Below are 72,089 nucleotides of genomic sequence, written 5' to 3'. Positions count from 1 at the left end.
TATTAGCTCGAGAATAAAAATTGTCCCGTACATTAAAAAAAAATAAAATTGAAACGGTACCAAACGACACCTTACCTATTATAGCGAAAAAACAATTAAACAGATCGATATGCCGTACAAATATCTAATCTAGCAGCTGCTATAGCCTCTCCCTCTAGCAGATTTTTCTCTTTTTCATTCACATCACTCATCGCTATATATCATATATCATGGGAAATTGAATCTCACCGTTGACGCTTTACTTTTTAGGGTTTCTCTCTCTCTCTCTCTCTCAACATTCTTCTTCGTAGGGCTACCAACACTGACACACATCACAAATCTCATCATTCTCTCTGCTGTCCTCCAAGGTTTTTCATTCTCTCAATCTCTCTGTTTGGCTTTTTTAAATTCTGGGATTTATTTATTTTGGTTTGTTTGAATTTATATAAACATAGATGGCTGGGAGAGACGAGAATCGCATATTCGTAGGAGGGTTAGCGTGGGAGACCACTGAGAAACAGCTTGAAGATGCTTTTACTCGCTACGGCAAAATTCTTGAATCCTTGGTATGCTTATGCTTCTCAATCCTCATTATTATTTCTCTTTGGAATCTGGGTTTTTGTATAATCACTGTTTTACCTTTTTTGGAAGCTCAATTTGATACCTTTTTTTTTGTGGGTAATTTTTGTTTGTGGCGTATATGGTAGTGGTTGGTGATATTAGAGCTAGGTTTGGATTATAGTTAACTGAATTTAGGGGTTATGCTTTTTTTTTTCCCTATAAAAGGGTCCTTTTATTTTGTGTGTAAATTGTAATTCCAATTGTAAGATTATTTTGCTTCATGGGAACTTTTGAACTCTTATAAGACCTAATTTCAGGCACTTTTTATTGAGGGTGCTTGTTGTCACAAAGATTAATATGTTTATTCTTTGTTGCTTTCAACCTAGGAAGCAAGGACACTTCATTTGGGGTGAAGTACCCATGTCGTACCCACTGTGTCATGTTATATTTTTTCAGCTCATGTCGTACCCATACCCGTACCCGTATCTGTGTCTATGCTGCCTAGCTTTCTCAACAGATATAATTTTTATTAGGTTTAGCTAACTCATTCTCTTGTCAGAGAGTTAAACTGGCCATCTTAGAAACATTTGTATAATTTGCTTTTTTTTTTTTCATGGAATTGGAATAATGTTGCATTGTATTGCTGATCCGATCATATGTTGTTTTATGTTGGGTCCGCTAGAAAGTGTAAGAGTGCAAACTGTTGATTGTTTTGTTTGGCCAAGGATAGGAAAAAGGCAGAAACCATTTGGTTTGTTAACAGTCCACAATTCTTGCCTCATAGATACATGCCAGATAGCATATGTGATATGAGTAGTGTAATGAAGGCTTTTCTAGTAAGCGGCTTCTACATGTACTAATAGAGCCGACCCTCAAGTTGGTGTGACCATAGCTAGTATTACATGTTTGATTAATTAGTTCTTCAAAAGATCTATCAAACTATGATGGAGTCAATAATTTGATTAATAAACGTCCGATTCTTTATTTAGGTTGTCATTATTCTTTTGAGATAGGATTTCCGTACATATACCTATGTATCTAGGTTTATCCTTCATCCTTACTATAGTTTTCATTGAATTTAATAACATAATGAAGCCAACCCTGTTTGTTAGAGTAGCTTTCATTGAGTCTCTGTGATGTTTATCATCCAATACAAATAAAATCAGTTAGAAAAAGTTTTGAATTTTATATGTAATCACAAACACACTGTGTATTAGATGATTCATAGCCATGTATTGTAGAAATCTTAATGAATTAATGTATTGGTCTGTATTGTTTGGCACTGGATAAATATGTTTGTTATCATGGCCTGGTGAGCCGGGATTGGTGGTTTTTCATGGCATGGCCATGGACGGTGTTGATGGTAATAGCCAGGTCTTATTAGTCCTTTGGACAGAGGTTTCCCTAGTTCAGCATGAGGTAATGGCAGCCTAAGTGTTGATTAACGTTGATATGGTGTCCTCGCTCTAGCAATCTTCGTAGATGGGTAACAAGCAAACACTTGGAGTGAGAGCCTAATAAGTAATGATACCCTGGCAAAAGATTTTTAGGACCTTTGAAATCATCAGGGGCTCATTAATAATATGGTCAAACAACCTTATTGCCCTAGTTTGTGTTCTGTGGTGTGCTATGAGTCCTTAATCAAAATGTTCAACTACCTTGATTTTTACATTAGGCTAGATTGGATCTGTTTTTGTTGCCTGCATTGTTTGTTCATAGTGACATTTTATTGTTGTCATATTTTCATTTTTATAACAAAAAAAAGACATTGATTTTTATAGGTTATCTTTTTTGATAAATATTATTACATTAGTGATGACAAAATGATACTAATTGATTATGTCCTAAGTGTGTAATAAATATGTCTCTCAATGTGTATATTTATATATATTACTGATAAAAAAAGTGTATATTTATATATATTTTTAATATAAATTTTGTAAACTCTTCATGTATCTTGCAAACATGATATGATACACGATACTAGATAATCGATTCACAAGATGAATCTGTGTTTTGATAATATGGATGTGACCTCCAGCTGAGGCACTGTCATATTTTTACTAATAGAGCTAAGTCAGCTAACCCTTGTACTTATCAAAAAAAAAGTCAGCTAACCCTTGAGTTAGTGTGACTCTCTATCTAAAGCATTGTGACATTTTGTTTCACCACAAATACACCATTTTATAGTTAAAAGAAGGAAGAAAATGGAGAAACCATATTAACTTTTTTTTAATTAAAATTTTTTCAGATCCATAATGCCTGTTTACATTAAGTATTGATTTTATCCTTTTTTTTTTTTTTTTTTTGTTTGTTGGGGGGAGGGGGGGTGGGGAAGAGAGGGGGGGGGGAGCTTGAAGATTATGTTGTGATGTGAAGCATAGGCATGGCATGGGAGAGATTTTGCTTAGGGAGTTAGATAATATACGATTTCGATCTTTAGTGCATAGGGCGAACTTATTGCTGTATTGACTGTCATAGGTTCTAATACTGTGTTTATAGCTGATATTATCTGGTGGCAGTTGTAATAATAAACATTCTAGATTTGAAACTTTTGATACCTGGTTTGATTCTTGTGTCTTAATGGCATATTGTTGGTATATAATAATTGGTGAGCAATGAGCAGGTGATGCTGCATTTGTTATCAATATCAGTGATTCAGTATATATCAATCTAAATTCACCTTAAAGGAAGTTCTTGTTAAGGTTTTTTTTTTTTAATTTTTTAATTTTTAAAGTAGATAATCTTTTTGTCATTAATTGTGTATTTCTGGATGATTCTTGTGATTGAAATGCTGACAAAGTTTGTGCTGTGAAGAGTCTCAAGAATACTTAAACAACTCTCTTACGAACCATTTTGCTGTTGGACTGGACATTACTAGACACGGGGCGGACCTGTTCAAATGTCACAATTGGACTAATGTTTGGTGTCCATGTAGGTCATGGTGGACAGGGATACCGGTCGTCCTCGTGGATTTGGATTCATTACCTTTGCTGATCGTCGAGCTATGGATGAGGCTATTAGGGATATGGATGGCCGGGAGTTAGATGGTCAGGTCATCTCTGTTAACAAGGCTAAACCAAAATTGGGTGGCCAAGGTCCAGGTTATGACTATGATAGGGACCATATATCTGGTGGTAGGGACAGTTACAGGGGTGGAGACAGATCTGCAGGGCGTACTGACTGCTTCAAGTGTGGCCGTCCAGGACATTTTGCCCGTGAATGTCCTTCAGATGATGGTGGTAGAGGTGGTCGGGTCTCGTCACATTCAAGCTTTGGCGGAGCTGGTGGCCATGGAGATCGCTTTGGGGCAGACCGGTTTGATGACCGTTATGATGGGGGGCGCTATGGAGACAGGGACCGTATGGATAGCAGAGACGACAGGTACGGGAACCGTGATCGATATAGCCATGAAAGATACCCACCTGGTGGCGATCGCTTTGCAGGTGAGAGGTATATGGATCGGGCACCTCAAAATGGGTATGGCAAAGACAAAGGTTATGACAGGGATGGAGGCCTAAGAGGTGTTGGTGACAGGTATGGAAGTGGACGTCCAGGCCGTTTTGACAGGGGAAGCTATAGGGACAGGCTTGGTCCTTATGATCGCCCTAGAGGGAGTGGTCGTCCAGCTTACAATCGGTACTGAGACAGGTTCTGTTTTTAATTACCAGTGATTTTCTGTTTACACCAGCTACTCAGGTTTTCTGATTCGAATGCATTTGATGGGGGCAGTTTGTAGTTGTGAGATTGATGGATGCTACCTTAAATAGTTCTCTTGCTTGCTTCTTGCTTTTAAGTAATTTCAGGATATGAGATTTTAATGAATGTATGGAAGTCATCATCTATGGCTATTATCAGGTTCGGCTCTTCTCATGTCTTCTACACTTCATTAGTCTCCATTTCAAGGCCCTTAACTAATTTGAAGTGAAAATTGATCTATCTCCACTTCCTACAAACTAGAGATGGAATATGAATTCCAAACTCTCAGTTACACAATGAGTTGGAGACTAATTGAAAGGTCAGGATCCATGACTGAATTGAATTAAGATGCAAAGGAATGGAAGGAATTATAGAGGTACGGTAGTGAGCTAATTTACAATTTGGCAGATGAAATTTGAAAAGAGACTATTGCTTTTGAGTGGCAGCATCAACAGGACAGTAGTGGCAGTAACAGTGTTTTCCAACTTCATTTCTGCGGTGATACCACTTCAATTGATGTCATCTAACTGCCAGTTTCTTTTGCTTCCTTTCTGAATTTCTTGTAGATATCACCTTTGTAAAATTTTCTCGTCCGAAGCACCAAAGCAAATGAGACAAGACACCCTAACAATGTTGCTACAATGATTATTATAAAAGCCAATCTATAACACTTCATTGCAATTCACCTCTTGCCCTGCTCTTCTTGTGAGACCCAGAGCATCCATCTGCTTCAAAGCTTCTTTGTCATATAAATGGCCCGCCACTTTCACATTAAATATGTAGGACCCAACTGGGTTCGAAATGGACCCAATATGGTACAAAGTAGTGTAGTGTTTAAGGCCGAATATTTCTGAAATGATTGCACTCGATAGTGGTAATTGCGCTCCAAGGCAGAATCCAATAATCACTGAAGCAAAGTAGAGAGAATTGGGGACAGCAAGGCGATGAGAACATGGCCAACACAGGAGAAAAGAATTATCATAGTGAGCATTAGAGGACGAGGGAACTTGTACTTTGCCCACAAGATTTCAGAAACATAGCCCGCAACAACTCGTCCAAGGTAATTCCATATGCTCACAAGTGAGATAAAGGTTAGGATGCTATGAGTTGGATAGCCTAATGACTTTCCAATCTGACCTAAATTGTCGATGACCGTTAACGCTCCTCCGATGCCACAAGTCGTCGCAACGAGTAGAATTAACATGTCAATGCTGAAAATTGCTTGTAGTATGGTAAAGTCTTTGCCTCTGTTCGGTGGCTTGAATATATTGTTCATGCTAGAAACCACATCCCTCTCTGAAGTTGCTGGTGCATCTCCAATAACCATTTCCAATTGGGAAGGATTATTAAGGCTCTGATCTTTTATTTTCCAGAGCTTTAGCTCTTCCTTTATGACAATCACAAGTGGAAGGAAAAGCAATATCAAAACGATAGAAGCACTTCCAGCATACTCAATTCTTATAAAACTGAACTTATTCTGTAAAATAATTCTAACCAAAAGAGATCCAGCAAGACCAAGTGAAATGTATAGGAAATTATAGAAAATTTTGACCTCACTTGGTTGTTGAACAATTTTCATGACCCGGATTGTTGGAAGAAAAACCAAGCCAATGATGGGTGGAAGCCAAGCAATTAGCAAGATGATAGCCTTCGAGTTGTCTCCATAAAAAGCATGGTAGAGCTGTGTGATAATAGCACCACTTAGACCAATAAACCCTTTGAGGAGGCCTAAGACGCCGCCACGGCTTTCAGGGAAGTTGTTAACACAGGTGATTAATGCTCCAGTATTATGAAATGACTGGGAATTAGCACCAATAAACGTATAAAGACACATTTGCCATACATGGGGTTTGGCAATGCGACTAGTGACTGTGAGCCATATAATGAAATAGCTTTAGAAATTCGTGACTGCGCCAATGGAGAGACACCCATGGTGGAACAACCTCGTAGATTAGCCCCGACAATATCCCAAGATTGCCACCCAAATCCTTGAAGAAACCAAGCAAATTGAGGGTGGTTTGATCATAGCCCAAGGTTGATTTAATGTCGTTTGAGTATAAACCAAACATGTATGATGTTCCTGCCACACACATGATCAAGAGTGATGCAAGAACCATGAACCATCGGCCTAAAAGCACTTGCAAGATGAAGCCCCTTATGTCTTTCCAACCACCACCATTACAAGTCCTACTACAGAACCCACCCTCCATTTTTTCTTTCTTTCTTCAAGTTCTAACTCTTTCACAAACTTTAGAGGGACTCAGAGGCTGTTTGGATGGCCCTCTATTTTTTTCTATCTTTCTTCAAGTTCTAACTCTTTTACAAACTTTAGGGAGACTCAGAGGCTATTTGGATGGCCTGTTTCTATAACTCAATTCTCTATTTTTATAACTCATAACTCAAAAATGGTGGGATCCATAACGAGAAGTTCATTTGGAAGCATCATAGCTCTGTTTTCATCACTCAATTCTCTAATTTTTGAGTTATGAGTTATGGAAACTGAAAACAGTTTCAAAAGTTTTCAGTTTCCATAACTCATAACTCAATGACATTTTTGTAATTAAACACACATAGGGGACCTACTAGTCATAACTCAACAGCACCTTTTGACGAATCTACTTTTTTTTTTCCTGGGTTTAGTCTCCCTAGTGTTCTTCCTTTTTTTTTTTTTTCCAGGGTTCGGTCTCGAGTGTTCTTCCTACATTTTTTTTTTTTTTTTTTTTTTTCACTGGGTTTGGGTTTCTAGGTATTGGGGGGGGGGGGGAGGAGGAAGCTGCACCAAGTGACAAGTATGGGGCCTACAAACAGTGTGAAAATTATTGAATGATGGTAAGTGAGTGATGGTGCCTAACGAGTGTAGTATTTTAAAGTGATAAGTGATGAGTGATGAAAATTAAGTGATGAAAAAAAACCATCCAAACATCCCCTTAACCACGCTATAAATACGTATGGAGCTAGTTTGTATTGTTGTCAAGGGCTAGACTTACTTGTCCTATCTCGTTGGAGAGGAATCAAGCTCTTGTTATTTATAGTTTGAGGTTATTGTAATGCACAAACTATTTATTGCATTACAAAATAAAAATGTCAGGCGTCGGTACCGAACATGGACACTAATAATATAGTTTCCATTTGATGCATATGACCTTGATAGTGATACATTTTTGAACAGTTCAACTTGTTGACAGTAAAGAAGGGCAATCAACGTGCGTCAGAATGTTTGTCATATTGGTTTAGCACAGTCTGATTAGCCTCTACAGAAAAATTAAAGTTTTGGAGTTCATCAGAAAATCAGAAATTCATATTGTTGATAGATAAGATATACACTAAAATTTAAGAAATGAAATATGGAAATGAAATAATTTTTTATGAAATAATTATTACAACATTTTTTATATTTATATTATTTTGGAAAGAAATTCATTTTTTATAGAGTTTGTAGTGTATTTTTGTGTTAGAAATAAATATTATTAATTTTGAATAGAGCTTGTAGTGTATCTTTGTTTTAGAACCCAATTCTCTCACTAGTACCTTCTAAAAAAAATTGTCAATTAGAATGGTCAACTAATGTCATTTTATTTCTAACACAAAGTTATGACTACTCATAAAAATACAATATAAAAGACTAATCTGGATATTCATCAATCATCAGTGTCATTCTCTTTTATAATGAGGATTTTTATTATTATCGAATATGCCAGAACATTGGCTGTCTTGACCCATTTTTCCTTAACATGAATAGTACAAAACATAGTCATGTGTCACCTTTCATTCTAATATTGACATTATCTTATTGCTTCAATTATTAGCCGTGAAATTAATGATGTGGCTTCTTTTTATTATTAGGCGTGAACATAGGATCAAGCTTTAAGGGAATTTTTAATTTGGGAGCTAGTTTTTAGATATTTGTTGCCGGTAAATGTTTTTTGTTTGTTTGTTTTATAAGAGAGCCACAGGCTCACATAAGCCTGTACATGGTGTGGTGTGGCCGGTTATGAGAGTGTTTTTTGCACCACATCTATAGGATGCGGTTTTTCCTCGTATTTGACCGCACCTCACTAGTGGAGGGGTAAAACCGGTCTACATGTGTGCACTGGTTTGGTGTGGTTAGTTCAGTGAATTCCTCAATTTTCTCAGAATCCAAATATAACATAATCACGAAAGAAAACAAACATGAAAGAACCCAAATATTCCAAAGAAAAAACAAACACGAAAAAAAAAAATAAAATACAAACAAATTCACAATCTCTCTAAAAAATATCCCACTTCACATCACACACACACACACACACACACACACACACACACACACAAAACAACAACAACAACAACAATAACAACTAAACTAAACTAACCTGAGTCATAAAAGATGAAACAAAACTATCGAAAACAAAATAAACAAACCGGGCAGAAAGTATTGCAAGGAGGAGCAATAAAAGTCGAAACCTTCTCTAAATAGCTAGGACAAAAAAAGGGAGGGGAGAGGGTGAAACTCCAAGAACAATGGCATCAAGCGGTAGAGTATAGCGACAACAAGTGGTGGAGGGCTACACAGAGAGAGAGAGAGAGAGAGAGAGAGAGAGAGAGAGAGAGAGAGAGATGCTTGAGTGAGGAAAACTAACAAGAGAGAGAGAGAGAGAGGTGGGGAACTGAACTCAACTAGGGATGGGGACTAATATATTTAGGATTTGAATTGAAACGACATCATTTCAAGTTTTTATTTTATTTTTTTTTATTTTTTTTTATAATATGATACCAAAACGACGCCATTTAAAGTTAATAACAGGTTCGAATGAGATCATTTTTCTATTTTGTAGTTAAAATTCTCAAACCCTACGTTTCCTATTACGCTCTCTTCTTTCTCTCCAATCTCTAACGCCGTTTCTCCTTCTTCCTCCTTTTCCTTCTTCCTTCCTTGCCTCTCTCAAACTCTCACCTTCACACATTCTATATATTGAATCCTATAGTAACTATACATATAAATTATAGCATATAAATATTAATACATACTGGAACGGTGCGATTTCTCGTTGAAGTGCAAAATGGCTGCCGATCGCTGCACCAACCACCTTTGGTATGCCCAGATCACTGCTAACTATCTCTCCGAACACCTGTAGTGGAGCTTTGTATCGGTCGGATCGGTTCGGCGTCGGCTAGTTTTGTCGATGCTGGTAGAATCTTGAACAAGCCCGGGCCCACATGTATGGGTCAACAGGCCATTCTGTTCAAGTTTATATCTTTCTATTAAAAAAAAAAAAAACTAATGAAAAAATTTAGCTACAAAATTGGTTGTAACTTAAGATTACAACCTTACTCAATAAGACAAACATTAATACATATTTTAAAAATCTAACTGTTGAATTTCATGTTCTTTACACTCTTAATACAAATGTTAAATTTTATGTCAATTGGATATTATTTTACTTATGATTTATAAATTTATATTTTATGCATAATTTTAAAATACAAAAACTTACAATTTAAACAATATTGAGTAAGGTTGTAGCCTTAAGTTACAATTAATTTTGTAGCTAAACTTTGTCCTAAATGATAACTCTTTGTCAAGAGTTTTATAGCTTAATTAGCACGTCTTGGTATTTCATATAGAAATATTCAATATTTAAATCTTAATTGGTAAAATCTCTGATAGTTGAATAAGAGATATGAGGTTTAATTCCCGCCTACACTAAAAATTAATTGATGTTTTAGTCTAATGATAAAGAGTTATCATCACCACCAAATGCAACTCTCTTAAAAAAAAAAAATTCAAATCTTTTTATCTTCAATTATCAAATTATTAAAAGAAAATGATATCTTTTAAATCTCTAAAAAGTAGACTTTCAATTGTGGATCAATAAAAACAAAGGGGAGGAGCATCATTTTCGGGAAACGCGGGGCTAAATTTTGTAATAAAAGTCATCTCACCATTATATTATTGGCTCTCACCAAATTATTTTAATTGCTCATTTGTTTTTTATCGTCAGATTCTTTTTTTTTTGGTTAACATATCGTCAGATTCTATACACAAAGAAAGAAAGAATTAGATTATTATATCATTTCTAGTCCCATCTCCCATGATGTTTTAAAATTTTAATTTGGCATATTAGGCCGGCTGGCAATTATTCTTGGCTTTATGGTTGAATAATTAATGGGCAACAAATTTGTGTTCGTAGCAGCATGAGAACTGGCCAAAGCTAACACTGCAAAGGATAAGGACACCAAAATTGTCAATTACAACGATGTTTGACAGAGTTGGATGACTTATTCTAGGAGAGTCACAAACATTGTCCTCATAAAGTATGGTATTTGCGTGGTTATTTTGAAGACTTTCTACTCTGCTAAACTTTTCCAGTCTTTGATTGAAGCCAAATTGAGGCCCTATAAAAGAGCATTGGAAGCAGCAAAACGTATCTAGCTAAATAAGCTATAATATAATAAATTATATAAAAAAATTAAACCTAACATGCTATCGTATATATATTAATAATAGGTCAGACAGCTTAGTTAAACAAAATAAAATAAATAAATCCTATCTTACATTCAAAACTTTCACATGCATAACTGATATTACAATTAGCTACTACTCCGATGAGTTAGAAATAAAAAATGTTCAGAAAATTCATGTGATTTGCATCGAGGGAATAAAGTATCAAAGACCTTATTCGATCTCATGATAAGACTAGGCGGTGAAATTGAAAACCCTCAATATTTGAAAGTGAAAAATTCAAAACTATTGTCTTAATTAGACATGTAAAAAATGTGACAACTTATGTTCTATCATTTCTTTTTTTAAGAAAAATCATCATGTACCGAAGTACCAAAAACAAAAAAATACAGGCCTTTATTTTTCTACGATATGTGTCAATAAATAAAAAAGACAATCAAATTTTGGTCCAAACTCAAAGTGAAAAGTGTCCTACAAACCACGCCAAAGTGATTTAAATTTTTGTTGAACAATTAATTTCAATGAAAAAAACTGTCAGACAATCAATAATATCTTTGATTTTCACAAACTTTACTCCATCCATTGATGTGTACGTACTTGAAGCACATGAGAAAGCAGGTTGTATACATTTGCAGGGTGGATCTGGTCTTGGTTATGTACTTAGCTTGCACATACCAGGGTCGTTGCACTGACAAGTTTTTGTATTGTTAATTTGTTAGACAAATAATATCTAACCTTATGGCTGTTGTAAAATAGCGGAGGTCCAAAATTATTATGATTGATTATGAAAATATTTTAGGCTTGTGAAAGATCTTCAAATTAATAATAGGAATGAAGAAAATTAATTCAAAAGAAAATAGACACAAAACACCAAGAATTACATGGTTCGGCAATAGTTTACATTCACGGGCGACGATGAACAAATTTCACTATAACAAATTTGAGATATACAAATTGGTGTAGAGGCACTCTCACAAATCCAAATCCTAATACACCCAAATAACTCTCTTACAAATACAAAACTAAATGTTCACAAATACCAAATACGAATATCAAATACCAAATACCAAATACGAATTGCGTACAAATCATAGAGAGAGCCACAAATCAAATCCAAAAGTTGCAATGCACCAAGAGAGAGCAAATCACCAAACCGCAGAACCAAAACCAAGTGGCAACAAACCTCTCTCACTATTCCATATTGTAACCCACAAATATCAAATAACCAAAACAAGAGAGAGCATTTTTCTCACACACACACACTCTTCTTCTTCTCTCTAATTTTTCATAGCAGCACTATACTTATATAGGAGACTTAAGTTGACTAGTATATCCAAAACCAAGAAGGACTAGACTTCTTTTCCACACATAAAAGGAGAATCACTCCTACTACAAAAAGAATTCCAAATCAAGTAGTAGACAAGACTTCTAATAGAGCTTGATAACTCCAAACAAAAATAACCCAAAAAGAATAAAATTCCTTGCTTATCCAAATCCAATAAGGACTCGAACTCCCAATTCAAGCCATAAACTACAAATCTCCACCTTGGCTTGAATTCCATCAAGCCTCACAAATGAATTTGCAGACCACCAAATATAAATCCTTCACAAGTCTCCACCTTAACAAGACATCTCCCAAACCACAAATGCAAAGCACTCAATCAAATCAGATCCTAACTAGAAAAAAGTGAAATTTATCCAAAACCACATCCAAATGCGCCAATGGACGCCAAATGCACCTAAAGATGGTGCCAAATCCAAATAAGAGTCCAAAACAAAGTGCATATCACCACAAACGAAACTTCTCCGTCGCCACCACCAAAGCTCCTACGGGCTAATTCAAATTGCAAATACCAAACAAGTCTAAGCAACACTTGAACTTGTGTAAAGGCTTAATCACCATGTCACCACCAAAAATAACATCCTTGACCAAATACAAACGAATAGTGCCACAAGCTTGTCTATTAATCTTTTCCTAATCCTTGTCTAACATCCCTTCAAGTTTGTCTTCCAAAGTAATATCCAACTCTGGTTGGATCAAGACATCCATAACTTCGCATTGCCACATGCCAAAGTTATTTGTTCCATCAAATTTCTCTACTTCAAATTTGGCATTAGAAAACATACTCCTAACCGCCAAAGGTTTTGCAGAAGACTCTGACAAAGCTTTTCCAAAAGAATCCACCAAGGATTTTGTAGAGGAATTGACATCTTTCTCCTAAGTAATCAGATGCACGAACCAATCACCAAAATCTCCAAAGAGAACAATCCAAATGCCTAGGTAGCGAACCTGGCTCTAATACTAGTTTGTTGTAAAATAGTAGAAGTTCAAAATTATCAAGATTGATTGTGAAAATATTTTAGGCTTGTGAAAGATCTTCAAACTAACTATAGGAACGAAGAAAATTAATCCAAAAGAAAATAGATACAAAACACTAAGAATTATGTGGTTCGGCAATAGCCTATATCCACAGATGACGACGAACAAATTTCACTATAACAAATTTAATTTAATACAAATTGGTGTAGAAGCACTCTCACAAATCCAAATCCTAATACACCCAAATAACTCTCTCTCACAAATACAAAACCAAAGGTTCACAAATACCAAGTACGAATATCAAATACAAATTGTGCACAAACCAAAGAGAAAGTCACAAATCAAATCCAAAAGTTGCAATGCACCAAGAGAGAGCAAATCACCAAACCGCAGAATGAAAACCAAGCAGCAACAAACCTCTCTCACTATTCCAAATTACAACCCACAAATATCAAATAACCAAAGCAAGAAAGAGCCTTTCTCTCTCTCTCTCTCTCTCTCTCTCACACACACACACACACACTCTTTTTCTCTCTAATTTTCCGTAGCAACACTATGCTTATATAGGAGACTCAAGTTGGCTAGTATATCCAAAACCAAGAAGGACTAGACTTCTTTTCCACACACAAAAGGAGAATCACTCCTATTCCAAAAAGAATTCCAAATCAAGTAGTAGATAAGACTTCTAACAGAGCTTGATAACTCCAAACAACAGTAATCCAAAAAGAATAAAATTCCTTCCTTATCCAAATCCAACAAGGACTCGAACTCCTAATTCAAGCCATATTCTACAATGGCCATGTCGATTTTGCATATATAGGAGTCTTCATTGAAGACAAGACTCACACACTCGTGCAATCTGTACTTAGTGTTGATATATATATATATATATATTTTGGGATGATCAGGAAACTATTGAGAGAAAAACCAAAGTACAGAGACTGGCTTGCCTAACCCCTCACAACAAAAACAAAAACAAAACAAAAGGGGCTATTGTCGACATAAAATGAACCAAAAAATTATAGTCTACAGACCATCTAAGTTCAACTTTCATTAAATATTTAATTACTTTTTTAATATACCTAAATTATATTGCAAACTTCCAAATTCATCCAATTGAATTCTTTAAGTATCAAAATAAATTAAAATAAACGACACAAAATAAGAATGATAATTTAGAACATGCGTGTTAAGAACATTTAGAACATGTAATTTCAGGGGGAAATTTTCAAAATATAAATTCATTAACAAGTTATTAGGTGGTGTAATATTGCTTAGAGTTACACTAAGTGTAACTTGAACCCAACTCATATATATATATATAAATATAATTTTTATATACTTATCTGATTAGTAACTATTTGAAAATTGGGTTTTCATAGACTTGATCAATTTTTTTGAGAATGTAGACTTGATCGTTTTGATTGCATTGGAAGGAATAAAAGACATTGATGTCAATAGTTTTGTTACTTTTGTAATTTAACTAATACATTCTAGTATTTCTAACAGAAACACCCAAGGTTTAAATATTAAAAAAACACACTCACTTTTGATGTTTTATAAAACAGGATTAAACAATTGAGGTAAGAGTTTTTTTTTTTTTTTTTTTTTTTTTGGAATTAAGCTTAACTCCCCGAGAGAAAGTTCATAAAACTAGCTTAATTAGATTTAATAAATAATTAGCAAGTGGTGATCACATGGAAAATGGAGCTAGGTCCGAGCCAAGACCGACAGTTCCAACCATTAGGCCTTTATTGGAGCACGTAAACACGGGTATCAGATTTAAATACCCCATGAACGTCCCACGTTATCCAGATTTAATAATCGTATACATACAAAACCTACTTATTTTACTCAACAGCATACTACTATGAGTTAGCCTAAAAAAATAGAGAGAAATCTTAGGAATTTGGGCTTTGATTTGTTTGATCAAGGAATGGAGTAGGCAATGCATGCCAACTGCCAACCATGCTTTCGCGTCAATGATGGGTCTTGTTTAGTAAATCTATTTACTTTAGAGTGGGTTTAGTTAATTCAATTTGTAGAGTTTTTTGCTGTAGAATAAAAAATTTGAAGTTTGATCCTGCTTGCACTAAAATTTAATTAGTATCTTGGTCCAACGAGGAAAAAAAAAAAAAAATCTCTATCTCTCAATATAGATTACTCTCAAAATTTTAGTTATTGTTTATTAAATCAGATTCTGTGGAAATTAACCCAGATTCATTGGTAAGCAACAAATTAATAAGAACTTAGCTCACCAAGAGCTCTGTAGTCTGAATACTTTAAAGCTACAACAATTTATTTTCAGGCAAAACATTAATGGCCTTGTGCATTGATTATTAAGAGCCCGACATTGTAACCTATATTAATCTTGGAGATAACGTGGTCCAAACGCACATGTGGATGGGCCTGTTTTATTTCTTTGACTTGGTCCAAACGCACATGTGGATGGCCTCTTTTATTTCTTTAACTTTTTTTTTTGCCTTCCGATTTTCTATGCTGATGAATTAATTATCATTAAAGGAAATTAATGGAAATCACTTAGTAGTGCCTGTCATTTTTTAGTACCTTACAACTGGATGTGTGTGAAAACATCTCACACGTAATATCATTTTCTAGTACTTAGTCTTAGAAACCGTCCACGCCTACATCCTAAAGGGACAGCTGTCACCTCATTCCTCATATTTGAAACTCAATTATTTGATATAGAAAAGAAAACCAAGTTAGGCTTGGGAACAGAGGACCACAATGATTTTTATGATATTTCTAAGATTTTACTAACAAAGATTACAATTCTTTTTAAGGGGATATTAACTATTTTCAAGAATAAGAGAGACAGAGATAGGACTTTAATTTTCCTCTTCTTCTCTATTCTAATTTGATTCTAGACCTCTCAAATTATAAAAAGGATAATAATCTCTCATGCAATCCATTTTTTTTTTTTTTTTTTTTTTTGTGTATATTCACTTTTCATGCTTTAAATGTATAAATATTATATTTTTGTATTTTAAAATGTGTATATCAAAGAGAGGTGCTCCATCTATAATATTTTTACAATATTTTCACAACAAATCATAGGTGGTTAATTGTTATTGGTTCAAATTTAAACCTAACACTAAAATTACTTTTTTTATTTCAATAATAACAACTAGTAACAACATACTACTTAAGATTTATTGTAAAAATGTAATAAAAATATTATGAATATACTATTTCTAACCAGTATAAAGAGGTACTGATATTTTACATTTGCCCACCCTGCACTAAAGGCCTTGAAAGAATATAAAATAAGATACACATTCCCATATAAATTGCAAGTACTTAACTCCCTCCTCAGAAGTAAGTCCATGCCTAGAGTGTGCTTATCTTAAACCTTAAAGATAAAAGAAAATGGTGGCTGCTGAGTTCGGAGGTGGTGGTGGGGGTTGGAGGGCCATGAAGAGCTTCGCCTTGCACGTGATCCTAGGTAGATGGTTCATGGTCTTTGCATCGTTGTTAATCATGTCTGTCTCAGGTTCAACATACATATTTGGTGTATACTCCAACGACATAAAATCATCCCTAGGCTATGACCAAACATCGCTCAATTTGATCAGCTTCTTCAAGGACACGGGTGGGAACCTTGGAATCTTATCTGGGCTTATCAACGAGATCTCACCCTCATGGGTTGTCCTCTTAATTGGGGCAATCTTGAACTTATTTGGGTACCTCATGATATGGCTTAGTGTCACAGGTCATACTGCCAAGCCTCACTTATGGCAAATGTGTCTATATATATTCATCGGTGCAAACTCTCAGTCATTTGCAAATACTGGAGCTTTAGTCACTTGTGTTATGACCTTCCCAGAAAGCCGAGGCAGTGTTATAGGCCTTCTGAAGGGTCTTGTTGGTCTAAGTGGTGCTATTATGACCCAACTCTACCATGCTCTCTATGGGGATAACTCAAAGGCTCTGATTTTGCTAATTGCTTGGGTTCCGGCAGCTGTGTCCTTGGTCTTTCTACGAATAGTTCGGATTATAAAGACAGCTCGGCAATCCAACGAGCTCAAAGTTTTCTACAAATTCCTCTATATTTCACTTGGCCTTGCAGGGTTTCTCATGACTTTGATTATCATACAAAACAGGCTCAGGTTTAATAGAATTGAATATGCTGGAAGTGCTTGTGTTGTTGTTATTTTACTATTTCTCCCACTTGTAATAGTTATGAAAGAAGAATCCAAACTTTGGAGGAGAAAGGAGCACCCCATAAATGATCCTGTACAAGTGAAAGTAGTAGCTGAAAAGCCACAGGTATTGGAGCAACCAGCACTGGCCCCAATTGAAGCAGAATCGAGTGAAAGAAAGCCAGATTCTTGCTTCAGCAACATATTCAGGCCCCCAGATAGAGGTGAAGACTACACGATATTACAAGCACTATTCAGCATCGACATGTTAATTTTGTTTGTAGCCACAACTTGTGGTGTTGGTGGGACTTTAACAGCCATTGACAACTTGGGTCAGATTGGTAAGTCACTAGGCTATCCAGCTCACAGCATCTCAACCTTTGTATCACTCGTGAGCATTTGGAATTATCTAGGACGAGCTTTGACTGGTTTTGCTTCTGAATTCTTCTTAGTCAAATACAAATTCCCTCGTCCCCTATTGCTTACATTTGTCCTCCTTTTCTCTTGTGTTGGCCATCTCTTAATCGCCTTTCCAGTCCCATACTCTCTTTACTTTGCTTCAGTGATTATTGGGTTCTGCTTTGGTGCACAATGGCCTTTAATATTCGCTATCATATCTGAGATCTTTGGCCTCAAATACTATTCCACTTTGTACAATTTTGGTGCTTTTGCAAGCCCAGTTGGGTCTTACATTCTCAATGTGAGAGTGGCCGGTAGTTTATATGATAAGGAGGCTTTGAAGCAAATGGAAGCTTTAGGTGTCAAAAGATTGGACGGGAAGGAATTGATATGCACGGGTGCTCACTGTTATAGAATGGCTTTCATTATAATCACCGCTGCAGCGTTGTTTGGGTTCCTCGTTTCTATTCTTTTGGTTCTAAGGACAACCAAGTTTTACAAAGGTGATATCTACAAGAAGTTCAGAGAGGAATCAGAGGCAGCAGCAAGTGAACTGGCTTCCAAGGGAAAAGACATAGTTCCGATGAGAGAAAGAGAAGGTGGAGCCAGTTTCGTTGCCTCAGCCAATGCTAGCTCTTTCAGTACAACCACCGACACCAACACCAACCATCATTAAATCACTGAGTTAGACTAAAGCTGCTTGATTATTTGTATGATGTAATATATTGCTAAGTTATTTCTTTCTCGCTTTTAGAGAGAGTGAAAAAAAAGGGAAGAAAGGAAGAAATAAAAGTCGAAAATACCATGTGGGTTCTTGAATTATAAGTAATAATTTAATTGTGTCCTTAAATTTGAATTAGCGTAAAATACAATTCGCCCTAAGGTTGGAGCAAATGGTAAGCACACTTAGATTTCTTTTAAAATATTCAATTTGTTTTCTATGCATAAACATCACTTAAGTTTGGCTATGCAATTCCCTTAAAAAAAAAAAAGTTTGGCTACGCAATTTACCCCCAAATTAAACTAATTTGTGGTCTTAAGTAAACCAAAACTTGCATGTGACTATTATTTTTATGGGTGATATTGGTTTTTGATATATAACATAACTTTGTTAATGAAAAAATAGTCTACGTACACAAGGAGTATTCTATAAGTAATACAGTCAAGCTCTCAAGATACAACGATCAACCATATTTGAAAGAGAATTAAAGTAAAAGGAACCCAAGCCAGCAAAAATTCAACAAAGACTTAAAAGAAAAAACAATTTAATGTTGAGAATAGCTCATTCATAGTTCTCAATGCTTCTAGTATTCGGTTCCCACCTAATGCACCTCATCAAACAATGAGGCAAACTTTTTCAAATTGCTATGTTTCGATAACGACCATATTGACCTTACCAATATGTGAGCATATCCAAAACTCTCCGCGGCATAAATAAATGAACTCCAAACCGGCTAAGTACCATAGTACACAATTCTTTTGCTATAGGAGAATGGAGAAGTAAATGATCCTCAACCTCTCCATGACATTTACACATACACAATCTAACTCAATAATATATTCCTCTTAAGATTATTAATAGTAAGAATTTTAACCAGTGCAATAGTCAATGATAAGAAAGTAACTCTAGGAGGTTCCTTGGATCTCCAAATAATTTTCTAAGGAAAAGACTTGACAATAGTATTAGACATCAAGGAATGATAATAGCATCCAACTTAAAAAACTTGACCTTTAATTTTTTGAATGAAACAATGTGACATGAATAACAAATTTTACAAATTTTTTTGATAACTTGCTAGGTAACAAATTGTGATTAAGGGAAAAATTTATTGGGACCATCATTAAAATCACTTTTATTATATGCTAATCACAATCTATAACTTTAGTAGTTTTGAAAAATATTATGATTTTTTTTTTTTGGTGTTTTGGTGTATTTGGAGTTATTATATTCCAAATTAGATGAAACAAGTCCCCCGCAAGCTTTGATTTATTTAGTGCAGTTTGCACACGGGTATTTCTAAAAAGTCTTGATAGTGTGTCTAGTATTAATCCAAACTTTAGTAGTGATTTTCATATTGTACTATATTAAATGTGTCAAATTTAGTTTATGTATTTGCTGTCAAATTTAACTATTAAAATCAAACAATTGCACTGCCTTTGACCTCTTTGATCTCATATAAATCAAAATTAATTATGGGTTGATTTTTATATATATGTTGATTTTAAAAAGAAAGTGAAGGCAAAGGTAAGATTGAATCATTTTTCACCTTATTCAACTTATTTATTTTATGTACAATTTTTTAATTTAATTTTATCTTTTTAAATAAATAAATAAAAAAGTTCTCAGCATTAATGAAAGTGGAGCAAAGGGCGGTGACTACTGCTTTGACTCATAGTCATCGAGCGATGTTGCATTCAACTACTGGGTTTGCGGGCTAACACGCTGACGTACTTTCGGCACTTGGTCTTTGATAGCTAGCCTCATGGTCCTCGTCTTCACGACCAAAAGATATTTAGGGTATTTTGAATACAACTTATTTGAATACAACTTATTTGGTTGAAAACTAAAAATTAAAAATATTGTAATAAAATAATTTTTAAATGTATGAATAGTACCGTGTGACTCATTTTTAATAAAAAAGTTATTGAAAAGTGGAATTTATGGGTCCTGTAAACAATGCACGAGATCTACTGATGTGACTGAAAATAAGTTAAAAAGTTAAATAATGTGGCTACTGTTTATAAATAGTAGCCAAAAAATAAAATAAAATAAAATAAAAAAAGAAAAAAGAGACGTAAAACACGCAAAGACGTAGTTTCAGTGAATCCAAACACATACTTATTTTCAAACTCTATCTTTCTGCTGGCAACAAATTAATGGTAGATCAACTTGTCTTGTTCAGCGCCGGTAAGCACTTAGCAAGAATAGTTAGTCTGGTCCAACTTGGCATCCTCCCATATCTAATAGCATGACAACATTTCAACTCTGATGGCAGTGTTATGTTGCTCAATGTGGCCAAAAATTGACAGTAAGAGAACATGATGATCTAGTGACGATTTTGGTGTTTATCAGAACAGAAAAATTATATATATATAAAAAAAAATAGTGAAGCATTCGTGTGTCCTAATAAGTATAGATACTTCATTAAAAGTGCTGTACTTGTGTCATATATACTGGTGTCATATTGGTGTCATACCCAGTTATGTTATGTTATAATTTTTGCAAATATTACTTATATTGTTGTGTCATTCCTGTATTTATGTCTGTACTTTTTGGAGTTCTTGCAATCTATTATTGTCTCAAGAATTTACATGGTATAATGATAAGTTATAATCATTACAAAACAGATGTGAGAGTTTTAGATCTGATCACTAAGAAAATTTTACCTCCAAAAACAGTAAAAGAATCATTCACGTGACCTTTGTGATCTATTAATGTCATAAGTTTTACATGTGTATTGATATAATGCTAAGATGTAATTATTACAAAGAAGTTTTGAAAACTTTAAATCTTGTCTCTGAAAAAAAAAATCTTTACCTCCAAAAACGACTTTCTTTAGACTTCTGCGGGAGAGAATACAAGGTCTTTTTTTAAAAAGAAAGGCTTTTTTTCACATGGAGACAAAGGTGATCCCACAATAATTTTGGAGTCATCAAGCATTTCGCGTGCACCTCATGTAGTGCTCCATTTACTCAGATAGCTTTCTCCTAAGGTGAAGTGAAGGCTGTGCCCACCGCATGCATGCTCTTTTGAAATTGCAGTCATTCTGATATAGACTATAGAAAACAAGGGAAAGACTTATCGATCACAGTAGCATTTTCATGTGAGGCTAGATTCTCGAGGCCCGCTGAATCGCATCTTTATGATTTCATGCTGATTATTGCTTTCTACTTTTGAAAAAAAAAAAAACAAAAAAAAAAAAAGTGGACTGAGGTAGTCCAAATTCATCTTCTTCTCTCCTCCACAAAATAAATAAATAAATAAATACACTCATATATAGTATATTTTTAAAAATTAAAATCCAAACTCAAAAGTATAGCATATTCATTATATATAGGATAAGGATTAAGTTAGACTTAACGTAGCTTTTGCAATTTTTTTTTTATAAGATTAATATTTTGAAAATCTGGTCATTGGATTACATAATTTTGTTGATCTTAACGTGCATATCAAACTTCACGTTAGTCGGTTATTATTTAGTGTTTGGTTCACAAACACGAGTTTTGACTATATTTTAAAGTTTTAAAAAATATATATATGATGAGATAGTCACTAATTACTAATTATCTTGGTAGTTTGCAATGATGAAGGGTATAAGAAGAAAATATTATCAAATAGTTGATTCGTCAAACTACTCTTTTAATGAAAAATTATAGAGTGGTGTAATGTCGCTTAGATTTACATTAGATGTAATTTGAATCTGACCCCGTGACTTGTATATATATTAGTTATGTAGTAAATATGTTTATGACACGATTAAAAAAATATGTTACTTTTTATCTAACAAAAGTTATATCAAGTTAGTCTTTACTTCTCAAAAAGAAAAAACTGTGAGTTAATCTTTTATCGGAAAATAAATATAAGTTAAAGAGGTTTAAAACTTGTGTTGTGTATCTAAAAGTTAGACTCTTTTGAATATAAATTACTGTCAATTTTTTTAAAACTTTCTCTTCTCTACTTTTGTATGTGTTAAAATACTTAGTATTTTTTTTCAAAAAAGTTAGTCTTCACATAACTCAAAATAATTTTTTTTTCATCAATAAATGGAAACTATCTTTTTAATCATATTTATCTCAATTAATATTTTTCAAACATTTTAAATCAATATTTTCCCATTAAATAAATTAGATATTTTATAATTAAAAAATCACAATAGTTTTAAAAATTATATCATGTAAATACTGATTAATTTTAAAATTATTTAAATAATAAAGGTCACTTTACATGTCTAAATATATACAAGTTAATATAAGCAAAGTAATCTTAATCCTATTTGTAGTGCAACTATTATAAGTATGTTATTATAATTAGTTCATGGTTTAGCATATGTATATTACACTAGTAAATAACTTTTTATTGGAAGTGTATATTGATAAGTCCACTGCTTGATTGTATTTTTCTTCATATTCTTTATACTTGCAAAACTTTAAGATGATTGCAGATCAATAATTATTGTATTTATATAATATTTAAAATTCAATTTTCATATTTTAAAATTACACAGAAAATGATTTTGTTGAACGAATACTAAACTTCATGTTAATATTAATAAGAATATACAATTCAACAATGTGATCCTTAATATATTAATCTAATAAAAATTTAAATTTTTATTAATGCTGTGTAATTCAATAATGGTATAACATTAATAAATAGTTACATTAGTTGTATCTTAGTTTGATGATAAATATATATTTTACCTAAGGTGTGTCCGATAAAATATTATTGAATATTAATAGTACAACATTAGTGTTAAGAAATTTGTATTTTCAGTTTCGAATGAATTTCAAAGAGATTAAAAATGATTAATGCAAAATATTTTAGACAATAAGGGGTGAAAAAAGGAGTGGGACCCTAATTGCAATTTAATACTCTCTCTCTCTCTCTCTCTCTCTCTGTAAGGTTCAAGTTACACCTAGTGTAATTTTAAGCAATGTTACACCACTCAATATTTTTTAATTGGATGTAAGTTAATCCACTGTTAGATGACATTATCTTCGTATACTCTCAATTCCTACAAAATTTAAAAATGATCAAAGATCAATAGTCATGTCATCAACAAATTGTTTAAATTCAAGTTTTGTAGTTTAAAATAATGCATAAAATATGAGTTTATGTATCAAATGGTAAATAACATCCGATTAGCATGCAGGTTAAGAACATATAATTTAATGGGGGAATTCTCAAAATATGAATTCTATAACAGGTTATTGGGTGATGCAACATTACTTGAAATTACACCAAGTGTAACATTAACCCAACCTTATATATACATATATATATATATATGTATATGCATTCAAGTTGCACCTAATGTAACTTAAAGTTACATCACATAATTTTTTTTTTTTTAATTAGACGTCAATTTTACATTATCTTCATATATTCTTCATACTTATAAAATCTAAAAATTATCAAAGATCAATATCTATGTCATCAATTAATTGTTTAAATTCAAGTTCATGTAGTTTAAAATAATGCATAAAAGATAAGTATATGGATGAATGGTAAATTACATTTGATTGACATAATTGGATTTGAACAAATTGGAATTAGGTGCTAAATTGGATTAGAACAACATAATATTATTAATATAAAAGAATTTTGGATAGCCTAACTTTAAAATTAAGTAAAATTGTTAAAAAAAAATGATTACTCGTTGATAGATGATTAACTTGAGATACATTAATAAATAATTATTGTATCTACATATATATACATATATATATATATATATATTTTGTTAACATTGACTAGACATATGTTTTATTTTTATGTATAAATTATTATTTTTTTTACCAAAAAAAAATTATTCTTTGAACCCTAGAAGTTTCTGCTGGAAGCACAAAAAAAAAAAGAAGTGTTAGTTGAGTTACATAACACTTTGTATTAACTTATAGACAAAATTTGGTTACAAATTTTGTTGTAGTTTAAGGCTACAATCTCACTTAATATCTTTTTATTGGACATGAATTTTGATAAATCCACTATTGGATTATATTTTTATTTTATATCCTTTATACTTACAAAATTTCCAGAAGAATAACAATTAATAGCTATATCATCAATTAATTATTTAAATTTGTAAATTTTTGTAATCTAAAATTATGCATAAAAAATAACTCTATGAATCATACAATAAATAACAACAGCTTAACACAAACTTTGACATATGCGTTAAGAGCATAAAGAACATACAATTCAATGGTTAAATTTTAAAAATGACAAAGTTTAATTACAAAATTGATTATAGCCTAAGGTTACAAGCTTACAACTTTACTCAATATTTTTTTTTATTGAAGGTGAATTTTGACAAATCCACCCCATTAGATTACATCTCATTCTTTTATCTTCCATGCTTGCAAAATTTCTATAAGATTAAAGATCAATAGTTACGTCATCAATAAATTGTTTAAATTACAAGTTTTTTTTTTTTAAATTTAAAATTATACATAAAATATAAGTTTCTAAATCATATAGTAAATAATATCTGATTGACACAAAATTTAACGTATGTATTAAAAGCTTAAAGAACATCTAATTCAACAGATAGATTTTCAAAATATATAATGATGTTTATATTATTGAGTAAAATTGTAGTTTTAGGCTACAACCAATTTTGTAACTAAATTTTTAGGCTACAACCAATTTTGTAACTAAATTTTGTCCTTTTAAAAATATGGAGTCATGTTAGTTTTTTTTAATGAAAATTGTTGTCTTAAGCTACAACCAAATATGTAGCCAAATTTTGTCCTTATCTCTCTCTCTCTCTCTCTCTCTCTCTCTCTATATATATATATATATAAGGAAGGAGTTAATGATTCTTATTATTAAATTGCAAGTTTTTATAATTTAAAATTATGCATAAAATATAAGCTTCAAGATAATATAGTAAATAATATATGATTGACACAAAATTTAACATATGTATTAAGAGTGTAAAGAACATCCAATTCAATAGTTAGATTTTTAAAATCTATAGTAATGTTTATATTATTGAGTAAGGTTGTAACCTTAGGCTACAATCTTACTCAATATTTTTTTTATTGAAGATGAATTTTTTGATAAATCCACTGTTAGATTACATCTTCTTCTTATACCCTCCATACTTGCAAAATTTCTATAAAATTAAATATTAATAACTATGTCATCAATAAATTGTTTAAATTGCAAGTTTTTTTTAATGAAAATTGTTGTCTTAAGCTCAAAAAAAAAAGTATGTAGCTAAATTTTGTTCTCTCTCTCTCTCTCTCTCTCTCTCTCTCTCTCTCTCTCTCTTAAAAAAAAAAAAAAAAAAAAAAAAAAAAAAAAAAAAAAAAAAACCATAACCACCAAAATCAACCCACAACCACCACCAAATCCACCATCAAATCACAACCACTAAAACAGAAAAACAAAAACAAATCAGAACAGAGATCAGCACTACCACTGATTCGCCCACCACCGATTTGCCCATCACCAGCCGACCCACCCACCACCACTGATCCGCCCATCACCATCTCAACCCACCCACCGCCATAACCCACAACCCGAACCCACCCATTGCCCAACCCACCCATCAAACCACAGCCAAAAAACGTGAACGGAAAAAAGAAAAAGGGAAAAAGAAAAAAAAGAACCCGAAGCGGAATAGAGAAGACAGATGGTCGACAACGTCAAGTGGTGGTCTTTGGTGAGATTGGCGACGTTGAGTGATGGCCTTTGGTGATCGACGTGCTGTGGAAGACGAATAGAGAAGACAAAGATGAGAGACAAGACAGAGATGAGAAGACGGAGAGAGAGATATCTGTGATGAAGAGAGAGAAAACGAGAATAAAATAACAATATATATTTTGCCATTGTTGTCCGTATCGTCTCATATTTGAGACAGTATTGTAGCAATGTGGCATAATTTTTGAGATTTAGAACATTTGATAATGCTCCATTTTTGTGTTTGGTGTGCCAAATGTGCCAAATATTTGGCATTTGGCACATCTACTGTGGATGCTCTTAGAGCTCTATATGTCTTAGAGCATCCGCATTTGGGTTTCTAAATGCCAAATGTTAAGAGCATTTGGCATTTAAACCCCAAAATCCATCAGCAATCGGAAGGCTTTATCCCAAATGCTAAAAAAAATTTGAGATTTTGCTACAGTACCATCTCAAATGTAAGATGGTACTGTAGCAAGATGGTATAAAAAAAAAATATTTTTTAATAACTTTACCGGCAAATTTCTCTCTCCCTCATTTTATCTCTTTCTTTTCTCTCTCTTCCTTCTTTCTTTCTCATCCCCTCTCTCTCTCGCCGAATCACCAGCCGGATCGGAGCTCACGCCGGATCCGTTCCAATGGGTTCCGTTCCGTTCCGATGGAGATCGGTTTGGCGAGGTGGGTTCCGTTCCGATGGAGATCCGTTCCACGGAGATCGGCATGGATTGTTGATGGGTTCCGATGGCGAGGTGGGTTCCAATGCATTGTTGATGGGTTCTGACGATGGCGAGGTGGGTTCCGATGCATTGTTGATGGGTTCCGACGATGGCGAGGCTGGGTTTGTTCTCTGGGTTGTTGTGATTTGTTGATTTGTTGTTCCGACGATGACGATGGCGAGGCTGGGTTTGTTGATGCATTGTGATTTGTTGATTTGTTGTTGTTCTCTGGGCATTGTTGATTTGTTCTTGGGTTCCGATCATGGTGATTTGTTGTTGTGATTTTTTCTGGGTTTTTTTTTTTTTTTTTTTTTTTTTTGGTGTTGACTGTAGTTTCTGGGTTGCGGTGGTGGTGGTGGCAGCGGTGGTGGTGTGCAGCGGTGGTCGTGATTGTGGTTCTGATCAGAAGGAAAGAGAGAGAAAGAATAAATAATGTATAAATAATGTGTTGTAATGTATAATGGTAATTGTGAGAAATATTATTTTATTGTGTAAAAATATTATTTTAATGAGTAAGATTGGGATATAAAAGTTGGGATGTTGGAGAATTGTAAAATTGTATTGTATAATTGAAAAAGTGATTTTTTGAGGTGGTAAAATAAGATAGGATTTAGAACCCGGCTGTGGATGCTCTAATGGTTAGAATTTTTTTCAATGAAGTAATCATTACAATTAGAATAGTACTTAAAGTCAAGCTTTCCTGTTTATTACACGGATTTACGTAATAAATGATATTGATAATAATCATACTTATCAAATTTTTTATTTAATAAAAAATAAAAAAAACAAAAAATATATATTAATGTTTTAATTTTTTGGTCATTGCATTGTTAGTGAATAGTAACTATGAATAAAAAAAAATATTTTTAGGAAAAATAAAACGCAAGTGACGCCGTAACTATGAACCCGTTAGTTAACGTCATGTACTTACCTGACCTCAATTGGGCTCTGGCCCGTTCCAGACTTCTATTGGGTGTGTATACATGGCCCGCTCAAGGTGCTTTTGAGCCTAAGACAACTATTTTTAGTGGGCTTAGTCTTATATTTTAAATATGAATTAAATATTAATTATCTTATGGTATTTTTTCATTTAAAATCTATTTTTTTAGATGCAAAATCACCGAATTAAAAAAAAATATATATTGTATGCAATTAAAATAAACACAATCTGTTGATTAAAGCAACCAAATATTAACAAAATTATGATTGAAAGTTTTAATAAAATTATATATTTAATATTTCTAAATAAAATTTGAGTATAAGTTTATTTGTTAACGAAAGATTAATAAATTATTTTAACATTTGTATGTGAAAATTAATGAGTTCTACACTTTAAAATTAAGAAAAACAAACAGTTACATTCAATGCAAAGATTTTCTTTTTAAAAACTTTCTTTGATAAAAAATTACCTTTTCATTTATCGGCAAAAATTTGAGACTTTTAGCATGCGTTTGGATAAGAATGAAAAATTAAAATTATTTTACTATTTTACTATTTTAGCTTATTTTTGTTACTATTTATGGACCCCCTTGCACTTATTGGTATTATTTATGACCCCACTGTATTATTTCAACTAACTTTTACCTTTATTTACAGTACTTTCAGTAATAAGTTTTCGGTTCCAGCAAAATAAGCGTTATCCAAACAGATCCTTAACGAAACTCAGTAAAACAATACCTTAACCTTAGTAGAGACCTGGGAAGAGTGGAACGAAACCGTCTTCTCTCGGTCGGCAGACTTCCCATCGAATATCCCCAAAAACGATATGAAATAATTCCAAAATTTGTTCTTTTTAAATTTTGATGGCAAAGTACCAAACTTCCAAACCCATGACTTCAATTTTGTTTTGTGAAATTCATTCATGAACATACACATTAAGTCCCATTGGACTTTTACTTAATAAAAATAAATATTACTAATTTGGCTCATCTCTGTGGTTCTTTCCCATTGGATAATTTTAGGAAAAAAAAAAATCTTTCTGTAATAGAGGCTACTATTTGTTGGGAATTAGCAAACAATTTTATCAGGAGGAAATTTATAATTAGGCTCACCTTGAGATGGGAAAATTGACTTTGTTGGGTTGGTTCTAATGGTGAATTATTGTTATTTGATGTATATGTTTGTCATTATATTTGATATCCTATTTTAATTACCAAATGTTGAACTAAATCTAAATTTTAATATGGTTAATTGGGGCAGTATTATCTATCGTGCTTAATGATGGGCTAATAGAGCTCTGTTGGTCTGTCTTGTCTTGTGCTGTATTTAGCTGTTTTTTAATGGGTTTTCATATGTCTTTGCAGACTTGAGGCTACTCTTTTTCTGCTGGTGTCTTGAGTCTTATTAGGCTCTTTGCTCTGTATTACGCTTTTAATCATGAAATCATCACCAAAAAAAAAAGAAAAGATCTTTTGATCCTGCCTGAGAAATTATTAACACGATTCTGCATAATTGTATACAACATCTCTAGATTTCTCGATAAGCCATAACCATCTGCACTTTACACCCTTGGAACGGTGTGCTGGAAAAAAAAAAAAAAAAAAAAGACTAGAAATATTAATTGTTTATTTTTATTTGTTCTTCTACAAAATAAAAGATGATTGATGGGACTGACGAAATCAAGTATAGACGAGACCAATTGTACAGACAAGAACAGCTTTTCAGTGACGAATACTCACTCCACTGACGATGATAAATGCCTCATTCAATGCCGCCCATAAACACCCGGATGGTTACAAAGCCAATCGTATGAACCGTTGGAGCACATTAAAGCCACATTACACAGCACCAAATGTTACCAAGAGGAGCATTAAGACCTCTATAACTACTCCAACGGCTAGAAGCTATGAAAAGCATATATAAAGCCTACACATTGCCAAGTAAAAGGTACATACATATCTAGACACTAAGAGATCTCTTTCATTCTGTTCAATTATATTGTTTATTCCCAAAGAGCTTCTTATACTGACTTTAGCATCGGAGGCATTGTGGCAGACACCACACGGTGACCACCTTTGAGAGTACGTTCATGCAGGCTGAGGATTGCTTCCATTTGACCAACTCGATTGACGAGCTTACTCTATTGACGAACTTACTTGACTGACAAACTTACGCTTCATCAGTTTGGCGCCGTCTGTGGGACTAGGGTGCTGCAAAAAAAAAAAAAAAAAAAAAAAAAAAAAAAGAGACTAGAAATATTAATTGTTTATTTAATTTGTTCTTCTACATAATAAAAGATGATAATATGTATATTTTTTGAATTAGTAATCTTTGGCCTGGAAAAAATTGACAATATAATAGGTACATTAACCGAGCCCCAAAATCTAGGAGTGGAGAGATTCGAGAGAATGAGTAGTTACCATCAGAGACAAGAGGAGGACGCAATCATCAGAGACACCATTGACAATGTTCTCGACTTCTCGTGCTCTGCTTTGGCCGCGCTTCAGATCCCATCTGCCTCCAACTTGATGACGTTGTATGCCACTCTCCCTCCTCTCTCTCTCTTTTTGAGTTTTTATTGTTCTTGAAATTTTGAAGCATGTGAACTCAATTTGTTTTTGTCTACACAGCTTTCTAAATCAGCTCGTGAGGTGTCCAAATTTGCAAGTGTAGCACTTGTAGATATTGATTTCGATGAAATTCAAGTTTATGTTAAGTATTTTGACATTACTTTCATACCTTCAACAGTTTTCTTCTTCAATGCTCATCACATGAAGATGGATTCTGGGTATGTATGAACACTGTTTTTTTGTTGTTTGTTTATCATGTTATTCTAGCAGTAGAGCTGTATGTCTCAAAAGCCCTTTCAATTATTGCTAAGTTTGAACTATAATTGTGAGTTCTTGTATTTAATGTGTGTGATTCTTTAAAAAAAAAAAAAAAAAAAATTAAGAGTGGTGCCTTTGTCAAGCAACTTCCCTATACTGAACAAATTTAAATACACATAAAATGATGTAAAATAAAAATAAAGGAAAAAAAATGCCTTTCCAATTTTGTTTGTAGGCCTGCCTTTCTTTGCTTAGAACTGTAAGTTTCTTGTTAAACATGATGATTGGACCTATGGAAGTCGGAACAATTATTTAGTTTTCTTGCACTTGAATCTTAAACAAAGTTTGCACCGATATCTCTTTTTCATTGGCCTTTCACAGACTTATTACAATTATAGTCACATTGTATTTTATGTAAGCAAGAGGTGAACTGTGTAGGTGGTATAATGCATTGACTGTGATCATACATTGCAAACATTTTATCATGCCCTTGAAAGAATGAGAATCTGTTTCTAAACAAAAAAATTTAGCTGAATCTCTTGTATTTTGAAAATGATGTCATGCGACTATGAATTTAGGGACTTAAAATTTCAGATTCTAGTATCATTTCTTTGTTTTTGGTTGGCAGGACTGCAGATCACACTAAATGGGTAGGCGCTTTTCACAAAAAGCAGGATTTCATTGATGTGGTAGAGGTAAGCAACTTGTAGCTCCTTAGAAACTGAATGGAGTTAAGGCTCAGTTATGTTAATTGTTAGTCTTGCCATTGGAATTTAAATTCATTTTCGTTTATATGCTTTTGTGAAACTAGTCTGCCTTGATACTCAAACAATTATAAGCTGCTTCCAATCACCATTAGCACATGCATAAATGTAAATACATCATCGGCTTTGTTTTGATTTACTTACCTAGTAGTGACATCAATATCCAGAAGACTTTTATTTTCACCAGTCCTTTCCTTTGTAGTGTTAAGTCCTGTAATGTGAATCAAGATTTTGCAGCATAGTTTATTTACAATAATTTCTTTTGAGCAGTAGAGGTGGAGTAATTGAAAATTTAAACTACAGCTATGATTTTGTCAATGTTATCTTGGGCCATGAATCAATGTAGGAAAAACTTTTTTTTTTCTCTCTCTCCAAGGGAAAGACTCTTAAAAAGAAGAGATAAGGTGGAAACTTTCTCTTCAGCAGTAGATATTGGATACTAAAAATTTTCAAATACCAAAATTGGAGCTGTTTTAGGTGCTAGATTAATATGGGAAAACTTCATTGAATGAATTGATGAGCAAGCATCAGTCTTAGCAGTTAATATTTGTTGTGGCATTGGCATGTGGCCTACATCGTAAGTCATAACTCTCTCAAAAGAAATAATGGGTAAGTACATTGCTGTATGGTTCAGTGGAAAGTCTGCTATAATCTTTTAGCAACTTTGCAGATTTAGTGGTAGCATTTCTTTCTTCACATCTTTGTTTAATACTTTGTCGCATAAGCTAAGAGTTCCTCAGTTGTATGCTGAATCATATATTTTAATAAACTACTTAGCAAAAAATATATGATGGATGTAAGGTAGGAATTGTGTCTATTGACTTTTACATTTTACTTATCCAAAAAAAAAAAAAAAAAAGGAATTGTGTGTATTGACTTTTCAGAGTGGATAATGTTTTAGGACACACAAAATGACGGATGAACAAACTGTGTTGGAGGTAACAAGTAACTTTACTAGGACAACAAATGTTCTTCTTTTTAGTCAATGGAAAATCTGGGTCACCTATAGGAAACATTGCGACTCTTGTTCTTTATAAATTTTATTTTTCTTTAAACTATGTTCATATTTGCTTCTTCTGTAATACACTCCTTGCTTGTATAAAGGATAATATGTAAATATGTTAATAACATTTGTTTTTCCCCTTAACATTCTTCTAGGCAATACATAGAGGGGCCATGAAAGGCAAGCTGATAGTGAGCTGCCACCAGAGCGAATACCAAAGTATCAATTGTTATACAAGGATGTTTAAACTTTAAAAGGTGAATTAGCCTTACATGCTCGCCAAGCAGACAATCATAAGCACGTTGCATATTGTCCTGTAAGGATGGTTCAATTAATTTTGTAAACTCATAATTGAGAGCAGAACTCACATCTGGCAGATTGTTAAAAGAGAATAGGAACTAGAGTTACTCTAAGACCCCATTTAGAGCATTGACAGCTTTGTTGAAGTTGCTGTGAATCAAACAGAACAGAGAAGAACATCCAGCTGACCTACATAGATTAACTATATGGTGTACAACATCCAGTTGAAATTAGAGATACTTGATGAAGCTTTTCTACTATCCTATATTGTGTACACAGTGACTTAAAGAATACCAAGTTTATATGGTCCTCTTTTCACGGAGTTGTAATCTGTACGGAGGTTCTTTGGTATGGATCGTATTTTTTTAATGATGTTTACAACTCTTTCCTATTTTGATAAATCAATAGTTACAAAAAAAATATGTGAGAGGAGATTTGAACTCTGAATGTCTTATCAAGAAACACCAAATAAAGTTAATTAAGCACTATTCATGGCATTCCCTTATCATTGCCAACAATGGTGAATCTAACTAGGCGAGGGATACTTCATGATGTGCATTTGACAAATGCAAGAGGACCACTAGCCACTAAAATTAAGCGCTTCACTGGCCCTTCAAGGATGTCTTGTAGTTGCGTCCATCTAGGAATTGCATTTGCTAAAGACAAAACTCCCAGAACCAACAAATTTTGTGAATAGATACATGAATTTTGAGAGCCATGTCCATACTCAAATACCGTTTAATTAATAATTCTCTACGGAAAGAAATCTTATGTCCGTGAAAGCAATATCATCCACTAAGTAGGAAGTAACTGCATGTGTGAGTGTACTACCAAAAAAGAGGGCTATAGCCGCATTTGAAAAACCCAGCTATAGACCCTAAAAACGCAGCTATAGCCGTGTTTCCAAACACGGCCTATCCTGTGCGACTATAGCCTCCTGGAGGACCTAAAGCTGCGTTTTTAAAAATGCAGCCCAAACCGGGTCTAGAGCTGCGTTTTTAAAAATGCAGCCCAAACTGAGTCTATAGCTGCGTTTTCTACACCCTATAGCTGTGTTTTTCCACCCCTATAAGTTGAGACCTATAGCTGCGTTTTATAAAAAACGCAACTATAGACCCGCTTTGGGTTGCGTTTTCTAAAACGCGGCTTTAGTCTACCCTATAGCTGCGTTTTCCAAACCCGGCTAAAACCTCTGATATGGGTTTTGTCTATAGTTGCGTTTATAAAAACGCGGCTATAAACATTTTATTTCAAATTCCTGCCCAAATTTGCATGAAGAAATACAAAACAAGTTCCCAACAGATACTTAATAAATACTAAATTTTTTGAAGTTCATTGCCAAAATTTTGCTAGTTCCCAACAAAAAATATATCTGTTTGTAAATTCTACTGACAAAAGATCCTATACATCACAAAAAATCTTTACAAGGAGTTTTTTACATTCTAATTGCATGAAGAAGTATAGCCATAGCCAGCAAGCAGCAACAACACTTCCCAACTGACCTCAAAGTTCCAGTCTTGCCATACCTGCCATCACTTCCTTGCAGTAAGCTTGCTCCCTGCAGAAATTTAAGGTTCAAGTCCATAAAGAACAAAATTTGAGACAAAAAAACAGAAATAGCAAACCATTTTCCTACACTCACAAAGTTAAAAAGAACCATTTTTCACAAACAAACACAAGTAGCAAACCATCTTATGCTTTGTAATCACTTGTTTGAACTCTTGGATATATTTTACATAATAAATTAAGCTCATGTTCCATACGTATCTCACAAATATATGTGTTTAGTTATAATTGGTGCATAATAGAATTGATAATGATTAGACCTAGATGAAAGTGATGTTAGATGTATAAATCGGTAAATGTGCCATACCATACAATTTTAAAATCAGGACCCGCTAAGAAAAAGCAATAAAAACCACAACTTATTTTCCACAAAGTTATCCAACTTCCCTCCCTCCAGATTGTCTTAAAACATTCACTCGTACGCAACACTTACCATGCAACATGAATTCAGGAGGAAGGATAAAACTAATAGTCAAACCAAGAAAATGCTCTAATACAATCTAGCTAGAACAAATTAAATCGGGCTTCTAAGTTCTAACACATGACTTGGAACTCCTAGAAAATCTGTAAGTCAAAATTTTTCAATTGATTAAAAGTTTAAAAGAATGGTTTATATTCATCCAAATCTAGATATTTGTCGCCAGCAAGTCAATCTCTAGATTCTCTAGAGTGTAGAGAATAGACAAGAATTAATTAAAGGGTACATGCACATGAGTACATCAGTACACACATAAAGGTAAGCTCACTTCCTTTTAATGAACTTAGTGATAGAGATACCCAAGCCACAAGTCGATATCAACTGAACCTAAACAGTAGCCTTGAAACTTGTTCCTCATGCAAAGCCCTTACTCACCATGTCACAAATACGTGTCCAAAACTCACACCCTCCACCTCTCTATATATATTAAACCACAACTTTATTTCTCAACTTCTAGTTGGTTCTTAGAGCTCTTTAGCAAAATTGCCAAGCACATGGTAAATTTTGCTAGAGTGCTTAAAGTTCTTTAAGCCCCTCCTCCTTGCAAAGCTTGACAGACAGGCGCCTAAATATATCAAGTTCATATATTGCAAATCATGTCTATGAGCAACACCCATCTAGTAGCTCCATGAAGCTAAGGCACAGGTAATATTTCTTGCAACATAATCTGACTTTAGCAGAAAACGTAATGCAGATTTTGCCTACTATTGTGCACTAGAAAGTCCAGCACATCTCTCTCAAGTCTTAATTCATATAGGCCAATATACAAGGAGTAGGAGATATATATGTAAACATGCATACATATACAAACGATGAAGTACCTTCTGCGGCTCCATCAAATTTTTTAACAGCCATGTATTATCCACTCCAACAGGGTTGAGGGTCCCTGCTTTCAATTGGGTCTCATCAACGATTAAGTGTGAACCCTCAGCTAGCTGCAGAACTCCAGTAATCAACCTATAGCATCAAATATGTGAAGTCAAGAAAAATCAATAAGAAAGAATTGATTGTAAATTCAAGTCATTAATCAAAATCAAAATCAAAATCAAAATCAAAATCAATTCCTAGTGACAAAATGAAAAATCCCATTACATGTTTGTCTCATAATCCTTTATTGGGGCAACTAAGCTAGAGTTAAGAAAACAAAAAACTTCCAGTCAACTGACCCCAGTACAACTATTACCCTTTATCAGAGTGACAACAAAGATAATCACAAGGAAGCAAGAGCAGAGCACGATACAGTGGAGCTTAATCACAGTAAAGAACAAAGTGCTGCATAAACGACATCCGTTTTGTATTTGAATATTGTACATAAACGGCATGTAGCTTAGTCTCTGTTTTTAGTTGTATAAGTGTTCACATGTGGGAGAGTTAGTTTCTGCACGTGTGGGAGTTAGTTATTCTTTTGTTAGCTTCAGTTATTCAGTTAGAGTAGTTTACAAGCTTAGATCGATCTATAAATAGTTTTGTACTCTCATTTTTTCATTTAATGAAATATACAGAAATTCATTCATTTCTTGATATGGTATCAGAGCAAATTTCCAAATCTTTTTAGGGTTTTATTTTCTTTCTTTTTCTTCTTCAATTTTCTCGAGAAAGCACTCTGTTGTCTGAGAAAATTCTTCTTTCTTCTTTCTTTAAAGAAAATCTTCTTTTCTTTATCATCAATGGCTTCCGCTGCCACAACCACAACCACAACTGGTTCTACTAATGGTTCTATACCTGGAAATCCATCTTCCTCTTCTTCTCAAGAACCACCAATGGATGATCCTCTGTTCTTGCATCATGCTGAGAACCCAAGCTTAGTGCTAGTTACACAACCTTTGATTGGTGGAGAAAACTACTCTGCTTGGGCTTGAGCTGTGAGGAAGGCTTTGCTCACCAAGAATAAGCTGGGATTTATTGATGGGACTCTTACTCTCTCATCACCATTGGTTTCTACTCCTGTGCAAGCGTGGATTAGATGTGACAACATGGTTGGAACTTGGCTAACCAATTTAGTCTCTTCGAAGCTTCAAGCAAGCATTATATACGAAGATACTGCTCTAGAAATATGGAATGACTTGAAGAACTGTTTTGCCCAAACCAATGGACCAAGAGTGTTCAACCTTCAAAAGGAAATTGCAAAGCTACACCAAGGTGAGATGAGCATCACTGACTTCTTTACCCAGTTGAAAGTCTTTTGGGATCAGTTACAAAATCTTAGTCCGTTTCCCACTTGCACCTGTGGAAAGTGTATGTGCAATATCAACAAAAGGCTTAATGATCTACAAGGTCGAGAGTCTGTGATGAAATTCTTAATGGGAGTGAATGAGTCTTTTTCCCAAGTTAGGTCTCAGGTGTTGCTCATGGATCCTATTCCATCCCTTAGCAAGGTTTACTCTTTGATGATTCAAGAAGAAACCCAAAGATCAATCCCAAATGCACCTGTTGTTAAAGTAGACTCTACTGCTTTGGCTATTAAGGTGTCCACTGATCAAGTCAATCATGTTACCAATCTTGTTAATTCTGGTGGGAAGGGCAAGGATAGGCTAGTTTGTACCCACTGTGGCAAAACTGGTCATACTATGGATAAATGCTACAAATTACATGGGTTTCCTCCTGGTTTTAAGTTCAAGTACGAGCTTGCTATGGCACATCAAGTCTCCTCAGGTTCAAGTTCAGAGTTTGCTTCTCCAATGCATCAATTTTCTGCCTTCACCCCTGAGTAGTGTCAACAACTTTTAGCTTTGTTTGGTGCATCTAGCTCCTCCCTTGCAACACCATCTCAAGCATTAGATACTCCAATGGCCAATGCAACATCCTCCTCTACTTCTGCCAATGTGGCAATGGCAGGTATGGATTTTTCCCATAGTGTTTTTGCTGCACATGTGGTAAATAGGAGGGCTTATAGTGGTAAAACCTGGGTATTGGACACTGGTGTAACTAATCACTTTGTATGTTCAGTAGATTTGCTAACCTCAATCACAGCTATTAGGCAGTCTTTGGTTCAATTACCTAATGGGGAATCAGCTCAAGTAACCCACATTGGAACTGTTACTCTTTCCCCTTCCCTAATTCTTAAGGATGTTCTTTGTGTCCCATCCTTTTCTTTTAATCTTTTGTCTATCAGTTCTTTAACTCATTCACAGCCATTTTGTTGTATTTTTCTGTCTGCTTATTGCTTCATTCAGGACCTTATTTTCTGGAAAACGATTGGGGTAGGTAAGGCACATGATGGATTGTACCTGTTGCAGTCAAACAGTCTTCAACAATCATCCAGGTCTTCATTTGCTACCTTCTTGTCTGCTCACAATCTTACTGATACTTTTGGTCATTTCACTGTTGTTGCTTCTACATCTGTCCCTTCTCAATCTCAATCTTCATCTATCTGGCATGACAGGTTGGGGCACCCCTCTGATGTCAAACTCAATAGTCTATGTCATGTAATTCCTTCTTTAAAACTTTCTTGTAATAAAGGCTGTCAGATCTGTCCTATGGCAAAACTTAAGAGATTGCCCTTTCCTTTTCATAATAATATCAGTTCTCATGCTTTTGATTTGATTCATATGGATGTCTGGGGTCCCTACTCCACTCCTACTTTAGATGGCTTCAAATATTTTCTAACTATTGTGGATGATGCTACAAGAGCAACATGGTTATTTTTAATGAAGTCTAAATCTGAAGTTAGGCAGCTTTTCTATTCTTTCTACATTATGGTTCATACTCAATTTAGTCTTAAAATCAAAGCAGTAAGAACTGATAATGCCAAGGAATTTCACATGCCTGATTTCTTCAATTCTCATGGAATTGTGCATCAAACCAGCTGTATTTACACTCCACAACAAAATTCTGTTGTGGAGAGGAAACATTAGCACCTCCTTTGCATAGCTAGAGCCTTACAAATTCAATCCCAACTCCCTCTTCAGTTTTGGGGTGATTGTGTATTACATGCTGCCTGCCTCATCAATCGGCTTCTAACTCCTTTGTTACATAATAAGACTCCTTTTGAGCTTCTCTTTCACAAAGTTCCAGACTATTCTAACCTCAAAATTTTTGGTTGCCTATGTTTTGCATCCACCATTCCTCAACACAGATCCAAATTTTCCCTAAGAGCAAGGAAGTGTGTCTTTCTTGGTTTTCCTTTCAATGTTAAAGGTTTTAAAGTTTTTGATCTTGAATCTCACATGGTTTTTGTTTCTAGAGATGTCACATTTCATGAAAATGTGTTTCCTTTTGTTTCAAATTCAATTAAGTCTGTCCAGCAACCATGTTCTATCCCTGTGTCTTGTATTCCAGCTGTTAATCCTCTTCTTGATCCTTTAATTCATCCTATATCTACTTTTGCTGTTCCTCATGATTCAATTACTCATATTCATCATTCTATTGATGATGATTTACTTGATGAGGTTCTAGTTGAGCCCCCTGATCCTATTGTTGATCCTATACCCCTTAGAAAATCTTCTAGACCTATCAAACAACCCTCTTACTTATTGGCTTACCACTGCAATCAGGTCTCATCTGTCACTGCTGTCTCTCCTTCCCAATCAGGTACTTCTCATCCACTCTCTTCTCATCTTTCTTATCAACACCTCTCTCCTTCATACAAATCTTTTGGCTGTTCCATTTCTTCCCTTGTTGAGCCTACCCATTATTATCAAGCTGCTTCTGATCCCAGATGGCAAGAAGCCATGACTGCTGAAATAGCTGCCCTTGAGGCAAATCAAACATGGACTTTAACCCCCCTGCCTGCTAGTAAGAAGCCTATAGGGTGTAAATTGGTGTATAAGATCAAGTATAAGGCCAATGGTTTAGTTGAAAGGTACAAGGCAAGGCTTGTAGCTAAGGGTTTTACACAAAAAGAGGGTGTGGACTATTTTGAGACTTTTTCTCCTGTGGCCAAAATGGTTTCTGTCAAGGTACTTCTTGTTGTGGCTGCCATTAAGGGCTGGTTCCTTAGTCAATTGGATGTAAACAATGCATTTTTGCATGGTGATTTGGATGAAGAAGTCTATATGGCTCTTCCACAAGGGTTTCATTTCTAGGGGGAGATAGTTTGTAAGCTGAATAAGTCTTTGCATGGGCTTAAACAAGCATCTAGGCAATGGTTTGCCAAGTTTTCTAGCACCTTGATCCAGCTTGGTTTTACTCAGTCCAAAGCTGACTATTCATTGTTTACTAGGAGGCAAGGTGATGTTTTCATGATGCTTTTGGTGTATGTGGATGATGTTTTAGTAGCTTGCAATGATAAGGCTGAAATAGACAGATTCAAGGTTTTGTTAGATGACAGATTCAAGCTCAAAGATTTAGGTGACTTGAAATACTTTCTTGGACTGGAGGTTGCCAGATCAGTCAAGGGAATTGCACTTTGTCAAAGAAAATACACTCTTGAAGTGCTTAATGATGTTGGTATGTTGGGGTGTAAACCAGCTAGAACTCTTATGGAACAAAGTCTGAAACTAAGTCAGTTGGAAGGTGAAGAACTTAAAGATCCTAGCATCTACAAAAGGTTAATTGGGATGTTATTGTATCTGACCATCACAAGGCCAGACATCACTTTTGCTGTCCATAAACTTAGCCAATACATGTCCAAGCCAAGAAAGCCACATCTAGATGCAGCTTATAGAATCCTACAATATCTGAAGAATGAACCAGGGAAGGGTCTCATGCTCTCTTCCAAGGCAGATTTACATTTGAAAGGTTTTGCAGATGCTGATTGGGCTTCATGCTATGATACAAGGAAGTCAGTAACAGGTTATAGCATTTTCATTGGAGATTCTTTGGTGTCTTGGAAATCAAAGAAGTAGTCCACAGTTTCCAGGCCTTCAGCAGAGGTGGAGTATAGAGCTATGGCAGTTGCAACATGTGAACTTGTATGGATTCTATATTTTCTAAAGGATATTGGAGTTAAACATGACAAAGAGGCATTGTTGTTCTGTGATAGTCAGGCAGCATTGCACATTGGTTCCAATCCCGTTTTTCATGAGAGGACTAAGCACATTAAAATAGACTGCCATGTGGTCAGGGATAAAGTTTTGGAAGGGGTTATCAAGCTAAATCATGTGAGGTCACATTGCCAATTAGCAGACATGCTTACCAAGGCATTGGGGTACAATCAATTTTCTAATCTTGTTGACAAAATGGGAATGATGAACATACACACACCAGCTACTCTTAAGGGGGAGTATCAGAGTGACAACAAAGATAATTACAAGGAAGCAAGAGTAGAGCATGATACAGTGGAGCTTAATCACAGTAAAGAACAAAGTGCTGCATAAACGACATCCGTTTTGTATTTGAATATTGTACATAAATGGCATGTAGCTTAGTCTCTGTTTTTAGTTGTATAAGTGTTCACATGTGGGAGAGTTAGTTTCTGCATGTGTGGGAGTTAGTTATTCTTCTGTTAGCTTCAGTTATTCAGTTATAGTAGTTTACAAGATTAGATCGATCTACAAATAGTTTTGTACTCTCATTTTTTTCATTTAATGAAATATACATAAATTCATTCATTTCTTGATACCCTTCTGGGCTACTTTGAGTTGAGCACCTCAGCCCTTGGAAACCAAAATTATATCTCTACCATTATTCTTGTTTAATAAACCTTACTACAGTTTGTGAATTTGACTGAGTAATTATATAGGTTTGCAAATCTTATCAATGTGACCATTTTAACAAAACAATAAAAGTGACTATTTATATGAGGAGGACTTATTTATTATCCAGGCCAAAATAGCTCTATTAAGGAGGGGGAAATAATAATAATGATAAACTCTACCATTCACAGGTCCCCCCATTCTACTATTAAACTCTATTAGCCCCACACTACACTCTAAACTTTCATTTTAACACCAAGAGAACCCCCAGAGTCATGTATATCACTCTGGAGAATACGGTTGGTTTACTAGTGTTATTATAATATGAACATAGTGCACTAAAAAGACTCTATCCCTGTAACTTGTTTTGTCTATGTTAGAAACTTATAAGCATATGCCACTTTGAATCATCTCAAAGCATTTTCTCATTACTCTGCCACAAAAACACTGCTGCAAGAATTTTTAAATTTCATGGCTAAACCAAAAGTTCATCAAAAATTAATGATTTTTAATTTATGGCTGGCCAGTTACTGTTCTTATAAATTTCAGCAGCATCAACATCTGCTGAGATAGACTATTTCCATGACTCCATGATTTTGTGCTGCAAAAAACCTCTAAATTTATAAAATCATTTATTTAAACGCTTCCTTGCATATTTTAGAATTTCGATGATTAAGTCCTGCCACTATTATTATTCTGTAAATATTTCTACTCAAAAAAAAAATCAGAAAATGAGAAAGAATGAACATCTTTAATTTTAGATACATCACTACCAAAGATCTACTCCATCTACGTAGGTATTACCCAAATTACGTGTCCAAAAGCTATAAGTTTAAACAGTTCATTGGATTTCTTTTCGCAAAATAACAGGAAATCATGGAATACACTAAGCAAACAGAAACCAATGTTGTGTTCTTCTAAGAGAATAAGAAATCAAAACACCAAACACCATCCGTTTTACTTATAGTAAAAACTAAAAAGCACATGTTTATGGATTAAAAATCTCACCCATCTATACGAAACCTTTCTCGAACATCAATGAGGTGTACACCTCATTGATTCTACAGAAGTGCATGTGGATCCCTTTTCAAGCCCCAGATAAAAAAGATTAATTAGTGTCTTACTACATATACAAAAAATTTTATTGAGTGTACATTTATTCTTCACATAAATTTCTGTTACAAATTAGCGCTAATTCTTCACATAATTTAGTACCTTCCTTTTGGTGCCAGCTACGTGGATAAACTTCATCTTTGAAATAGGCTCCTCCAAGTCCAGAATCTACAATTGTCCATACACCACAAAGCTATACAATTTTGGACCAGAAAAAAATAATGAAATGTCATATTTGCCAAATTCAGAAATTACCTTAATATAATCGAAGACGAACTCAAAGCGAGAACACTTGCTGCCCTTATTAGACGGACTTCGCAGCATAATAAAGGACAAGACACCCAATGCCCTTTCATATGAACTCACTGAACATCAACAACCACATAGTATACTAAAATTTGAGGTTTTAACACCTTTTAAAGGTAACTAAATTTTTTCTCTTCAATTGAATTGTTGCTTTCTTTATTTTCCTTTTTAATATATATATATATATATTATAACTTTTAAACCTCAAAAAGCATTAATAAAATAGGACAGATTTCCTTTCTACTATTTTCAATGAAGCTATACACACACACACACACAAATATAGGGGAAAAAAAAAACATTAATTAAAGTATAAGGGGATTTTTGGCGGGCAGTGGGTGGGGCACTCCACCTACATGAAAATATGTGGTTTGATAAAATCACATAATACAAATGAATTTGCATCTGAGAATTAAGACCCACTGTCATACAAGCTAGATCCCACCCTCTGTGTCAGCTGGTCAACACCTGTCAACAACACTAAATGAATTAAGCGTATAGCTGACATTGAGAGAAATCAAGTTCTATCAAAGGAATAGATTGAAATCACTAAACTAGTCCTAGTAAATGGGCCAGACATAGGCCCATGCCACCAAGAGACCATATATCATGTGAGGTGCTACTGAGAGACCATGTATCATTAAATTCATTGGCTGTGTGGTGAGGGAGGACAGGGGACCATTTGTAGTGAACCTAAGCCTCTGTTAATAAGATTCTAATGATAGAATAAAGCAAATTCTAAGCCTTAGTTAATAAGTTTCCAACTCAAGTAATTGGGTGAAAATAGCCAAATAGCACAGTTTTGCAAACTATGTTGTAATTTACTACTGTCTCGAAAATATGTAAGGATCTACCACTTTTTGGGTACTCGAATTTGGCGAAATTGAGTTTTCCATGGTACCTAGAAAAATTAAACTCGAGTACCATGGAAAAATTATGAAAATTTGAAGTATATTTTTTAAAAGAACACAAGTTTTTGGAACTCGAGTTTCACAACTTGAGCTTTAAAAAGGTGGTAAATTCCTCTATATTTTCAAAACAGTAGTAGATTGTTAATTTTTTTTTGCTAAATAGTGGTAGTGGACCATTTTCGCCCAAGTAATTGTCCAGGCATGCAGAATTTTTAAGAATGATTTGTAAAATCAGTAGAAATAGCAACATTATTGTCTACGCAAGAGGCACCATGTTCAAATAAGAACTTTGTCTGAAAGAAATTATGACTTATGAGGTCCAATTTTTCTCGAAGACCATTTATCATCATTGCTCCACTTGAAAAAGGTGCTACATCCAATGAGTCTTCACCATTTGTCTTTAATGTATGCTCACTTTTCCTCAGCTTCATTGTCCTTGCGGGGTCAGGCCAATGCTTTGGTGAACAGCTATCATTGTTGCTCAAATTGAAGAACAGCCTCAAATTCAACAGTATTTTGTCCACAGAACTTGTGCACTCGAGTGAAAGTACTGATTGCTTTTTGTGGAAATTAAGGTGTAACCTGAAGCGAGGGACGCGTTGTTCGGTGTCAACCTGAACAGCCAATTAGAGCACATAGGAAGGGAATTTGCTAAAAAAAACAATATCAAGTTTGCACCACTCCTTAGGTAGAGCCCATAATTCTTATTCAAAAGGTCCTTTTCATTCTTTTGAACTTCAGACCATTTCTATAGTTTTTCCAAAGAAGTGTATGAATCGGATTGTATTCTTTGTATTCTATAGAACTTCAGACCACTTCAGACCATTTCCCTCTTTCCACAGAAATGTAATATGTAGAGAGGTTCTTTGGTAAAATGGATTGTATTCTGCTTTGATAATCCAATAGTTACAACAATGGAAGATAATTTGAACTTGGACGACTGGACGTCTCCACCTAAAAAAAAAAAAAAAAAAACCTGTTTGAAAAATACGGGTCAACTCGACTCGTCCCGCGACCCGTTTGACCCGCGACCCGTTTGACCCGCAACCCGATTGACCCGACCCGACCCGAACCCAACTCGACCTGCCCGTTTTGCCATGTCTACTAGAAACACTAAATGAATTAAGCGCATAGCTGACATTGAGAGAAATCTAGTTCTATCAGAGGAATAGATTGAAATCACTAAACTAGTCCTAGTAAATGGGCCAGACATAGGCCCATGCCACCAAGAGACCATATATCATGTGAGGTGCTACTGAGAGACCATGTATCATTAAATTCATTGGCTGTGTGGTGAGGGAGGACAGGGGACCATTTGTAGTGAACCTAAGCCTCTGTTAATAAGATTCTAATGATAGAATAAAGCAAATTCTAAGCCTTAGTTAATAAGTTTCGAACTCAAGTAATTGGGTGAAAATAGCCAAATAGCACATTTTTGCAAACTATGTTGTAATTTACTACTGTCTCGAAAATATATAAAGATCTACCACTTTTTGGGTACTCGAATTTGGCGAAATTGAGTTTTCCATGGTACCTAGAAAAATTGAACTCGAGTACCATGGAAAAATTATGAAAATTTGAAGTATATTTTTTAAAAGAACACGAGTTTTTGGAACTCGAGTTTCACAACTTGAGTTTTAAAAAGGTGGTAAATTCTTTCATATTTTCAAAACAGTGGTAGATTGTTAATTTTTTTTTGCTAAATAGTGGTAGTGGACCATATTTGCCCAAGTAATTGTCCAGGCATGCAGAATTTTTAAGAATGATTTGTAAAATCAGTAGAAATAGCAACATTATTGTCTACGCAAGAGGCACCGTGTTCAAATAAGAACTTTGTCTGAAAGAAATTATGACTTATGAGGTCCAATTTTTCTCGAAGACCATTTATCATCATTGCTCCACTTGAAAAAGGTGCTACATCCAATGAGTCTTCACCATTTGTCTTTAATGTATGCTCACTTTTTAGAACAGCCTCAAATTCAACAGTATTTTGTCCACAGAACTTGTGCACTCGAGTGAAAGTACTGATTGCTTTTTGTGGAAATTAAGGTGTAACCTGAAGCGAGGGACGCGTTGTTCGGTGTCAACCTGAACAGCCAATTAGAGCACATAGGAAGGGAATTTGCTAAAAAAAACAATATCAAGTTTGCACCACTCCTTAGGTAGAGCCCATAATTCTTATTCAAAAGGTCCTTTTCATTCTTTTGAACTTCAGACCATTTCTATAGTTTTTCCAAAGAAGTGTATGAATCGGATTGTATTCTTTGTATTCTATAGAACTTCAGACCACTTCAGACCATTTCCCTCTTTCCACAGAAATGTAATATGTAGAGAGGTTCTTTGGTAAAATGGATTGTATTCTGCTTTGATAATCCAATAGTTACAACAATGGAAGATAATTTGAACTTGGACGACTGGACGTCTCCACCGGGAGATGTCATTTGAGCTTTAAGGCTCTTGGCTTCGAGCCACATTCCTGATCTCTGATTTGAATTTTTGAAAACCATGTTTTAGCACCAAAAAGAAAAAGAAAAAACACACACACACACAAATAAAAACCAGACTATCAATCTCAATCCTAATCAAAGGTAATTCAAAAACTAATTATAACTTAGTAAACTTGCGTATTGATTTAGCTAAAAAAAAAGAGACAAAAAGGTAAACTTGCGTATGGACCGGCTCCTACTAGTAGACTGTTTGATTTGTCAGTAATTAAACAAAAGAAATGAGGACTTAATGTAAGATGGCAAGGGAAGTGTTGTTGGTGTCAACCGGGACAGCCAATTAGAGCACATAGGAAGGAAAATTGCTATAAAAAGACACACCAAAAAAAATGAGGACTTATTGGAAGACATCATTAATTTGTTAAAGGAAAGTAGAACTCATAGAGTCATGGGATAGGAATAAAGCTTTTTACCCGCGTTTTCTCATCAATACTTTCTGGCATTATTGATGACTTTTATAAATCTTCCTTCCAAGTTTTTCCTGTGCTCATTTATTTATATATTCTTGTATTGATTCTTGTCTGGTTCTCTGTTGGTAAGATTGTGATGAAACAAAATTGAGTCAAACATTAAAAGATAAAAATTGGTTCATTTAATATTTATGGAAATCTAAATTAAATGAAAATAGTGATACATTAATTTATAGAAATTATATAGTAAAATTTATAGTATTATATTTGCATCACTCCTTAGGTGGAGTCCAGAATTCTGCTCAACAGGTCCTTTTCATTCTTTTGAACCATAGACCATGTCTATGGCTTTTCCAAAGAAGCGTATGAGTCGGACATGACTTTTATAAGTGTTAGGTCTTCCTATCAAGTCCTTCTTGTCAATGGCTATGCTTTATTTAGGCTGATGACATATCATTTGTTAAGGGAAAGTAGCACTCATGGAATCAAGACCTCGTTGGACCATGTCTATAATCTTTTTACCTTTTTCTTCCCTCATTAATGCGTTTTTCAGTAAGACTTTTATAACTCTTCCAACCAAGTTTTTTATATGCCTATGGACATTTATTCTACCCAATGCATGGAAAAATGCTTTTATGCATTGATTATATATATATATATTCTTCTATTGATTATCGTTTGGTTCTCTATTAGTAAGATCGTGCAAAAACTGAACTGAGTCAAGCATTACAAGATAAAAATTAGTTTTTTAATTTATTTTGAACACGAGCCGAGTTTAATCTCAATATTAAGCTAATCACATATTCAAGTTTGGTTCTTTTTTTTTTCAACAAGCTCAAGCTTGTTTGTAAGCTATTTTTTTGTTAACTTAATCTTTCTTTATATATGGTAAACACCATGACTAAATTGGTTTTAATCCCTTCATAGATATATATTAATGTTTAATAACAAATTCTAGTTGAAATTATGTTTTTGAGTTAATTAGAATTATTTTTGTTTATAAACTTATAAAAATTAGATTCATCAACCTTGTACTACTTAAACAGTATATTGATCAATGACAATCTTTTACATTTTATATGGTTTTGTCTTTATTAGTAGAATAATGACTAAATAATTAAATTAACCATTTTAATGGTTTAAATTTAAACTTTTAGACAAATAATGGCGTGACATTTTATGAATTGGCATAGTTAAATATGATGAAAAAAAGATTGGAATTTTCTCCCTAAATTTACATTTTAATGCACCATACAATAGCCCGTATTTCAGCCAAAAGAATATTCATATTTATTAATATAATTTGCCTTTTAGGTTAAAAAATTTAAATTATAAAAAAAAAAAAAAAAAAAAAAAAATAAAAAATCTGTCGTAAAGAAGAAAATCAAAGAGATAATATTGTGTAGGTATATATGAATTTGAAGGAGATTGCTGAGGAACGCATTTATTTTGGAGGATGTGGTCTCTGCAATCTGCATAATCTCATGTTGTCTAGGTTGAATAAAATATTAAAATTGCATTCAACAAGTCGTGGTAGCAGTGGCAGAGGCAGACCAGGTTGGCTTTTCCCTTCCTCTTTTTTTTTTTTTTTTTGCTCTCTCTTTCATCCTAGAATTCTGGTGTGTCTGTGCGTTCAAATTTTCGGCCATTAGTTATACTTGGAAAAGAGAAAAGAAATTGGAACCATTACTTTACATGGTTTTTAATTTTTAATCCCCTCCATGGCAAGAGCACGGCTACCTTCCTCAACCACTTTCGATTGCAAAAAACAAAAATCTTGGAACCTGGAACCACTACATGGTTTTAAATTATTTTCTTATGGCAAGAGCAACAACTTTTGACTGTCGTCTCATGCAAAACCGAGTTTTTTTTGGTCCAGCATTCTTGAAATAGGTTAAAAGTGCCACCATGTTCAATTCAACATGACTTTTATAAGTCTCCCTACCAAGTCTTTCTCGTCAATGCACTATATGCTTTATTTTGATGACATATCATTTATTAAACGAAAGTAGCACTCATTATTTAGCAAAAAAGAAAGAAAAAGAAAGTAGCACTCATGGAGTCATGACCTCGTGGGACCATGTTTACAACCGTTTTACCAGCGTTTTCTCCTTAATGCGTTTGGTAGTAAGACATTTGTAATTAAGGGTATGTTTGGTAACTGCTTTTTCTTCTTATTTTATGTTTTCAAAAAAAAAAAATTTATTTTTGAAACTAAAAAATTTGTTTAGCTCAAAAAAAAAAATCTTAATTTTTGGTTGAAAAGTATGAAATTTTATTATATTTGGGTTAAGGTCTTTAGTTTTAAGTTAAAAAAAAATACAAATGAAATAGAGATTAGAAATTATAAATATGAGCCCTAAAAATGTAATAAAAATGTTAAATATTCAAAAGCCTTATTCAGTGCAAATTGATTCACATTTGGTTCATTTTGTCCTCTTCAGTTCAGTCTAATTTGGTCTTACTTAATCCATTTGGTTCTATTTAGTCCATTTTGTCCACTAATCTATTCAGTCCATTTAGGTCCATTCGGTCTTATTCAGTCCAATTTGGTCTTATTTTGTACATATTGGTCCTATTCAGTCCATGTCGGTCCTATTTGGTCCTAGTCGGTCCAAATATGTATATCATATTTAATGTTATTCTATTACGTAGTATGACTTAGATAATTTGATTTTTACAATTATAATTTTTATTTTCTTTTGAGTATTCTTATATACTCATTTTCTTTTATATAAATTTGTTATTTCTCTCACATTTTAACCAAAAAATGTGATTACTCTCTCTCTCTCTCTCTTATTTATTCTTTCTTGCAATTATACTTTTGATTGATGAATTTTTGTGTGTGTGTGTGTGTGTGTGAAAAAAAAAAAAAAAAAAAGTTTTGTATCTTTACTTTTGGTTGATAAATTTTGGTGGTGTATTTTTTGAGTTCCCCATCACATGTATTCTCTCCACCTTTTATAGTTTGGTTTGAGTTAATTCTTAGACATTTTGAAAGTGAGAATTTGAGTTTATATCAAAATTTGTGGAAGAAAAATAGGCTTCCTAGGACATCAACATGGCTAATTAATGCATTTGCGGTGGCTACTCCAAGATTATTTTCTAGGAGATCAATAAGAAACGTAAATTATACAAAATCTAAAACGAAAGAGAAAATTTTATTTTGAGAAGAAACAAAAGAGAACTTGAATATATCAACATCAAATATATATATATATATAAACCCAAATACAAAAAAGTTTTACAATTGTCTTTCTACGAGGTTAATTTCATATTTTGAAATTATTGTATGATATCTTTATTATCAATCCTATGAGCTACATCTATTTCAATGTACAAATCCAAGCAATCATTCAACCACTAACCTCCCTATTTGATTGATTTATTTCAAATTTGTTAAGATCTAAATGAACTTTTTCTAAGGTTTAAAATTAACAAATGTCTACTATTGTTGTTAGCCTTATTAATATGTATATATATATATATATATTTATATGGTGTTTAAAAATGTCAAGCTATTGTTAAGGGGATCATATTCAAGTTTATTTCAGATGGGCTTAAAAAAAATTTATGATTAGTATGTTCAAATTTTAATTTTAGGGGGTAAAAAGAAAAAAAATTATATATAACTATTTTTTGCCAGTTTTTTATTGTTATTTTTATTTTTGCTGGTTTAGGAGGTTCATCTGAACACACTGACCCTAAATTTTATGTATATATTTTGAAAGAAAGCAGACTCCACCATTATAATGAGAAGTTTTTTTATATACAATATGATAGGCCAAGAGTGTAGTGACCCCTTGTGATGAATTATCCAATTAACTTAGGCAAGTTAATTAATTAATTCAATTAACATGCAATAGCATGGTAGCACAAAAATCACTAACTAAGTTAATATGTAGTGGAAAATAAAGTTGACACAGTGATTTGTTTACGAATGGGGAAAACCTCCAAGGCAAAAACCCCACTGGATAATTTTATGGTCATCACTCCCGAGAATCCACTATTATCACAATAAGCGGTTATAAGTAAAGGAATCTCAGTACCTTATACCAACCTACAGTTGAACCCTTACCCCAATACCTAATTGGACTTATTCTGTAGTGACAATCTCTCCTTTTAATGCACGGCTCTCAGTATGTGACTAACCAATTCGATGTACGGATCCAAATACGTGACTAACCACCAACTCGAGAAGGATGTTGGCTGCAAAGTTTTTCAGTTCATCACACGATGAAGATTATGAAACTCCTTGGTTACAAAATCCTACAGCATACAAATGCAGCAGCTTCTTGAAGAGAAAGATGAACTAGGGCATATGTCTCTGGTTCACAATATGCTTGTGAAAAACTTTTGCATTGAGGTGCATCAGCTATGACGGCCCTTAAAACAATCCTTATATATGTTTAGGGTTGTGAGAAAAGAAAGCCCAAACATCTAAACACGGATTGAAGTGAAATCAAATCTAGAAAACTAATTTTCTTAAATCTCGATAGATAGGTCATATGTCGAAAGCTGTCTAGCATCGAATTAAAACAACTTTTTAAACCTCGATAGATACTAGCTGTCGAGCTAGTTGTCGAGATTTGAAATCTAGCACTTCTTCACTTGAATCTTAGACAGATTTGCATGGTTTCAATACTTGAACTTGAAACCTTGTTCCTTGAAGTATTAAACACATCCTAGATCTATCCAAATACAAGTAAAGTGTGTTTTGTGAAAGGATTAGCCTATTTTACAATGACATATGTTCCTAACATGATTCACATATGTCCTAACACAAATTTTTTTTTCTTTCATTTTAACTCTGGTATTCTTCTTCCTTTGCAGTGGTTAGGGGAAGTTTCACTCCTCACAAGCAATTTTGTCACCTTGATGTTCCATGACATCAACAAAAAAGTTGCTTGGCTTTGTAAAATATGATGTAGAATAATGTGAAATTGTGAATGGAGTTTTTAACTTTTATTTTTCATGCAAAAAAATTTTTATATTTCTTTATAGTCTTGTAGTTAAATAAGGGACATGATATTTAATATTGCCTATACCAAGAATGGAAGACAGCTACAACTTGTTTTAGTGATAGTCAGAGAACATTTAAGGAAACAAAATAAGATAATATCAGTCAAGGAACATAATCTTTGACTTATGCTTGCTTCCTATAATTTGTAACTGTGAAGTTTAACTGTGATTATTATTGCCCTCTTGATTATGACTGAATAGTCTGAATGTGCTATAAAGCAGGAATATCAGCACTAACAAATTACTATTGAAAATGTGCTTGGTTGGTTAACGGTTTACCCACACTTGGCTCCTACGTGAGTTTGGTGTGATACTCTAAATTGTAAGTTAGTTTGTATGAGTGTGTTGAACATATGTGTGTATTGAGTTTCATATCGAGTGCATTAACTTGAGATGAGTTATTTATAATAAAAAAAAACCTTGTGATGAGCTACAAAGCTATATAAATAAGAGAAATATTATGCTTATAATATTTTCACAACATTTTTATAATAAATCTTAAGTGCAGGTTGTTACTGGTTGTTTTTCATGAGCAAAAAAGTAATTTCAGTAATTAGTTCAAATGAGAATCAATAACAACTTACTCTTATAATTTGTTGTGAAAGTTTTATGAAAATAATCCTATAAATGAATCCTATTTCCTATACATAAATATTCCTTTGGAAATTAATGATACACCATTGCTAGCATCTATTGTAAATTAGAGTAGAGATTACTCCATTTGTTTATTGGTATTTGGTTGAAGCCATACCTTTAGAAATATTGCTAAACGACTCATTTATTAGTTCTATAATAATTGAACACCTTCCCTGATAAGAATTGAGAAAAGTTTGGAGAAATTTATGAATTATTTCTCTTAGAATGATTATAATGCCCCTCTTTTTCAGATATGGTGATTGTTATCTAATCAGAGGTGACCAAAACATGATAATTAGCAATCTCTTGAAATGAAATTGCGATGCCTCTCTTTATCATTGTGAAGTGACTTACCAAAATAATAAATGTCTCATATAATATAGAAATTTGTTAGTTTAGCACACAAAACAAACCTCCCAAACCCTTGCTTAACAAAATTTCAATCTAACAAATTCGTGTGCATGCAAAATATTTAGGAATGTTTTGTAAACACAGCACTAACAACAACATCATGGTCTAAGCTTAGTGCCACTGTGTGTTGAGTTTAGAAGTTTTTCAGAAATAAATAATGAGGTTCAATTTTTTCTTGAAGATCAGATAACATTGTTCAATTGAAGCAAAGCTGCTACTTATTGTTATTTTCCCAGTTGCCAGCACAAATGGTTTTTGGTCCACCAAGACCTGAGCCACAGGTCAGAATGGACATGTTCACGTACTGGTCTTTGCTCTTTAACCCTCCCATAGAGCCACTGTGTTGAGTACGAAGTTCCTCAGAAATAAGTTAGTTATGATGTCCAATTTTTTCTCCAGCATTAGCTGTCTCCAATACTCCAATTGAAGCGAAGTTTCTATCATCTACCTCCCATTCTACACTCTCGTCTCTCTTGACCTGCTATTTGGTCCGCACCAAGACTTGACCACAGGTAAAAAATCAAAATCCCATGCTCATAGGTCTTTACCTTCTAGAATCAACATTTAGTTTCATCATCTCTTCAATTTTTATTGTACGAGTAATCTTATTAGAGCCTCTAATGAGAATTCCATTCTTTTTCACACTTTGCGCAATATCCATATATTCACTTTTCCTCCACTTCCATTTCTTTGTAATGTTTCATGTCTGTTAATGACTTGGCAAAATGCAATTCTATTTGGTCGAATTGAACAACAGCCTCAAATTACACATCTTTGGGGACAAGTGAACTATATTTTTGGGTCCAATTATAAATATTTATTATAAAATTTTCAATTTGAATGGATAGGGCTAGCTACCTGGGTCTTTTTTGTTAGTGCGTTTGGTAGTATTGAAACATATGTGGAAAGAAGAAAACAGATTCCTGTGGAAATTCACGATTTAACCCACCACTATTTATAAAGACATGAGATTGGATCCAATCTATATTAGAAAATAGGGATTATTTTAAAGAGATAGACAGAACTGTCTTTATCCGCAAAAATAATGTCTTCCTCTTAAAAATTTGCCAAACTTTAGTTTTTCTAAATTTTAAAAAGTCCGTTTTTTATTCCTAAACTTTTGAAAGCTATCCAGTTTATGTCCTTCAAGTTCCATCCACACCAGTTTAATTTTATTCTATATGGCCTAACGAAAAGATAAGATGACATAATTTTGGCATTCAATAATCTGAAATGCACCAATTTTTTTTAAAGAAAAAAAGAAGCACAACGTGTGACACGAAATTCTATTGTGTGTGGACTCTGCGTTCTCTAAATCTGAAATGGACCAATTTTCTTTCTCATTCGTCCTTTAATTCAATTGTGTGTGGACTCAGCGTTCAAATTTTGGACCAATTTTGTGGACCCAACATGTGACACTAAATCTGAAATGATCCAATTTTCTCTCTCTTTCGTATTGTAATGGTCTGTTTTGATACTACTTATTTTGCTGAAAACTGAAAATTTATTACTGAAAATACTATAGCAAAATAATTTTTAAAACACAAAGCATTGTAGCAGTGAGTGATTGCTGCATTTTTCATGGGTTTGGTGGTCCATAAACTGTGTGACCCCAAAAAAAAAACGCAAAATGCAACTTAATTACTGGGCAAACGCACAATAATTCTGCTGTGTGGGGACTCAGTGTTTAATTTTTGGACCTAGTTTGTGGTCTCAACTTGCAACACTAAATTCAATATAAAAAAAATAAAGATAAAAACATGGGACACTAAATCATAATGAACTAATTTCCATTCTCTTTCGCCCGGTAATTCTGCTCTGTAATCTTCCTGCCAAAAGTTATTTGACCCACAGAATAGAAAATGGAAACACTACATGGTTTTAAATTTTTAGTCCCACAGCATGGCTAAAACCTTCACCTTCCTCAATTAGGGCCCTAAACAAGTTAAGATGAGCCAAGTATTAAAAGTTCAGGCTTGTTTATTTAATTTTATTTCGAACACAAGCCAAGTTCGAGTTTATCACCAAACAAAATTTCATGTCCAAGCTTGGTTCATATACTTGTTGAGCAAGCTTGAGCTTGTTTACGAGCTACACTTGATTAATTTATTCTTTTCCTATATATAGTAAAACTATGACTAAAATGTTTTACCTATTCACAAATGTATAATTTTGTACTAAAAATGGATTGTTTATGTTTTGAATAAACTACAAATAATAATTTTATATTATATGAACCAATTACAAACTTATACAACCCAATTTCAAGTCTATATTAATGTATTTTTAATTCGACAAGTATATATATAAATATACAATATTATATAAAGTTGATTCGAGACCTCATGTTCACAAATCTATATCTATATCTACATCTATATATTACTAAAAGCTGAAGCGTAGCATTTATTGTTGCTGCTCTTCTGTTGCGCCACATCAGCTGCCACGTCATTTTTAATATATATATATATATATTTTTCTATCTCATTTACCCCACCCCGCCTAATAATTTTGGTTGAATTTAGGTTTGGGTTAATACATAGTTTTTTTTGGAAAGAGAAATTTGAGTTTCTATCAAAACACAATCTACATAACTATAGTTCTTTTTCTTTTTCTTTGTCCTTCATGATGAAAATTTGGATCATTGAACATCGTTGCCTTTTCTCTGCATCGTTGAGCACCGCCTAGATGGTGGGGAAATGAAAGAACCAAGATGCTCCACTTCACCATAGCAGAGAGCCGAGCATGAGCCATACTTGGATATGGAAAATTAATGAATGACACAAGAGACTGAAAGAGTAGATGAAAGGCAAACCAAATAGAAGATGCTCTAAGCGCAATAATGTTTAGTACAGTAGAATTTTATACTATTATCACTTTTTCTTATAAATAAGCTGGAGGGCTATATCTGGTAAATGAAGTCCACGCGGTACATGTTTAGTTCACATTGGTCTCTTCTCCTCAACCCACAGAAAAGAAAAATGAATTTCACCACTTTTACAAAGTAACAATCTTTTTTATATGGGAAAATACAGCACACACACACTCTATTACATACAATTTTATACACATCCTTGAAATGTATTGAAGTCTATTTTCAATGGTGTGTGTAAATTGTGTGTAATAAATGTTCTGTTTGTTTTGAAGTAAAATATTTTTTTCAATTATTAATTAAACATTGGATTTGAAATGTTGTTTCTAGATTTATTTGTTGTTGTGTACACTTAAAAAATGAATTTATTAGAGAGATTCTACAGAATACAAACAAAATTAACGTATATAATTGGCATAGAGTGAAAAAGAGCTTGGTAAATTCAAGGACGCATATATGCCTAAACAATAGGAGTTTCTAAGTTCCATTTTTTTTTTCTACGACTAGGAATTTGAGTTCCTTTTCAAAGTAATGTTGCTGATCATGGGTTGAAAACTTTGATCATTCTTTTTCATTTCCATTTTTCTCTTTCGTGTTGTTGTAATTAAAGTAGTATGTACAAAGCTATATAAATAAGAGAAATACCATGTTCACAATATTTTCACAATACTTTTACAGTAAATCTTAAGTGGCAGGTTGTTACTGGCTGTTTTTCGTGGGCAAAAAAATAATTTCAGTAATGAGTTCAAATGAGAATCAATAACAACTTACTCTCATAATTTATTGTGAAAATTTTATGAAAATAATCCTATAAATGAATCCTACTTCCTATACATAAATATTCCTTTGGAAATTAATGATACACCACTAGCATCTATTGTAAATTAGAGTAGAGATTACTCCATTTGTTTATTGGTATTTGGTTGAAGCCATACCTAGAAATATTGCTAAACGATTCATTTATTAGTTCTATAATAATTGAACACCTTTTTTCCCTGATAAATAATTGAGAAAAGTTTGGACGAATTCATGAATTATTTCTCTTAGAATTTTTATAATGCGCCTCTTTTTCAGATATGGTGATTGTTATCTAATCAGAGGCGACCAAAACATGATAATTAGCAATCTCTTGAAATTAAATTGCGATGCCTCTCTTTATCATTGTGAAGTGACTTACCAAAATAATAAATATGTCTCATATAATATAGATATTTGTTAGTTTAGCACACAAAACAAACCTCCCAAACCCTTGGTTAACAAAATTTCAATCTAACAAATTCGTGTGCATGCAAAATATTTAGGAATGTTTTGTAAACACAGTAGTAATAACAACATCATGGTCTAAGCTTAGTGCCACTGTGTGTTGAGTTTAGAAGTTTTTCAGAAATAAATTATGAGGTTCAATTTCACCATAGCAGAGAGCCGAGCATGAGCCATACTTGGATATGGAAAATTAATGAATGACACAAGAGACTGAAAGAGTAGATGAAAGGCAAACCAAATAGAAGATGCTCTAAGCGCAATAATGTTTAGTACAGTAGAATTTTATACTATTATCACTTTTTCTTATAAATAAGCTGGAGGGCTATATCTGGTAAATGAAGTCCACGCGGTACATGTTTAGTTCACATTGGTCTCTTCTCCTCAACCCACAGAAAAGAAAAATGAATTTCACCACTTTTACAAAGTAACAATCTTTTTTATATGGGAAAATACAGCACACACACACTCTATTACATACAATTTTATACACATCCTTGAAATGTATTGAAGTCTATTTTCAATGGTGTGTGTAAATTGTGTGTAATAAATGTTCTGTTTGTTTTGAAGTAAAATATTTTTTTCAATTATTAATTAAACATTGGATTTGAAATGTTGTTTCTAGATTTATTTGTTGTTGTGTACACTTAAAAAATGAATTTATTAGAGAGATTCTACAGAATACAAACAAAATTAACGTATATAATTGGCATAGAGTGAAAAAGAGCTTGGTAAATTCAAGGACGCATATATGCCTAAACAATAGGAGTTTCTAAGTTCCATTTTTTTTTTCTACGACTAGGAATTTGAGTTCCTTTTCAAAGTAATGTTGCTGATCATGGGTTGAAAACTTTGATCATTCTTTTTCATTTCCATTTTTCTCTTTCGTGTTGTTGTAATTAAAGTAGTATGTACAAAGCTATATAAATAAGAGAAATATCATGTTCACAATATTTTCACAATACTTTTACAGTAAATCTTAAGTGGCAGGTTGTTACTGGCTGTTTTTCGTGGGCAAAAAAATAATTTCAGTAATGAGTTCAAATGAGAATCAATAACAACTTACTCTCATAATTTATTGTGAAAATTTTATGAAAATAATCCTATAAATGAATCCTACTTCCTATACATAAATATTCCTTTGGAAATTAATGATACACCACTAGCATCTATTGTAAATTAGAGTAGAGATTACTCCATTTGTTTATTGGTATTTGGTTGAAGCCATACCTAGAAATATTGCTAAACGATTCATTTATTAGTTCTATAATAATTGAACACCTTTTTTCCCTGATAAATAATTGAGAAAAGTTTGGACGAATTCATGAATTATTTCTCTTAGAATTTTTATAATGCGCCTCTTTTTCAGATATGGTGATTGTTATCTAATCAGAGGCGACCAAAACATGATAATTAGCAATCTCTTGAAATTAAATTGCGATGCCTCTCTTTATCATTGTGAAGTGACTTACCAAAATAATAAATATGTCTCATATAATATAGATATTTGTTAGTTTAGCACACAAAACAAACCTCCCAAACCCTTGGTTAACAAAATTTCAATCTAACAAATTCGTGTGCATGCAAAATATTTAGGAATGTTTTGTAAACACAGTAGTAATAACAACATCATGGTCTAAGCTTAGTGCCACTGTGTGTTGAGTTTAGAAGTTTTTCAGAAATAAATTATGAGGTTCAATTATTTCTTGAAGATCAGATAACATTGTTCAATTGAAGCAAAGCTGCTACTTATTGTTATTTTCCCAGTTGCCAGCACAAATGATTTTTGGTCCACCAAGACCTGAGCCACAGGTCAGAATGGTCATGTTCACGTACTGGTCTTTACTCTTTAACCCTCCGATAGAGCCACTGTGTTGAGTACGAAGTTCCTCAGAAATAACCTAGTTATGATGTCCGATTTTTTCTCCAACATTAGCTGTATCCATTACTCCAATTGAAGCGAAGTTTCTATCATCTACCTCCCATTCTACACTCTCTTGACCTGCTATTTGGTCCGCACCAAGACTTGACCACAGGTAAAAAATCAAAATGCCATGTTCATAGGTCTTTACCCTCTAGAATCAACATTTAGTGGAAATTAAGGTGTAACCTGCAGTGAGGGACGTTGTTCGGTGTCAACCTGAACAGCCAATTAGAGCACATAGGAAGGGAAATTGCTAAATAAACACTATCAATTTACTACAAAAAGGCTTACAAACTTGTAAATAAATTTAATTAGGGTCACCCTAACGATATTATAAATAAAAATCTAAATTAATTAATTGAAAATGTTGATACATTAATTTATGAAAATTATGTAGTAAAATGTACAGTATCAATTGCATCACTCCCTAGGTAGAACCCATAATTCTGATCATAAGGTCCTTCGGATTCTTTTGAACATGACTTATATAAGTCTTCCTACCAATAAGTGTTTCTCATCAATGGTTTTGACATTTGTTAAAGGAAAGTATAACTCATGGAGTCATGTCATGGGACAAGGATAAAGCTTTTTACCCGCATTTTCTAGTCAATTCTTTTGGCATTATTGATGACTTTTATAAATCTTCCTTCCAAGTTTTTCATATGGTCATTTATTCTACCCCATGCCATGACATGACAAATCTCACAGTGCTTTTATCCCTTGATTATGATTCTCGTCTGGTTCTCTATTGGTAAGATCGTGAAGAAACTGAATTTAATAGAACACTAAAAGATAAAAATTGCTTCATTTAATTTATTTTAAACACGAGCCAAGTTCAATCTCAATATTAAGCTAATCACATGTTTATGTTTGGTTCATTTTATTGTTCAACAAGTTCAAACTTGTTTATAAGTTATTTTATTTTCTTAAACTTTCTTTATATATGGTAAACATTATGACTAAAATTTTTTAATCCCTTCATAGATATATAATAAAATTTAATAACAAAATTCTAGTTGAAATTATATTTTTGAGTGATTTTTGTTTATAAACATATAAAAATTATATCCATCAACCTTGTACTATTTAAACAACATATTGATCAATGACAATCTTGCACATTTTAGACTGTTTTGTCTTTATTAGTAGAATAATGGCTAAATAATTAAATTAACAATTTTTAATGGTTTAAAGTTTAAACTTTTAGCCAAATGATGGAGTGACATTTTATGAATTGGCATGGTGAAATATGATAAAAAAGATTGGAATTTTCTCCCTAAATTTACATTTTAATGCACCATACAATAGCCTGTATGTCACCCAAAAGAATGTTCCTATTTATACATATAATTTGCCTTTCAGGTTTTTCTAAAAAAAGGAAAAGGAAAAAATAAAAAGTGCCGAGGCATGACTCCATGTAGGATGCTCTACTATCATACTACAGGCACTCTGCATTCTCACATTGTGGTAGCAGTGGCAGATCAGATTGGCTTTTCTTTCTCTTTTTTATATTACTTTTTTTTTTCTTTCTTTCTCTTTCATCCTAGAATTTTGCTGTGTGAGGAACCAGTTCTTGGTTTTAAATTTTAATCCCATGGGCCATGGCTAGAGTAGCTACCTTACTCCATAAAGTGAAAAGGCAAAAACTTTTGATTGCAAAGAAAATAAATTGGAACCAGCACATGGTTTTAAAATATTAATTCCATGGAAAAAGCAGTGACCTTAAGTTGGTTTGGTCCACCACTACTTTAGACACAGGTTAAAAGGGCCATCATGTTCATGACTCTTTGCACTCCTCAACACACCATTAATTTCACCAGCCCTTCAATTCTTTACTGTTTTGAGTGTTTATTTTTACTGCCTCCAATGAGAATTCCACTCTTTTCAAGGCTTCTCCCGATACTCATATGCTCACTTACCCTCATCTTTGCCGTGTCTGGTCAATGTCTAGGCGATCAAGGATCCTATTTGCTCGAATTCAAGAACAGCGTCGAGTTTGACAGTGCTTTGTCCACAAAACTGGTGCGTTGGAATGAAAGTGTTGATTGCTGTTCCTGGGAAGGAGTAACCTGCAGCGAGGGACGTGTTGTCGGTGTCAACCTCAACTGGGAATCAATCTATGGTGGACTTGACAGTTCAAGTAGCCTTTTCCGTCTTCATTATCTCCAGCACCTGAGTTTGGCTTATAACGACTTCAACAATTCTTGTATTCCACCGGAATTCGGAAATCTGACAAATTTGAGTTATTTGAATTTGTCAAATGCTGGCTTTTCGGGGCAGATTCCCATTGAGATTTCACGCCTCACAAGGTTGGTTAGTCTCGATTTGACTATGTTGCCTTACTCTTATTTTCAGCTGAAACTTGAGAACCCAAATTTAGCTATGCTAGTTCAGAACCTTACGTGCCTTAAGGAACTTTATCTTGATTTTGTAAAAATATCATCGCAAGGGAATGATTGGTGTCAGGCCTTATCATCTTCGCTGCCGAATCTAAGAGTGTTGAGCATGTCATATTGTTATCTTCCGGGGCCTCTTCATTCCTCCTTACAGAAGCTTCAGTCTCTCTCAATAATTAATCTCAACGGTAACAATTTTAAAGCTCCAGTTCCAGAATTTTTTGCTTATTTCAGAAATTTGACATCCTTGAGTCTCCGTTCTTGTGGATTGAATGGACAATTTCCAAAAAAGATCTTCCAGGTTCCAACACTGCAGACATTAGACTTATCAAATAATGAACTACTTCGAGGTTCTTTGCCAGAATTTTATCCAAATGGTTCTCTTCAGTCACTGTGGCTTAGCGGTTCAAAATTTTCAGGGACACTTCCTGATTCTATTGGCAACCTTAAAAGGTTATCTAAAATATATCTTACAGAGTGCAATTTCACTGGATCAATCCCAAACTCCTTGGCAAACCTTACTCAATTGGTTTATTTGGACATATCATCAAATTACTTCACTGGATCAATTCCATCATTCGGCATGGCAAAGAACTTGACCATGATAGATCTTTCTTATAATCATTTGACAGGTCAGATTACTTTCAATCACTGGAAAGAGTTTCAGAGTCTTGTTTATCTTTATTTGCATCACAATTCACTTGAAGGGAGTATTCCAGCATCTCTTTTTTTCCTTCCACCACTGCGAACATTGCATCTTGGCAACAACCATTTTTTTGGTCAACTCCATGAATTTTCAAATGTTTCTTCTTTTTTGCTGAAAAAACTTGATTTGAGTAGCAACTACTTGGAAGGGCCAATTCCCATGTTTATCTTTGAACTCCAAGGTCTTCAGAACCTAACACTTTCTTCAAACAACTTTAATGGCTCTTTTCAGCTTAATGTGATTAAGCAGTTGAGAAATCTTACCCATCTGGATCTTTCCAATAACAACCTGTTGATTGAATATAATGGAACTAATTCCTCATTATCCTCCTTTCCCCAAATTGAGGAGTTGATTTTGGCTTCAAACAAGTTGAAAACATTTCCTGAATTCTTGAGATACCAAGCCAATTTATATCATCTAGATCTTTCAAATAACCAGATACATGGAGAGATACCCAACTGGTTTTGGAAACTTCCTACACTTAATTATGTAAATCTATCATGTAACTACCTTGAGGGATCTTTAGTCAATCTTCCTTCATTATATTTGCTAGACCTTCACTCCAACAGACTCCAGGGGCAACTCCCAACTCCCCTACCATTTTTTTATTATCTAGACTTGTCAAGGAATAATTTCAACTCAGTTATTGTACCAACGTTGGACTTGTTATGGAGTGAAATCTCTTATCCTACTTTCTTATCTCTTTCAAGCAATAAATTCCATGGGCAAATCCCTGAATCAATATGCAATGCTACATCTGTTGGAGTTCTAGATTTGTCTAATAACTCCATAAATGGAACAATTCCCCATTGCTTCTCTTCAATGAGTAGTAGTTTAAGGGTTCTGAATCTAAGGAGAAACAACCTCACTGGCAAAATATTTGATACATTTCCAAGCAATTGTAGTTTACAAACTCTGAATGTCAATAAAAACCTACTAGAAGGTGTGGTACCAAGGTCTCTTGTCAATTGCACAAATTTGGAGGTATTGGACATTGGGAACAACCATATACATGATGTCTTCCCTTGTTACTTAAAAGGCATATCTAATTTGCGCGTCCTCGTCTTGCAATCGAACAAATTTTATGGAACTGTTGGTTGTGGAGGGCCAAATGTTACTTGGCCGATGCTTCAAATTGTAGACCTAGCCTCTAACAACTTTAGTGGTAAGATATCAATAAAAGCCCTGGCTAACTCAAGGGCAATGACGGTTATTAATGAGGCTCAGTTAGAGCTCAATTACCTCCATTTCAAAGATTCTCGAGTTTATTATCAAGATGTAATAACAGTTACCATTAAAGGTCACACAATTGAGTTGGTGAAGATTCTTACTATTTTCACTTCAATTGACCTTTCAAGCAACAATTTTGAAGGGCCAATACCAGAAGAAATAGGAGTACTCAAATCCTTGCATATTCTCAACTTGTCGCACAATTCTTTCACAGGGCAAATCCCACCATCTTTGGGAAATTCAAGTCAACTTGAGTCACTAGACTTATCAAGCAACAAGCTTAGCGGTGAGATCCCTGTGCAACTTGCAGATAGTCTTACTTTCCTTGCAGTCTTAAACCTCTCATTTAATCAATTAGTTGGGCCAATTCCATACATCAAGCAATTTGCAACATTTTCGGAAACTTCCTATGAAGGGAACAAAGGATTATGCGGGTCCCCTTTGAAGACAACATGCACATCTCCAAAGCCAAGTTCGCCACCTCTAACATTTAAAGAAAGTAACTCAAATTCTCGGCCTTTGATTGACTGGAATTTCCTAAGTGTAGAGCTGGGATTTGTTTTTGGCTTTGGGATGGTCATTTGGCCGATTATGTTTTGTAAGAGGTGGAGGATTTGGTATTGCAAACACATTGATGACATTTTGTTTAGAATCTTCCCACAGCTGTATCTTGGAGGAAAACAATACCGTGGAATCCGAGCACATGGGAATGCGGGGCGGAGGCATTAGGTATGGTAAGACGTTTGTGCTATTTCTTTTCCTTTTCGCTTTCATTATAAGAGCAAAATAAAAATGTATCCAAGCAATTGGGCGTGAGCTTTGTTAGGTAAGATGTTTGTACTATTTCATATTCGCAATGAACATTATTTTAAGATTATATTAAAATAAGCTGTTTTCATATACAACTGGCTTGAGATTTTAATCAGCAATTCTATATATTTAAAAAATTTCTATTTCTTTTTGTTTGTCTAAAATTATAACAGGTAGAATTGTACCATGTCTATAGTTTTAAATACAAGGACATTACTTTTGTTTTTTAGATTTAGATGATAGAGTATTATGCAACTTAATCAAGAATTATATATAAGTAAAATATATATTTTAAATATTAAATATATATTCTAAAAATAAATGAAAAACTTATTGTAAATATAAAATCACATGTAAAAGTAAAATTTTAATTTATGTTAATGATAAATGCTTATCATGTTAGACCAACCTTTTATCAAAAAGCCAAGAATTTTATAGCTCAATTAGCAAGTTTTATTGTTTTCAACAGAGACATCTAAAATTCAAATCGTCCCTCTCCCGTTGTAACTATCAAGTTTTATGAATAAATAAATAAATAAAAACCAAATATTGATTATAAAATAATTTAAAACAAATAATAAAACTCATTTTAAACATTTTGACACCCAAGATTTTTCAACTCATCAAATGGCATCAATTAATACTTTTGATTTGGAATAAGTTGATTATCTATTTGTCTAAGTTTAAGAGATGTTATGGTTTAAAATCTAATCATATTTTTTTGTGATTCACAATCTTGTACATATTCTTGTTTTCTATAACTCAAAAATACTTAATTCTATGTTTTTTGTTTTCCTTCTTGCATAATATCTCTAAAACGATCAATAGAAGCTTTTCAAATACTTGCACAAATAAATTCATCTTGAAAATGTTGGCATCCATTTTAAAACCAAACTATATATTTATAAAGATATGACTCAATTAAGAAAAAGAAAGTCCAATTGTATTTGAAAACATAAAATGATTCTCATTACTTAATTTCATAACTTACCTTCTCATCAAATAGATCAAAATCTACATTGATAAATTCATTATTTGACTTGATATTAAGTAATAAAGTCGTCCCAAAAAATTCACTACCAATCTTAGAACCAAACTTTAAATAAATAAAAAAACTTAAATGAAAAGGAAAAAAAGTACAATTATATTTGATGACCTAGAATAGATTTCATTATTTGATTCCATAACTAACTTTCTCATCAAGTAGCAAAAAATCTATACTTTATAAGTTCATTATTTTCTTGTAATCCCTACTTTGATATGTTATCATTTTTTTAATTGAATGGAAACTAATTGGCGGCTATGTAACTAATATTTAAAAAATTAAAAAAAAAAAAAAAAATGATCAAAATCTACATTGATAAATTCATTATTTGACTTGATATTAAGTAATAAAGTCATCCTAAAAAAGTCACTACCAATATTCTTAGAACCAAACTTTAAATAAATAAATAAAACTTAAATGAAAAGAAAAAAAGTTCAATTATATTTGATGACCTAGAATAGATTTCATTATTTGATTCCATAACTAACTTTCTCATCAAGTAGCACAAAATCTATACTTTATAAGTTCATTATTTTCTTGTAATCCCTACTTTGATATGTTATCATCTTTTTCATTGAATGGAAACTAATTGGCGGCTATGTAACTAATATTTAAAATATTTAAAAAAAAGTCTGCATGAAGTATACGTAACCAATGTATATAAATATATATTTACTATATATCACATATGTGACAATATTCTTCAAGTATTTTATGAATTATGATTAAAATTGCACTAATATTTGTTCTTTAATTTACACGAAAAGACCATAAAATACAAATTAAAAAATATTCAAATTTATAGGGATTAAAATTGATAGGAAAAGTCACATATATATATATACATGAAAAATTCCACAATTCATTAATGAAAAACAATCAAAAAGAAGAATTGAAAGCAGAATTACGCAAAGTAAAACTCGCATAAGAATTGAACAGGTAAATTTAACTAGAGAAGTTAATGTCCTCAAATCTTGTCCTCTATTCTTCTCAAAAATTCTCATCCTCTATTGAGATGCATATAGAGATGATATAGAATAATAGAACCAATGAAATTGTCAGTGCCAAGTAAAAATTATTAGCATCACAAAATTTTGGAAGCAAAACTTCTCACCATGATCATGGAACTCATGAAAGATGAGAAAGAAGACTTAAAGCTCTCGCAAAATTCATGGTAAGACTTGGACTGGAGTTTCCATCAAGCCCAAGTATATTATTAACTGCTAGTGATATACACTCTTTGCAATTATTTTATTTTATTTTTGGTAAAACGCTTTTTGTAATTTTTTCACCATACCACAGCAGCAATTGCTCTAACCATTTTTTTTTTTTTTTTTTTTTTTTTGGGAGAGCAATTGCTCTAGCTTGGTTTAGTGTTATATATACATAATACATGGCCATTCCATTTTGCCACACCAATCACTTCTAGTCCTAGAACCAATTTTTATTATATGATATAGGATTTAAGATGTGACCTTTAAATGGAGTGATGTTAACTGCAAAGACCATATAATTTTTTATAATTTTTTTTTTCTAAAATTGCTATGATTTTTTTTCCCAAATTGCTATGAGTTAAGTGGGAATAAGTAAATAACATTATTTTTATATGGATTTTTTACTTAATTTTTATAAATATAATACTAGTAATTTACCTTGCAATATCTTATAAATTTTTAGCTACAAGTAATTTTTTTTTTTTTTTTGGTTGCTAAAATGTAAAAACCTTCTATGTTTTATTAAAATTCATTTCAGTCCTTTAATTTTGTATTTATTTATTTTAATCATTTAAGTTTCAAGATTATTCAATTTGGTCTTTCCATAAGCTTCTATTAAATGTGGCTGTTAATTGTCCAAGTTTTTAAATTTTTCTTCAAATTTTTTAAATTAAAAAAATTAGTTAAAAAACATATTTAAGAATTTTTTTAATAAAAAAAAAATTAGCCGAAATTGATAAAGATATCTTAATTAAATAAACTAAAATTTAGAGGATGAGTCATTTTATGTTCTTTTCTCACTCTCTCTCTCTGGCCGAGCTCTGCACTATCTCTGTCGCTCTTTCTTCCTTCCTCCCGAAATTGCTCTCTCTATCAATGAACTCTCTTCTTCGCCACAACGCAAAATCAGCTCCAGCAAGACCTGGGAAGAGTGAATCAGAGCTTTCTTCTCAGGTTTCCCAGGGAATCTCTCCTTAAACGGTATGACATTCCAAAACTTTTTATTCCAAACCCATGTCTTCAATTTTGTTTTATGCAAGTCATCTCTACGGCTCTTTTCCCATTGGATGATTTTATATATATAATGGGTTTTCATGCATCTTTGCAGACTTGAGTGTACTCTCTTTCTGCTGGTGTCTTGAGTCTTCATGGGCATAATTATGCTTTGATCATCAATAATATTATTTGGATTCATTAAAAAAAGAGATACCTTTTCATTCTTCCTGAGAAAATAAACACATGATTCTGCCTGCACGAAGGCCACCATAAAGTTTATGCAGTAATTATCTTTTTTTTTTTTTTTTTTTTTTTTTTTTGAGAAGAGCAATTGCTCTAGCTTGGTTTAGTGTTATATATACATAATACATGGCCATTCCATTTTGCCACACCAATCACTTCTAGTCCTAGAACTAATTTTTATTATATGATATAGGATTTAAGATGTGACCTTTAAATGGAGTGATGCTAATGGCAAAGACCACATAATTTTTTATAAATTTTTTTCTAAAATTGCTATGAGTTAAGTGGGAATAAGTAAATAACATTATTTTTATATAGAGTTTTGATTAAGTTTTATAAATATAATACTAATAATTCACATTGCAATATCTTATAAATTTTTAGCTACAAGTAAATTATTATTTTTGGTTAACATGCAAAATCCTTCTATGTTTCATTAAAATTCATTTCAGTCCTCTAACTTTGCATTTATTCATTTCAATCATTTAAGTTTCAAGATTATTCAATTTGGTCTTTCCATCAGCTTCTATTAAGTGTTGCTGTTAATTGTCTAAATTTTTAATTTTTTCTTCAAATTTTCTAAATTAAAAAAATTAGTTAAAAAATATATTTTAGAATTTTTTTTAGTAAGAAAATTAGCCCAAATTGATAAAGATATCTTAATTAAATAATCTAAAATTTAGAGGATGAGTCATTTTATATTCTTTTCTCATCCTCTCTCTCTGTCTGGCCGAGCTCTGCACTATCTCTGTCTCTCTTTCTTCCTTCCTCCCGAAATTGCTTTCTCTATCAATGAACTCTCTCTTCACCACAACGCAAAATCAGCTCCAGCAAGACCTGGGAAGAGTGAATCAGAGCTTTCTTCTCAGGTTTCCCAGGGAGTCTCTCCTCAAACGGTATGACATTCCAAACCCATGTCTTCAATTTTGTTTTATGCAAGTCATCTATTAAGATACGAATAAAGTCCCAATGGACTTTTACTTATAAAGATAAATATTACTGATTTGGCTCATCTCTATGGCTCTTTGCAGACTTTTGTGTACTCTCTTTCTGCTGGTGTCTTGAGTCTTCATGGGCATAATTATGCTTTGATCATCAATAATATTATTTGGATTCATTAAAAAAAGAGATACCTTTTCATTCTTCCTGAGAAAATAAACACATGATTCTGCCTGCACGAAGGCCACCATAAAGTTTATGCAGTAATTATCTTTTGATTAACGTCCCCTTTCATTTATGAAAGCTATGATTCATATATCTTAATTAAGAAATATCTTATATTATTAATGTAGCATCAATCACATTATTCATTGCCATGTTAAACACTTAAACTATAAAGCTCTTGTAATAAAATTGTTCTGGATACTAAAAGGGGGGAAAAATCTTATAGCATGAAGATCAAGAAACCCAAACAAACTTATGGGTTCACATACAACATTTTATGATCTGTTTGGTGCTGTGACAACGCAAGCAGGACAAAAAAAAAAAAAAAACTTAAATTTTAAGTTTGCTCAACAAGCAAAGAAAGTGTTGAAGGCCTACTAAATCAAATCATCCTTTTCTTCCAAGTGTGACGAGCCGTGAGGTTTCTTTTCCACATTGGTACTTCACCAACAACTTATGTTCCAGTTCCAAGTCTCAGAACACAGATATGCANTATTTCTAGGTTTTTTTTTTTTTTTTTTCATCACCCCATTCCAAGGATGTAAAGTGCAGAAGGTAATAGCATCTCAAGAAATCTAGAGATGTTGTATATAATTAGAAATTAAAAAAAATTGAGATTCCTAACCAAGTTCTCATAGTCTAATATTTTGCCTATATATCAAGTATAACCATTGAACATATCCTAATTCTTCCCAAAAAAGTAAACACTTGGTACTTTTTTTTCATAAAAATATAACTATAATAATATAAGCATTTGTTAATCTGATCAATAAGATTATACAATAAATTGAAATTAAAATTGTTACCTGAATTTTGAATTATTGCGTGTGATCAAATGGCATTGAACAACTAAAAAGAAAAATAGTCAAGAGAAATATGCGTACCTTACCAAAGTAAAATTGGAAAAAGCTTGTTAAACCATATATAAATACACACACACACACACACACACACACATATATATATATATATTAATGAAATGACATAATAGAAAGCAAATTAAAAGATATGCAGTGGCAAATTATAGTTGAGCATGTATCTCATTTCAACCTTCAATACAAATTAGTACATAATTCTAGCATAATATGGCTTGCTAGAAAGTCTATCAACTAATTTCTTAAATCTAGAGTACAGTGACAATCTCAGAGTCTTGTTAATGAAGTCAAACACCCTTCTTCAGTCTTCGCTCACCCTTGAATCTGGGGTATCATATCAAAAAAAAAAAAAAAAAACCTAGAAATATTAATTGTTTATTTATAAGTTTTTCTTCTACATATTAGAATATGATACTATAATATTTTTTATAAGTAACCTTTGGCCTGAAAAAAATGACAATGTAACAGACGAACCCCAAAATCTGTTTGATGGTGCTGAAAAGAAACGAGAATGAGTAGTTACCTATTGATGGTGCTGAAAAGAAACGAGAGGTGGACGCAATCATCAGACACCATTGACAAGGTCCTTGTCCTCCGCTTTGGCCATGCTTCTGATCCTGTCTGCCTTCCACTTGACGACATTGTATGCCACTTCTCTCTCACTCTATTTGAGTTTTTATTTATTCTAAATATTATGAAATGAACGATCTCAATTTGTTTTTCTCTATGCAGCTATCTAAATCGGCTCGGGAGGTGTCCAAATTTGCAAGTGTAGCACTTGTAGATATTGATTCCAATGAAATTCAAGTTTATGTCAAGTATTTTGACATTACTTTCATACCTTCAACAGTTTTCTTTTTCAATGCTCATCACATGAAAATGGATTTTGGGTACCCTTCCCCCTCTTCTTATTTTTTAATTGTTGTTATTATTTATTTATTGATTTTTAACAAAACACAAGCTCAGATATTATGATTGCATATAACTATTTGAGTACAGGGTAACAGCGATTATCTTCCAGGAATGTAATTCTTCTGCATCTATTTTGAGAAATTATACATTGATGAATTTTTTGGTTTCTTGTTTGTTATAATTATTTCAGCAACTGAGCTAGATCTCTAAAAAGCCCTTTCTAATATTGCTGATAGTAGTCTGTGTATCATATATAACGTTTGAACTATAAATTGTGAGTTCCTATAATTAATGTGTGTAATTCGCTCTCTTTTTTTCTTTTTCTTTTTTCTATATATATATATATTAACAGCAGTGCTTTTATGAAGCACCTTCCCTGTACTAGACTAATTTCAATACACATACAATGAAGTATAATAAAATTAAAGGGGAATGCTTTTTCATATTTCATTTTAGTCTTGTAATTTTCTTTTTGTTTGCTTAGACCTGTTAGTTTCCTGTAAAACATGGTAATTGGGCTTCTGGAAGATGAGTGGAACAATTAATTAGATCTCTAGCTCTTGAATCTCAAACAAAGTTTGCATCAAGACCTCCTTTTCATTGGCCTTTCACAAACTTGTTACAATTTTCTTCCCTAAATTGGTTTGCAGTAATTTCTTTTGCGCTGTTGTGGAATTTTATTCTTACAATAGTCTCCATCACATTGAATTTTTGTATGCAATGGGTGAATCTGTGTAGGTATTATATTGTTGTGAATTTTATCATACGTTGCAAATATTTTGATCATGCCCTTGAAGAATGAGAATCCGTTTATGAACTAAATTTTAAGCTAAATGTCTTGTATTCTGAAAATGATGTCATGCAGTTAAGAATTTAGGGACTGAAAATATCAGATTCTTGTGTTAATTTTCTTTGGTTGCAGGACTGCAGATCACACTAAATGGGTTGGCTCCTTTCACAAGAAGCAGGATTTTATTGATGTTGTTGAGGTATGCGTAGCTCCTCAGAAACTGAATGATTTTAAGGCTGTTAGTTACATAAATTGCTAGTCTTGCCATTGGAGTGAAATTTTTATTTTTTTTAATTCTTGTGTGAAACTAGTCTGCCATGTTACTGAAACAATTTTAAGCTGCTTCCAATTTCCATTAGCACATGCATAAATGTAATACTTCATAGGTTTTGTTGTGAGTTACCTTGCCTTGCAGTGACAACAATATCCAGAAGATCTTTTCTTTTCACCAGTCCTTTGTAGAGTTAATCGTAAGACTAATTCCTCTGTTCTGAATCATGATTTTGCAGCAAAGTTTATTTAAAGTATTTTCTTTTGAGCAGTAGAGGTGGAATACTTGAAATTTTAAACTACAACTATGGACTTATCAATGGTATCTTGGGTGCTAAATCTATGTGGGAAAGACTTTTATCGCTTAAAATGATGACACCGGGAAAACTTTCTTTTCAGCTGTAGATGTTGGATACTTGAAAATCAAAAGTTGGAGGTGTTATAGGTGCTAGATTAATATGGGAAAACTTCATTAACTAAATTGGTGAGGCAAGCATCCGCCCTAGCAGTTAATATTTGTTGTGGCATTGGCATATGGCCTACGGCATAGCTCTCTCAACAGAAAAAATTGTGTTATGTAACAAGAAGTACGCTGCTGTATGGTTGTGTGGAAAGTCTGGTATATCTTTGGGCAACATTGCAGATATAGTGGTAGCATTTCTTTCTTCACATCTTTATTTAAACTTTGTGTAATAAGCTAAGAAAGTAAAACAGTCCCAAAATAATGGACAAACAAAATGTGATGGTGACTAACTTTACTTGGACAAGAAATATTACTCTTTGATCAATTGCAGATCTGGGTCACCTTTAGGAAACATTGCAACTCTATTGTTCTTTATACAATATATATATATATATAAATTTTTTTTCTTTTTTCCTCTAAACTATTTGTCATACTGATTTCTAATGTAATACACTCCTTGCTTG

The 72,089-nt window shown here is 33.2% G+C and overlaps 5 protein-coding genes and 2 pseudogenes across 5 annotated transcripts in view; 6 read left to right on the top strand and 1 right to left on the bottom strand.

Moving 5' to 3' along the window:
- Positions 1-114: 114 nt before the first annotated feature.
- LOC112002031 (glycine-rich RNA-binding protein RZ1C) lies at positions 115-4,397 on the top strand. Its single transcript, XM_024034202.2, has 3 exons — positions 115-347; positions 435-545; positions 3,479-4,397. The coding sequence occupies exons 2-3, from the start codon at positions 435-437 to the stop codon at positions 4,184-4,186; spliced, it is 819 nt and encodes a 272-aa protein (XP_023889970.1). The 5' UTR covers positions 115-347; the 3' UTR covers positions 4,187-4,397.
- Positions 4,398-4,762: 365 nt separating this feature from the next.
- LOC112002066 (uncharacterized) lies at positions 4,763-6,649 on the bottom strand (annotated as a pseudogene).
- A 9,605-nt stretch (positions 6,650-16,254) lies between these two features.
- LOC112002040 (uncharacterized) lies at positions 16,255-18,419 on the top strand. Its single transcript, XM_024034211.2, has one exon. The coding sequence runs from the start codon at positions 16,392-16,394 to the stop codon at positions 18,237-18,239; it is 1,848 nt and encodes a 615-aa protein (XP_023889979.1). The 5' UTR covers positions 16,255-16,391; the 3' UTR covers positions 18,240-18,419.
- An 11,484-nt stretch (positions 18,420-29,903) lies between these two features.
- On the top strand, positions 29,904-32,892 carry LOC112040127 (uncharacterized; annotated as a pseudogene).
- Positions 32,893-36,540: 3,648 nt separating this feature from the next.
- On the top strand, positions 36,541-37,278 carry LOC112040132 (uncharacterized). Its single transcript, XM_024073034.1, has one exon. It carries the CDS (start codon positions 36,541-36,543, stop codon positions 37,276-37,278), a length of 738 nt encoding a protein of 245 aa, XP_023928802.1.
- A 30,651-nt stretch (positions 37,279-67,929) lies between these two features.
- The window catches only part of LOC111999924 (uncharacterized), a 22,982-nt gene continuing 18,822 nt past the window's right edge, over positions 67,930-72,089 (top strand). Inside the window, 1 exon segment of the mRNA XM_065764341.1 lies at positions 67,930-68,047. The gene's annotated coding sequence lies outside the window, so the exon portion shown is untranslated.
- LOC112031460 (uncharacterized) overlaps positions 67,932-72,089 on the top strand; it is a 4,370-nt gene continuing 212 nt past the window's right edge. The window contains 4 exon segments of the mRNA XM_065764342.1: positions 67,932-68,047; positions 69,659-69,833; positions 69,923-70,080; positions 71,025-71,091. Coding sequence (XP_065620414.1) covers positions 69,702-69,833; positions 69,923-70,080; positions 71,025-71,091 — 357 coding nt within the window. The 5' untranslated portion in view covers positions 67,932-68,047; positions 69,659-69,701.

Source organism: Quercus suber, unplaced genomic scaffold (genome assembly GCF_002906115.3).
Source record: "Quercus suber isolate HL8 unplaced genomic scaffold, Cork oak 2.0 scaffold_552, whole genome shotgun sequence".
Lineage (NCBI taxonomy): Eukaryota > Viridiplantae > Streptophyta > Magnoliopsida > Fagales > Fagaceae > Quercus > Quercus suber.
This window is presented reverse-complemented; position numbering and strand designations above follow the sequence as displayed.

Bases quoted from the DNA above. Each gene is read 5' to 3' on its own strand.
- LOC112002031 (XM_024034202.2), top strand. From the start codon at position 435: ATGGCTGGGAGAGACGAGAATCGCATATTCGTAGGAGGGTTAGCGTGG. The intron at 546-3,478 runs GTATGCTTATGC...GTGTCCATGTAG, and splicing joins GCAAAATTCTTGAATCCTTG to GTCATGGTGGACAGGGATAC.
- LOC112002040 (XM_024034211.2), top strand. From the start codon at position 16,392: ATGGTGGCTGCTGAGTTCGGAGGTGGTGGTGGGGGTTGGAGGGCCATG.
- LOC112040132 (XM_024073034.1), top strand. From the start codon at position 36,541: ATGGTTGGAACTTGGCTAACCAATTTAGTCTCTTCGAAGCTTCAAGCA.